Here is a 60,208-nt window from a genome sequence, read left to right as displayed (position 1 = left end):
TATCTTTTTCTCCTGAAAAATAATAACAAAAAATCAAAGTACCAAAGTGTATATTTGCAATCCACGATTGATCTAATCCACAATGCCAACTTCCAACCATTAATACTAAGCCATGTGTAAAAGAAAAAGCCATATAACTCAATTCAATGAGTAATTGGAAGCTAAGGCCATTTGGATTGGAAGCACTTGCTCATAATAATGGAATTCTTGGACTCATCATTGTTAAAAGAAATAGGTACGACCATATATATCGATTATGCTACGTGTACACTAAAATTAGCTATAAAATTAATTATTAATATAAAATATATATTAAAATATAAATATATATTAAAAATAAATTAAATTATATATATTTATACACAAATATATTAGTGACTAATTTTAGTGTACAAATAATATTTTTGTACATATATATGTTTTCTTGTTTGTTAAGGCATCTAAAAGCCTTTTGCTTTCATTTAATGTTCAAAAGGAAATATATAAACACTTTCTTTCTCTTCATACCACAGTTTTGAGAAAGCCAATAATAATAATAATGAGATAAACATATATACATCTACTTGGGCACTAACACTGATGCATGTTAGTCCCAAATAAGAAGTTGTTAGGTATTATATATAGGGAGATTATGGATTGTTCTTGTTAATCTCTATCATTAAGCAAGCTAGCTTTTTCGCACTTGATGAGTTAAGCGGATTCATACCTATATGATATCATCATACCTTATTTTTATTTGCATGAGTGGATAGGCTATTTATAAGTTTAACTTAGAATCTTTAAGCTAAGTTATAGAATTTATATATGTACGTTTTATATCACTAAGTTATGATTATTTTTGTACTATTATCTACTTTTCGTCTTTTTCGTTTTCTTTTTTAAAATTTTATTTTTGTTATTTATTTTGTGTTCTTTTATATTTTAAAACACACACACACACACAATATATATATATATATATATATATATATATATATATATATATATATATATATATATATATATAGATGTGACTTAAGATGTTATATATTATAATAGTAAGTAAGTCTCACATTAGTTAAGTAAAGAGGATAGATTAAGATGTTTTAGATAGGGAAATATTGAGTCATACCCCAAATCAAATTAATTTAAAAAAAAAAATTTAGTTGGACACTTTAATTTTTAATAAATTTTAGGGTTTAACAAATATGTGTCGAATTAAGAATACATGTTAAAACTATTATTAATAAATATATAACAATTACATTAAAAACTTGAATTTTTTTGTAGTTTTCATAAAAGTTTTCTTAATTAATAACCTTAACATATGCGTACATACATATTAGTTAAACTCTAAATTTTAGTTACCGAATCAATTCCTACTTAACTTTTTATTTAATTATATAAATAAGTCTTTATTGTTATTTAATAGAAGCATATATATGCAAGAAAATATCTAAAAAATTTTAAAATTTTAAAATTAGTCTTTTTATATAGAAGAATAATCTAATGGAAGATTAATTTCTTTAATAAAATAAAAAACTAATAATTGATTTGACAAATAAAAATTGTTAAAAATTAAAATATCTTACTAAATTTGTTCGAAAATCGGTTTGGGTATTACTCTATAATCTACTCCTAAAGCTATATTTTGTGGTAGAGGTAGGTGATAGATTTTCCAAAACTCCTAAAAATAATTGAAAAGAAAAAAAAAAAAACTAGGCATCTAGTTCCAACTTGCAACTATTGGGTTACGTTTATTTTTAGGGACGGGACACTAAAACAGGACATAGAGACACAAAATCGTATTTGACAGATAAGACATAGACAGAGACACTGTGTTCAGGGACATTGAATTAGTATATTTTGTGTTTATCTTGACAGAAAGGACACAGAGACACTAGCAAGGGACACAACTTATTTTTTATTTTTTCTTTCATTAAATTCTTGTTAATTTTTTATAATTATATTTTTCTTCTCAAATTTTTTAAATGAAAAAAATGAGAATAAATTATATTTTCATAATTTGTTATAGTTTATCACTAAACAAAATACAAAAATACAAAATTTTGTATCTCTGTCCTTTGTGTCTTGTTTTCAGTGTCTTATTTCGTCTTTTTCTCAGAAACAAACGCACCTTTGGCTACTTTGTAATAACTATATTATATTGGAGGAATTTATCAAATTTTTTCTTTGTTTTCTCGTTTCTTAATCCTTTGGTTAGGTTAATTGCATGAATGGATCAGCTTCTTTTCCCACAAAGGGACAATTTTACGGGTAAGATGCAACTTATGAAAAGAAAATGCACTACTAGCTACCATTCTAAAATTATTAAATGAAACTAAAATGTGTTATTATTGGAGAAAGAAAATTAAAATACAATATTAATTAGTATGAATGTATTAACAAACAAGAAAATGGTCAATTAATGTTGATTTATTTGAAAGGATACGAAAGATTGACCACATTGTAAGATGATGAGATCTTTCCCCATTTTTGGTGGGTCTAACCTGCCATGGCGTCACACAACAAAAGGAACAACCTTTGTCACAAAAGCATTTCCGATCCATCATGCATCCTCCATAGATTTCTTTAATCATATTTACCGTGTATGTATTCATTAATTTATTAGGGATGCTCCCATAAAGATACGTAAAACATCTTTTTATAAAGACGCTTACGTGTTGCATTATTATTGAACGTATTAATGAATCAGTTATTTTTGAATTTCTTAACAAATTAGAATAAAACCGATTTTTTTTATAACAATAACAATAAACCCAAATTTTTTTAGGGATCTAATTGTATTTTTAAATTTTTAGGAATTTAAATGTTCGCAAAACAAAAAGTCAGGGATATATTTATCTTTTTATCAAAAATTAAAAAATGTTCGATTTAGATTGTGTAATTCGATCGGATTAAACCAGGTCTAATGAGTATAATGTAGACACTTGAGTTTATTATTGTTGCTATAATAAACCGATTTTGTTCTGGTTTATTAAAAAATAAATTATTAATCGATTTAATAAAGACGTCCAATAATAACATGACACATATAAATGTCTTTAAAAAAAATATTTTGAGTGTCTTTATTAAAGTGATCTTCTAATTTATTACTATAAAAAATATGATAAGACGACAAATGCTAATGTAATTTAAAGAAAGTAAAACTCTAATACTTAAATTTTACCCTCTAAATCCTAAATTATAAATTAATCTAAATATGATCTGTTGATACAAAATATATAATTACTAGAAGGTTAACATTTGTCTAATTAATAGAAAATGCAACACTCTTTTTGTTAGATAAGGAGCGTTTAAAAATGAACCGAGAAAATAATGTGTCTTTTAAAAAATAACATTCTATTTTGTCTTATTAATACAATATAATAAATACACAATAAATATAAAAAGGAGTTATTTTATTACATAAAATAATCTTATTTTGGAGCCTTGGAACCCTACCATGGTGTGGCCACCATCACATACATCATCGTCCACCCATTCGTGGATACAATCAAAGACCCCACTCAAAGGGGAACACACAAATGAGAAAGTCAACTAATTCACCCGTTAATTGGCTATGTCTAAAATCATGTCCTTCATGACTTATATTTATACTCCGAAAAGGAAAATGAAAACACATGCATATTTGTGAGCTATATAATAATGGGAGAACCTTCTGTGTTATTGATCATATAATTTTAAACATGAATTTAAATAGAGAGTCCATTTTTTAATTAATATCAGTTAATTTTTAAAGAAATATTTTTATTTTAAATTTTCAAATTTAAAAATCTAAATTTTAAATTTGAAATTAAAAAAAGACTTTTTACAGTTTAAAAAATTAATTATTATTAATTTATTAAAAATTAATTCTCTATGCTTTTTCCAAAAACGTATACATAATGAGAAAGAAAACATCACAACAAACAATTATTATTATTATTATTTTAAGTATCTCCTAACCCGACAAACTAAGGACTAATTCGCCGCGGATCGGAGCTCCATTTAAGGGTCTGCCGCTGGCTAATGCCTAATGGGTTGCTGCATGCACAAGACGGAATTCGAACATCCGACACTTGCTTAAGCGGACGAGTGAGCCGACCACTCGACCAATTCAAGTTGGTTATTATTATTATTATTATTATTATTACAAAGTTCCCAAAACAAAAGTAGTTTTGCTCCAAAAGGAAAAGGGCTATGATTCTTTAAATTTGTCTGGCATAAATTTATAAGGCCCCCTTTTCTATCTTTCACAAAAAAATAAAAAAAAATGGATAAGCATGGAGCTATATGAGTGTGATGCTGCACTAACAAACCTATTTGCAATTTGATGACAATACACGCATGCATTTACACACACATGTTTATACCTATGCATGGGCGCTTTGCTATATCGTTGTCACTAACTATAGCCTGTGTAGTCCGATTCTTAATTACTACTAATTAATACAATAATAATAATTAATAATAATATAATGTTCCTTTTGATTGTGGATATACTATAGAGAGAATTGTGGATGATTTTGATCCTTCCACGTACAAGCCAAGCAACTGGACCACAGCCTGTTTTGGAGAATATACTTCAAATCTATTATTATTAGTCCACCAAAAACCTTAGCTTACTGAAGAGGACAAAAACTCACATGTAGACAACTTTCAATCACAACCATTGCTGCTCAATACAAGAATGTCATATATATTCTTTTTGAGATTTTGTTACTGTGCTTGTCCTTTAATTTCCCTAACAATTTTTTTTTAAGATTGTATAAATTAAGTTTAGTTTTAAAGAACTCATATACCATATGAAGAATTTTATAATATTATTCAATTAAATTTATGTATTAGATATTTTTTAAGTAGTGAATTTTATGGTTATTTTTAATAATGTGTTAATATTATTTTATATTGTTAATACAAGAAAATTAAATTCTATGAATATGATGTTTGAATATACATTTTTAGGATGTGTTATTCATATTTATTCTACTATTTCAATTACTAAATTAACTATATTTTATTATTAAAAAAAGAGCAATGCTAGGGGACCAGCAACATTTGTGATTGGTAGCCATCAACTAGCCATCAATGATGATTTGATGGTGTGAGATTGGTGTGAAATTTCATCCAATGGCTCACCTTTTTCTGCTGGTTACATGCTGGCCAAAATGCAATAAAATTGCTGGCTCCTAGACTTTTCCTTAAAAAAATATGAAATCACATGGATCAAGACGTTACATATCTCATAAAAAAATAATAGAGTGAATACCATCTCGGTCTTTGATAATTTTTTTTCAAAGATTATGAGATTTTAACAAAAAAAAAAAAATATTCATTTTAGCTTTTATTCTTTAATGTTTTGAGACTAATTAGTTTCTATATTAATAATTTTTTTTTAAAATATACTTATGTGGTAGATTAATTACTAATATATCCTCTATTTAATTTTTATAAATAAAAGTAATTTAAAAATTACTAATATTTCTCAGTTTTATACTGTAAATTTAATCAATATATTTTAAAAAATAACAAAAAAATATTAGAAAAACCTAAATGACTCTAACAATTATACAAAATAAAATGAGATTCCCAACAAAAAAAACTACCAATCCTAATTAATTTTTAATAGATAAATTAATAATTTAATATGCAACATAAATTTATTCTATTAATATAAAAAAAATATTGACAAATTGTCTAATCTGTCACATCAAATACTGAAAAGAGTATTTTTTTTAATTAAGAGTATCGTTATCTTTAAAAATCAAAAACCAAAAAGATATTTTTTTTATTAAGAATTTTATTATATTTTGAAATAATTGTCAAAACCGTTTAAGAATTTTTCTCAAAATAATAATATGTAAATGCATTGATATTAGGAGTGGCAAAGCGGGCCGGCCCGTCTCAACCCGTCCCGTCCCGCCTAGGCCCGCCCTATAAACGGGGCGGATCGGCCCGCTACGCCAACTAAAATGAGTTCAAAATGCTAGCAAATCCTGTTTTATGGCGGATTGACAGGTCGGCGGGTTAGCCCGCTTGACTCTCTTTTTTTTTTTTTGAAAAATAAAATTCATTAAAATTAACTAAAAAATAATAATTAAAAAATCAACTACAAATAAAAATAATTAAATTATAATATATATTTTTTTTACTATTTTTTTTAATTTCTAATTTCAATAAAATTGTTCAAAATAATATTTGTCAATAGAACTATCTTTATTTTAAAAAATAAGTCACATAATTCGAACAAATATATAAAATTGTAAAATAAAATAAATAAAGTTAATAACTAAAAGAAGAATAAAAACAAAAACAAAAAAAAGTGTTTGAAAATTCTATAATTATTAATTTTATAATAGTAATCACTCTTTTATTTAATAAAAAAAAAGTAAAAATCTTCGGCCCGGCGGACCGGCCCGTCCCGCCAAAACCCGTCAATTTGGCGGTGCGGATTTGGCGGATTATTTTAATTTGGCGGGTTTCAAATCTTAGCCTAATCCGCTTTTTTTTAGCGGGTCGACCCGACAGATTTAACCCATTTTATCACCCCTAGTTGATATATACAACATTATATAAAAGGAATACACATTTTTTTTTCTTTTCTAACTTATTATCCAAGAAAAGATAGCTTTTGGGCAAAATTATATGATATATTTTTGAAGATAAAGCTCACAAATAATTTTCGTGGGTGTGGCAGACAATGAAATTTATAAGTACAATTATCTTTCTTTTTTTTTAGTCTAAAATATCATTATTCATGGGATTATATATGGAGCAAGAACGTGTCTGTAGTAAAGTTAAATGTAGATATTTTTTGCCATGAAAGCAAACGGAGGCTAGCAAGAGTATATTCATGAGAATCATTACACGTCTTTCGCACTTGGCAGTCATGCAAATTTATCAATCTTTTTTAATTATATTTTCAGAATGGAGAATGAAAAGGACAAACCCACTTGGGCCCATTCAGCACAAATTAAACCTCTTTTTCATTCCCTTTGGTCCATTCTTATCCTTCTAAATTAAGATCTATTAAAGATATAACTATTAATATTATTTTTTTATATTTTTAGAATTAGTAATTTGATCACAAGTCCAAAATTCCCTTAGTTTTGGCTATATATGTTCTTCAATCATGTATTAATTGTTTCATTATGGTTTGGGGAAATGTTGAAATCTTTAATCAAGCAGTATATGATTAAACGGTATCAGGAAACAAAATTCCATTTTTTGTTATATTTTGTACTTAAACAAATCTAATATAAATAGAGATTAAGGATCCAAATTCCAAGAGATCTTGTCCATTATGGGGAACAAAAAGAATTTATTGGGATATTTTTACATGGTAAATTAAGACAAGCAGGGTCCAATAGTCTTAAATTGTGCTTAATTTGGGAAGCACATTGGAAAATAAAGGGCAACCCTCAATTAACATGAGGCTAATTCAAACAATTCCTTGCACCATCGTCGCCCACATTAATCAATTCTATACAATATAGAAATATACAAATACAGCTCCTTTGACCATCTTTATATTTGTGTTGGCAAAGTGTGTAGCACAAACTGACCAAGAAATGAAAAGAAGAAAACAAGTATGTAGCACATTATAATCGTTTTTTTAATTCCGTCGTAATAAACATGAAAACATATGCTATCTTAGGTGTCGGGAAGGTTCTCATTTATTATTGTTATCTTAGTTTTTGTCTTTCCTCAAAAATCATAATCTAGTTTTCGCCTGAAATAATGGTTTAAATAAGATAAACAGAAAAGCGACATTTGGGCAATCCACATATGCATGAATGCAGCTAAGTTGGACTTCAATGAATCAATCAATTGCCTATAAAATCCAAATTTGATTCTAATGGCATGACATTCCTTTGTCTGACATGTAAATAGTCAAAGATATAATTTTGATTACATTGTCATATCACAAAGAATTTGATTATGACAATTAGCAAATTAATTTCTCAAAACAAGGTTCAGTTGATGATCTTTTTTTTTTTTTTTTGGCAGCCTATATTTCCAAAAACCCCAAATATTCAGATTGAAAGACTAGTACATGTGAATAAGCAGATTAAATTTACATTATATGCATATCTCGTAAATGTTACATGGAATTTGACATAACATTTGAAGGGAGGGAAATTGTAATGCTGAAGGAAAGACAGTTTCTCCTTCTCCCGTTTGGAAAATGTCAGATGAAAAAAAAAAATTATTAGCCTGACTGCTGGAGAAGACAATAATGGAGAACAACAACATTCAGTCTCCATAAAACTCGCGATCCTTCGGTGAAGTTATCTTCCCTCCTAATCCTGCCTTACGCCAAATCTCTGCAATATAAACTTTCCAGAAAATATTATATGCTGAAGTAAAGAGGATGTTCATACTAGAATGCTGTTTAGAAAACAAAGAATGAAGGATGCATATACTTCCTAAGTAACTGGTTCACTCTACGCCAATGAGTTATAGCTCAAATGACATAGTCTCTCCATACTCAATTAAGAGGTTGCGGGTTTGAGTCTCCTATTTTTGGTAAAAAAAAAAAAAAACTGGTTCACTCTACACAAGTCCAGAAGATTCATTTTCTATCTACTAGAAATGTAAAGTTAAAGTGAAAATTTTGTAGTTTGACCTAAAGAGAATAAATTGCTCAAGAGAGGTTGCATGAGTAACTCCCAATCATGCAACATCTAGGACTAGGAATCATCAAATTCTCAATGAGATTTTCCTTAGGGACACGTCCAATTTTCATCTATGGAAATCATTTCTAGACTATCGCACAAGTTCATTAAACATTTCAGAAGTCAATGCCTGCCCTAATATTTGCTTAGTGATCAGGATAGTTTTTCAAATTCCATCTTCTACCCTATATCTTGCTTGCATTAATATTTGCATCCCCCAAGGCTACAATGAATATACGAAACAATAAAAACATACAAAATAAACAAGTTATCATAACTGCATCAAATAAGCATGTTGCATTTTTTAATGTTGAAAAAAATAAAGAAATAAAGAAACAAAGAAAGAAAACTTACCTCGCTTAAAGTCCATCTCTTTAAAAAGATCTTCTTTCCATTTTCTTTTAACAAGTTCTTCTTTCCATTTTCTTTGTCTCTCAGAGAAGCTCGCCCTACAGGCAAAAACATTTTGAGTATACATGTTTGGGGGGAGGTAGATTAAATAAGGTGCCACTATCAATCCTGATACATACTTGACACTGAATGAACCTGGCTGAGCTTCATGAAGAGTCTCCTTTGATTCGTTAAGATCAGAAGGCTGGATTTCCTGCAAAGGTTGATTCGGTGCACCACCAAGTTGTGGTTGATATTTGTTATGACTCTTACTGCTTGAAACACTGGCACTACCAGCCATTGACAATCGTCTCCTAGCATGACTAGGAGATCTACCCTGTGATGTTGCATTTGGGATTTTCGAAACATCATTACTTGGTGCAATTGCAATAGGTGCAATGGCTGCATTTGAAACACTAAGGAATTCTTCAAAAAGAGGTGTTTGGAGTTTCTTCAGTTCAAAGGCCTGATGCAATTTATTCAAGAGGAAAACAATATTTTAAATTCTAACCAGGTTAGTTTTATAGAGAAAAGGCAGATAAAAATTAAAAGAAATAACTACTTAGTACAACTACAATGAAAGTAAACAAATACATTATAATTGTAGCAAAATAGAACCTTCTCATCCAGGAAGGCTTTAATTTTGGACTCGGTAACTTCATCATCATCTTCATCTCCTAAATGCTCACATGAAAATGAGAATTTATCCTTCACGTCAGGATATGGTTCAGCACCTGTCCTAGTTTCATTAGCAGCTTGAGCTGAAGACAAGTTCATTCTGCTTTCCTTTAAATTTAGATCTTCATCAAACTTGCAAGGCCAGTCATCCACAGGTTCACACATTGGATTGAAACTCTATTCCAGCCAACATATCAGCAAACTATTTAAGAACTAATCATGAAACATCAAATAAAGCAGACAAATGAAGAACTAACTCAGCACCTTTATATCTTCAGAAGTAGATAGAGATTTTGGTTTTACTGATGTGTCAACTAAAAAATCATCTTCATCATGTATCTGACATATGTCATCATCATTGCTGTCAGCTCTCTGGTAGTAATCTGCATTTAGAAAATTTTCAGAACACATAGTTGAGAGTCTTATGCTATCCAGTTGACAGACATCCTTCACGCCTGTGCAGGTTGATCCCCGAACAGAATCCAAACTGCAGAACCAGTATGGTATCCTAGTTAACGCTTTATATCTGAGAGAATTTTGCCAAACAACAGATGATATACTTACAAGTCTCTAGGTTTCTTCTCATGTGTTGCATTGCAAGAGTCCTGAAGTTGGAGATGTTAACAGTGAATTAAAAAAAAAAATTATGGTGTAAACATTGTATACATTATATAAGTTCACAGCAGGTAAACTAACCCTGATTGAACTGCATAACATCGAATGAGACTCGCGGTAATTGCAGGAGATGAAAGGATGCTGCAGATAATGGACTTCGACAGAATTACTATATTGGTTATGAAGGACAAGTTATGTTAAATGCAAACAAATTTGAGTGAATGCAATCATAATTGAAGATAAGTTAGCTGAAGGAGAGAAAAATGTGCAAATTACCAGTAGCAAGTCTGATGCAGAAGGCCTCAGATCTGGTTCCCTGCAACCAAAATTTGATCAGTAGTGATTAAAACATCATCTGATACTATATATTAACACTGTCCAGCTAAATAGCTAAATGTCAAATTGTATCACTGGACTTTTGTAAAACAAATGCAGTCAGCATAAAACACAGGGTATGATAAAACTTGATATGTAAAAGCATTATATGTATGTACTTGTGGAAGCATTTCAGCAAAAAGTCCTGTGCCTCGGCAGACAGATATTCAGGTATGGGTGGATGAGATTTAGTTGAACCAATGTAGTAAAGAGCAGAAGCCTGAAAGCAAGAGAAATCTGAGCTATGTAATAACAATGAATAAAGTCAAGAGGACCAACTTGTGGAATGGAAATAGGACGGATGGTCCATTAAGGGTCTAAGGTCCGGTTCGCTTTTATCTATTTAATTTACAAAGACTATATTAGTATGCTTGGTGGTGAGAGTTCAATTACATACCTCCTGAGGATACTGTTGACTCCATGGAGGTTTCCCTGTGGCCATCTCTATCACAGTGCATGCAACACTCCATATGTCAGTAGAGCTAAAAATCCACAAGTTAGAAGTATCCCAAACAATATATTGTTTCTTGTTAAAATGTTACGTCATAAGTGTATCCTATTTATCATATTCCTATAATTTTAGGTAAGTATATGATCATTCTGATAGCATTATTACTGATAAATGAACCTTACATTGTATGTCCTGTCTGTAAAATGACTTCAGGAGACATCCAATGCGGCGTACCCTTTATTGACTTCGTACCATTTATAGTTGCCTATATTAATTCACAAACTTCAGAAGTCATTGTCACGAAGTACACGAGAAGCTTGTAAGAACAATATTAATAATGTGAAGAATGTTATATTACCAGTTCAACAACTTTTTTGGATGCACCGAAGTCCGCTAGTTTGATGCACCCTTTGTTATCAACTAGAATGTTTGCACCCTATATTGAACAAACAACACTTTGAGTAGAAGCAGATAAAGAGAAAGCCTTTTAATAGTAAAAGCAAAGTACCTTAATATCTCTGTGAATAATCCCGTTATCATGAAGGTATTCAAGGCCCAGTAGAAGCTGTTTTGTATACATTTTGATAACCTGCATTTATATAAATAAATAAACAAATATATACAATAACCACTTACTGATTCAGGGAAGGATCCAAATTAAAAGTTTCAATCCATTTAAGATTTTATGAATTTCATAAGAAACAATCACTTACTGGCTCAGGGAATGATCCAAATTTCCCAAGGAGCGAAGAGATAGACCCACCGGGAACAAACTCCAGTAGAATATTTAAGGAATCCTCCTCTCTAGCGGTTCCCAAGTATCTCTACAATAAACAACAAAGACAACTTTTCCTTTCATTAATACCAAATTAGGCACCACAATTGGCATTCAGCATCACTATAATAATAAGATTACACTCACAACAATGTTTGGATGCTTAAGATTCTTGAGAAGCTTCACTTCTTCTTCAAGCTCCCGAATATTATTAGCCTGATATAAAAGGGGAAATAGCGTTGCCAGCTTAGCTTAGCTTAACAGAATGTCAGCGTTGTTCATAACAGCAAGTAATTATATTATCACAAATTCAAAAGCAAAAATTGGTACACTCTCACACAGTAATACGAAATCCTCTAAATCCTTACCTGAGTATTCTTCTTTGAAGCGCAACCAGGCGCAATCAAAACCTGAATTACCAAACAAGTTCCAAAAATGGTGTCAACAATTATGCAACAAAACGCAATCTTACATCTAACAGAAACAGATTGAAAACCAGGAGGGAAAGAAATTGTGACCTGTTTGACAGCAATAAGCTCGCCAGAGTCGAGATTCATGCCCATGTACACTCGACCGAAGGCGCCGCTGCCGATCAATTCGCCCTTCCGCCACCGGAAAGGAGGGGCGTCGTCGGAGCACTTGGGAGGTGTCGGCGGCGAAGGAAGACGGGGATGCTTGAGGCGGGGCTGAGAGAAGAGTCCGACGCGGGACTTGCGGATGGTGGAGCTGATCCGGTCGACGATTCCGGCGAATAGTCCATCTTCGTCGGTGGTGGCGGTGGCTGGCGGTGGAGTTCTGAAGACAAAGGATTGGCGAACGGAACCCAAGAAATCCTTCATCTGAGAGAGAGAATATTAGTACAAGTATTTGAATAGAATTATGTTCATTTGATTGAAGTGAGAGTGAGTGAGAAATGTGCCTGCAACACAAAATATGAACTATGAAATGAAAGAGGGAAAAACAAAAAACGGAAAATTCAAGGTCAGTTTTTTCAAAATCGATATTTGATGCTGCTGGATACTAACGGTAATCTCCCTGTTTTTTTTTTCGGTCAATGAGAGTGATTTAAAAGCGTGACAATTCCCGGAAATAGTGCATCTTGTCTTTGTCCGTATGGCCCAATAAAATAAAAAAAATCTAGCCCAATAAAAAGAAAGAAAAAATCTTTGAAATATTGCTACTTTTCCAATAGAATTTGAATTCTTTAAATTTTAGATTTTTACAGTAAAATAAAATCTTTTACCATTAGATATTTTATCTCTTATATTTTTTTTTATTCTACCTACAAAATAAATGATGATAGATTATATTTTATTCTCTAAAATAAAATTTAAAATTTAAAAGATCCAAATTCTTGACTGTAATAAAAGTATTTGCTTCATACTAACTCGCACCAAGTTTGAATCTTAGCCATAGTAGTTAGGTAGTGTGTGTGAGTATGTTGTACTTGTATGATAAATAGATGTTTATTTTAAGTGAAATGAAATATAGATGTAATAAGATATAGATTTACATGAATAAATATAAATACACAAAGCTAAGAATTTAAATCCCATTTTTATTAATAGTGTACTCACTAAATAAAAGTTGGATATACAATAATTAAAAGATTAAAATAAAAATTGTGATTCAAAATGGCTCCAAAATATATTATACTGTCACTCTGCCACACATTATTGTTTATTACTACTAATCCTTTGTGAAAAAAATAAACTAAAATAAATAAAATCTTCCAAGCTCCAAAACTTTTGGAACCAAAATATCTTGTTAGATTTCAGTAAAAAAAATGTCGTGTAAACGACCAATTTCCTTTTTTTTTTTTTTAATTTTCTTTCCAATATATTGTCCGACTTAGCGTCATTAGTGACGGAAGAAAAAAACCCATACGTTTTCAATTCCCCAAAAGATAGATAGTCAACTCAAGTCAAATCCGAAGCTTGAATGATTGGATCTCAATTCTATGTAACCGTTTGCCCCTTTCCTTAAACACTTCTCTTTGGTTTTAACCTCATGGGTGTCTTTGAATCCCTCAAAGACAACTGCTTTTCCTTCACTTCGTTGAAATCTATATACCCTTTTGTCGAATTTGTTTAAAGTTTGTGTCTTGTTCTTGTTGGGTCTACTAATCTACTTGAGTGAGTTAGTTTGGGGTGGTTCTTTTTGAAGAAGATGCAACTTGATTTGGAATCCTTGTCAGAAGCTACTTCTGGTGCCATTGGATCCCTCGTTAGCACCACTGTGTTGTATCCACTTGATACATGCAAGACCAAGTATCAAGCTGAAGTTCAAGCTAAGCAGAACCGAAAATATAGGTTCCATTTGTTTAATCATCTTAACTATTTAGGTTTGTGTTGTGCATATTTGATGATTTTGCTGTGTCCAATGTAGGAGAATTTCTGATGTTTTGTGGGAAGCAATTTCTACACGCCAGGTTCTTTCATTGTACCAAGGCCTTGGTACGAAAAATGTGCAGTCCTTCGTTTCCTCGTTTATTTATTTCTATGGATACAGCTACTTTAAGAAGCTATATTTGAAGAAAACTGGAAATAAGAACATTGGAACAGTAGCAAACTTGCTTGTTGCTACTGCTGCTGGCGTCTCTACAATAGTCATAACACAGGCAAGTCATAATTGTAATTTATTTTCAGATATCAAATTTTGTGAGTTACACATGTTATGTGCTTGTTTATAATTCGTTTACTACTCTGGATTCTGGCGGAAACAAGATTGATAAGTTACAGCAATGACTAATACTTTGATAATTGGAGAACTGATATTTTGATTGGTGAAATCATTGCTTACTCTATTATGCACTCAATAAGCACAGCCTCTGCCATATGATATGTAACATTTGTTTGTACTTTACAGCCTCTAGATACAGCATCCTCGAGGATGCAAACAAGTGAGTTTGGAAAATCTAAGGGATTTTGGAAGACTCTTTCTGAGGGTACATGGGGTGAGGCATATGATGGTCTTGCCATATCTATTCTTTTAACAACAAATCCATCTATTCAGGTATCACTCTTTTTATACAAACGAAACCTAGAGAGGATTTGTTGTTCCAGATTAATCTTTACTAGAATACAATCCCCAAACTCAACAAGGATTTTTCTCCTCCAAAACAGTATACTGCATTTGATCAGCTGAAACAGAGAATACTAAAGGGCAAGATGAGCAAGAAAACAGGTACAACAAAGTCATCCCCGGAAGCACTGTCTGCATTTTCCGCTTTCGTGCTGGGAGCAGTTTCAAAATGTGCTGCTACATGCTTGACATACCCAGCTATTAGGTGAATGCTCGATTTTTGAATAATTTGACACTAGGCTAGAATTATTGCATGCTTTTATATAGTGCAAAAGGAGGAAAGAAAAAGCTAATTCAATTTAATGGATATATATGGCTTTTTCTAGGTGTAAGGTCATGATTCAAGCTGCAGATTCGGATGATGATAAGAGGACACCAGCCGAGAGGAAGGCACAGAAAACAATCTCGGGAGCACTATATACGATTTGGAGAAGAGAAGGCCTTTTGGGTTTCTTCAATGGATTGCAGGCACAGATACTAAAAACTGTTCTCAGCTCTGCATTGCTTCTGATGGTAAAGGAGAAGATCACAAAGTCCACATGGATTCTGATGCTCATGTTAAGAAGATTTCTGTCTGTCAATTCCCCCAAATTGAAGGTAGCTTGAATTTGTGATGAGTATATTTTTAACAATTCCTCATCCAAGAATATAATTAATATGCAAGAAATATTAGTGTTGCTTGTGGTTAAGATTGTTTCTGAAGAAGAAATATGAAAAATGAAATTTCATATTGAGTGTTGCTGTTATTATCTGTTAGTACTATGGTATGCACCTCCAATTGTACTTGTGATTTGAATGGCATAAACTAAACATCCAAGCTCAAAAATAATATTTTTTATGGTAACAATGCATTCTCTTCTATTCATCTCACTCAATTTTACAAAAACAAGTACAATACCGTAGCAACAGTTATGCAAGCCAAGGATCTCAAATTTTCACTAGAAAACCTGTCTTGTCTTATTATTTTTCATTTACCTTGACACAAAAAACACATTCTTCATGGAGGTAGATGGCCTTTTGACAGGTAACAAAATTGTAACAAAAATGCAACATTGTCAACAAGATTAGAACATTGGTTTCATCATAGGAAAATGCTAGCAACTAATAAGAGAAATGAGAAGTGATTCAATCCAATCTTAGAAATCAAATTAGTAGCAGCAGAACTATAGGGAGCAAAGTCTCCTGTAGGAGTGTTTGTGGTCAAGACAACAACAATCCAGTTATCCTCTGAACCAATGCCAATTCCTGTGAACTTTGAATCATTGAGATTATCTGAGTAAAGAGATTTTGTGAAATTTGTAAGAACCTTGGTTGGAACAAGGCCAGGAACACAAGCAGGCATAACTATTCCATCCCTTGTGTTGGAAATGGCCAAGTGGCATTTGGACAAAAGGTCAGGATAGTTTGAGAACTGAGGCTCTGTGCCTGGCACTGTGTTGGCACCTGTGGTGTTTGTGCAAGGCTGCTTCTTGAATTGATCAGCTATTTTATCAGCAAGGCAATCAGCATTTTCACTCTTTGTTAGAGCTTTTAAGTTCAGTGATGCTCTATACTTGTTGATTCCATCATAAAGAGTATCTTCTTCATCTGCAGCAGAATGAAACCCACTTAAGTTCCAAAAGAATTAGCCGATTCAAGAAACAACCATGCTACTTGTACACAAAAGATCAGCCACTTGTATAGAATACACATTGAAATACAAAATATACATTAAAAATGAATTTAAACAACACATGTAGTTATAGCTGATATCGTAACTAATTTTTTATATGCACATAGTATTTTGTTCAAGAAAAACTAGTTGAAAATAATATAAGAAAGAGGAGCAAAGTACTAACTAGCTCATTACTCACCATCATCACATTTAACTGGATTAATCGTTAAGAAAATGGAAGAAAGGAGAAGCGATAACAATAAAGGGAACTTTATTGGTGCCATTGTTTGCAGCTAAGGAAAGGTAGAAGAAGAACATACACTCCTCTCTATCATATCAAAAAGAGAGTGTCACATTATCCTTATAGATTCTCTATATTAATATACATGTGGTAATTAAGGTGAGCTTGATTGCAGTGGGTGCTTTACTGTTTCTTGAAGCAGAAGATAGAGTAGACGTACGCTATAGACAGCGTACTGACACTGATCAAGACATCACAACGTTAAGTAGTTAGTTACTAACTTTACGTATTAGTAACACTGGCAAGTGAGAAGTGACAACCTTTGTTTCAGTTTCAGATCATATGTCTATATATATGTATGTATGTGTACGTGTATGTGAGGACAGAGTTGTTGCGGAGTCTCTTTCCTCTGCATGCATGTATCATGTATGTGTATTGCTACATGTCATATTTGTTAATGTTGCAAGTACGAGGAAGGTATGAAATTGGTCCCACGTTAAAGAAAATAAAAAAGAATGAGAAGTTTATAAGATGAGAGACCCATTAAATTGGCATTTTAAGGTTTTGAGTTGGATGTGGTATCTTCACATCTTGGTGATCGAAAAAATCGAATAACCGTCATCTAGAAAATGCTAATTAAATGACTTCAAGATTCCTATCTTCTTTAGAGACATCCCATTCTGCTCTGAATATGACCAATTAACAGGCTCTAAGTGAAAAATAAAAAAGAGGAAAAGAAAATGCACCATCATGTTGAACAAGTAGCCCCCTAAAATATAAACATAGATCCTCTCAAATTGGCATTTTACACAAGAAATCAAATATGATATAGTATTTGGCGGCGGCGAGAACATTGGTAAAAAAGACGATTTTAAAACAAACTAAAATTTTTGAGACCATTTTATAACGAAAAAAAGGCCAGAGACGAAATAAATTTTCAGCCTCTACGTTGGGGACCAATATCATACTTATCTCTTTAGAGAACAAATAATCTTTTAAAATTGAATTGACCATTTATCCTATTGATTTAGTTACCCCTTATAGGTTTATGTTTTCTACATGTGGGACATAATATGAGATGATGATCATAGTCACCTATTGAGTAAAGGAGTCTCTCTTTTTTTCCTCCCTTGTTTTTTGGTCTTAGAATAAAGGAGTCTATTTCACAACAAACTACCAGTTTGCTGCATCCATAAAAAGATGGTAATATGTTATTCCATTGAAAAACATCAGGGTATTATATACCTATTGTTAGAGGTTATATTATTCCCCGGACCACTTTATATATAAAAATATATATTTATGTTCTTGAAATTTACTCTATAAAATTATATATATCGAATAACTGTCATCTAGAAAATACAATCTAAAAAAATTGACACTTAATTATTGAAGTACTACAGTAGAAGCATGCTCATCTTTCATATTTAAGCAATAGAGTGAATTACTATTTATACACACTAATTTCCAATTGTACGTTTGTTTTGAGGTACTGAGACAAAGACTGAAAAATTGAGACTCAGTATCGTGTTTGTTAGTTCAAAGACTAGTACTTAAATTTTTGTCTTTGTCTCTAAAATTTCAGTATTTCAGTACCTCCAAAAAATATGGACACAGGAGACTGAAATTTTTAGAGATGGAAACTGAAACTTTAATAACATTTTATACCTAAAATACTTTCATTTCAATTAATTAATTCCAATTTTATCCTTTGTGCAAATTAAATTAGAGTTTCATTTTTGTTTCAATTCCTGTCTCCCATTTTATACCAAACAGAATACGGAGATTTATTTCAATCCCTGTCTCTTAGTCTCTGTCTCTCAGTCTTTCCGTCTCTGTCTCTCCACCAAACGCTACCTTTAGTTGACACACACCTCGTTGATTTTGCCGAGATAAAATGCCACTTTAAAAAAAAAAAGAAAAACAGAAACTTCTAATTATGTGAATAATGTAACACTTTCAATAAGGTTCCTTCACATTCAGAAAATGCTAATTAGATGACTTTAAGATCCCTATCTTCTTTCGTTACATCCCATCCCCCTCTGAATATGACCCAACTAACCGTCTTCAAGTTAAAAAAAAAAAAAAAGGAAATGCACCATCATGCTGAACAAGTATCCCCTAAAATATAAACATAGATTATCTCAAATTAGTATTTTACATAAGAATTTAAATATGATATAGTTATTTGGAAATCAACTTGAGAAGATTTGTTCCTCCCACAAAATGTCCATACATCAGTAATAAAACTACTTTAACATGAAATTAAGCAATTCTTCCAACCTTATATCTGTCAATAGAATAAGTTAGAGCTAAACAAAATTCGTGGTTGCGTTTCAATGTTCACAAACACAAATTAGAAAGGCAATGAGTAAATTCTAAAACTACAACAGAAAGGCAATCGGCAAATTCTATAGCTGTATCAAAACATAATCCATAAAGTTTGATATCTCAACAATTCAAACAAATCACTATCTTGGCTCCATTCTTTCCATCTTCACTCGATTACAATATGCTCAACATCTATCTCGCAATCCATTGACCTCCTCGGATACCTTAAGATCTGCTGGTGCAACTTATCTAACCTCTCTCCTCTATCAATATGTTCACCTTTATACTGAAAGGAATAACTCCGGATAATAAGTTTACTCAATGCTGATGCTGCTTGCAACAAAACTTTTATTGCAAATAACTCTTCTTCTTCCCCATCAAAGTCACAGATCTCAATTAACTTAAGGTCAGTACTAAAGCACATAGGTATGCAATCCAATATGCAGGTTGCATCATCTTTAGGTAGAAACACCCCTCTCTGCATTGTTAAACACATACTAAAATGAAAATTTCAAAAGTTTTGTAAACAGCAATAAATTTTCAAGTCTGAAAGAAGTTATTACCACAAATCTAATAACCTCGAGATTGGGCGAGTTATGGAACATGGCCGATAATCCTGAGTAGGACAAATCTATGGACCCGTCGATTGAGTCCAAATTTAGTTCAACCAAATTAGGAAAAAAAGGTAGATATTTAAGTAGTAATCTTGTTCTGCTGAGAGCCTGGCAAACACAACCAAAATATTCAGAAAGGCCATAAAATTAATTATATAAAATCACACTAATAGATGTTTTGTAATTTGTAAGGAGATCAAACCAAAACAAAGTCGTCAGAGATGGTAAGCCACTCCAGATTTGGGAGTTCTCTGAGAAGTTTGAACACGAAATGGCCTAAATGGAACAGACGACTGTAAATCATGCAATCGTCATCCCAACAATTGGGAGAAGGAGGTACTTGAACCATAATAGATGCGTTAATCACTGAGGCTGAATCACATAATGAATATTCATTTGGGAAGTCACCAGAATAATTAAATGACATCAAATTTGTTCCGAAGATCACTACTTTGTTTGAAAAATTCAGACCATCATCTTCCTCATCTTCCTTATCTACTATTTTAATTTTTTGAAGCAAGGGAGAAGAAATAAAAAACGCCTTGACATTCTTCAAATTGCAATGAATTAGGGTCAACTCCTCCAAGGCTGGCAAACCAGAGAAAAGATTTTTCGTTGAAGAACTATCAGGGAATATAACACCAACCAACCTCAACATCCGAAGGGATTGAAAATGAATGGAAGAAGGAAGCTTGAAAATATGCTTCATATACAATCCAAATTGTGTCAGTGTTGCACAGGTAAACAGGTGGTCAGGGAAGACCAAAGGTTCCCAAATTTGTTCAAAGCGAAGAGATAATTGTTCAATCTCAGGGTTGATGAAACCACATAGCCACTGATTAACCTGAGAAGCATTCTTACCTACTCTACATATCAGATCAAACTTTTTAAGACTCGAGCAATCAAAATCTCTGAGCAATTTGGTGGCAAAGTCCATGAATTTCTGTCTTTTTTCAGGTTCAGAAGTGTGATAATCCTCTCTCAACTCAATCGTGGATATATTCTTCCATAGATGCTGCCACATTTTGGAAAGTACACTTGTTCGAATTGCATCTTTTGTAGGAAGAGAGGATAAGATATGATAGAGAATTGGGTCAGGAAGATCACATATGTTCATGACCGTGCCACTCTCCTCTCCCTTTCTCTGCTTCTTGCTCTTCCTTTTACGATCCATGCTTCAAATAGCTTTCATATTATACAAACAAAGATTACTGAGTAAGAAAATAATAGCCTGCCCTAAATTGAGATTCACATTGATTAGTATCCCTTACTCATCATCATCTAAAATAATAATGAACCTATTTGCCCTTGTCTAAGCCCTAAACCCCCAAAACCCTAACTTAATCGGAAGAAGAAAATGCGAAGGTAAAGACAAATGGAATCGAAGAGGAAGAGAGTGATAACCTGCACCGGCGACCCCTTTCTCCACTAGCAGTGTACGATGTTCCAATATATCAACTCATAATTACCATTTACCAACACGAATTGAAATATGATTATTAAGGCCAAATTAGAAATTACTGATGCATGCAGATATATATGGATATTATTTAATTTATGGAAAAAAACTCAAAACAGCCCGTCACAATTATCTTGAAAGATAACGAGATCTTTGACAAAAAGAAATTTAACTCGGCCCTGGAAATACTTCGAAAGGACAACAAGGTTTCTGTGCCAAAAAGAAGTCAATGTTATTTTTTTTGGCACAAGGCTAATCAGTCCAAACAAAAAAAAATCAAGAGCCAAATTGGGTATTTTTTTTGGACCTCATTGTCCTTTCGAAGTAATTATCTGGAGACGGATGAGTATTCACTCTTTATTTATTGATATACTTTAACTAACAATTAAACAACTAGTAACCAAAATATAATTTTAAGGATTAAATAGTTAACTTAAAAATTTTATGAACTAAATTCTTCCCATTAAAAAAATAAACCGAGCGTATTTTGAATTTGTGAACATAATCTATATTTGAAAACTAAGAGCTCTAAGAATGCGAAAATTAATTTGCATATAGTTGTGTATAAGGTGGATTGTTTTTTTTTTCCTTTTTTTTGGTGTCAATAAGGTGAATTGTTTGAATATTGAAGAGGATAGAGAGAAATTGAAAGATAGAAAAAATTAATGCAGAGAGTAAAGAATAAAAATGAATGTTCTATCTTATTCCACTTGAGTAATAAGATAAGTATATATAAACGGACCCGGATGTTCTTAGAAGGAAAGCTGAATCCTTCTATAAACGCCTATTTTGCCAGTCGGAGGATGTAGACTTAGGTTGTCTTAGTGATGTGCCGCTGCCTTCCCTGAATGATGAAGCCTGTTGTAGCCTCATAGCGCCAGTTATTCTGGAAGAAGTTAAGTCGGCTGTTTTCAGTATGCATTCTTTTAAGGTGCCGGGCCCTGATGGGTTTCAGGCTTTCTTCTTTAAAGAATACTGGAAGATTGTTGGTTTTGATGTTTGGACTATGGTTCGTCATGCGTTCTCTGGTTTGGATATGGATCCAAGGATGATGGAAACTCTTGTGGTTCTTATTCCGAAGGTAGAAAACCCGGTTTCCATGAAGGATTTCCGACCAATTAGTCTCTGTAATGTGGTTTACAAAGTTATAACGAAGTTCCTAGTCAATAGACTTCGTCCCCATCTCAAAGAGATTATTGGGCCCCTTTAAGGAGGGTTTATCCCGGGGAGAGGAACCCCAGACAACATCATTGTAGCACAAGAGGTTCTCCATTTCATGAAGACAAAGTCAAAGAAAGGCACCCTGGCCTTTAAGATTGATTTGGAGAAAGCGTATGATAGAGTGGATTGGAGATTTCTGAAACAAACCCTGGTGAGTTTTGGCTTTCCTCTTCCGACAGTCAATCTGATTATGCGTTGTGTCACTGCTTCCTCACTGTCTATCCTCTGGAATGGGGATAGATTAAATAGCTTTACTCCGAGCAGGGGTCTTAGGCAAGGAGATCCTATATCACCGTATCTGTTTGTGTTGTGTATGGAGAGATTGTCCTGTTCTATTAATCAGCAAGTTGATAAGGGCTTGTGGAAGCCGGTTGCGGTTTCTAGAGGGGGTCCAAGAATTTCTCATTTGATGTTTGCCGATGATTTGCTTCTTTTCTGTAAAGCTGAAAAATAGCAAGTTCAAACTGTAATGGTAGCTTTGGAAAATTTCTGCAGAGCCTCTGGGATGAAGGTTAATGTGGAAAAATCTAAAGCGCTATGCTCTAGGAATGTTTCAGCAACAAGAAAAGAGATTTTCACTGGAGTCTCCTCCATCAGATTCGTCCAGAACTTGGGCAAGTATTTAGGGGTGAACCTTAATCACTCTCGGGTGACACGCGCAACTTTCAACGATGTTTTGGACAAGATCGGGGAAGGCTAGCCAGCTGGAAAGGGAGATTGCTTAATAAGGCAGGCAGACTCTGTTTGCTCAACTCGGTAGTGACTGCGATTCCTACTTATCGCATGCAAGTATCTCTCTTCCCTAAAGGGGTAACTAATAAGATAGAATTCATGATGCGAAACTTTCTATGGAAGGGTCAAGCTGATGGTAGAGGCCTGAATCTAGTTAACTGGAAAGTGTTGGTCACTCCTAAGAAGTTTGGAGGTCTGGGAATTAGAGATCCTTTTTGTGCCAATATTGCTCTTCTTGGAAAACTAGTTTGGCAACTTTTTCACCATCCCGACAAGCTATGGGTTCAACTGTTGACGGAGAAATACCATTCTTCTAAGGATGATTGTTTTAGTCGGTCTCGAGGAAGGGGATCTTATGTTTGGAAGAGTATATGTCGAGCTTGGGATATCCTGAAGGAAGGTTTTAGTTGGTGCATTAGGGATTTGGAACAGAACTTTTGGTTTTCTAAATGGAGAAGAGAGGGGCGACTGTGTGAGGAGATGGATTATATTCACATTTCTGATTCGGATCTCAGAATCTTGGACCTTTGGTCATCTGGACAGTGGAACCTTGAGAATATCTATTCTCCTCTGAATCAGTCTCTGCAGAGCAACATTAACTCTTACAACCCAGATGTTCAAGCTGGTTCAGAGGTCGGTTGGTGTTGGACTGGTGCGGCCTCAAAGGTTTATGATGCTCATAGTGGTTATTTGTGGATCAGTAAGAAGATGTTTAGTTGGGAGGTTAGGGGTAATTGGCTTTGGCTTTGGCGTCAACACGTTCCGGAAAAGCACAAATTTTGGGCCTGACTATGTCTTCGGGAGGCTCTTCCTACTGCTGCATTTCGTTTTAGGAGGGGCATTTCGCACACGGATAGCTGTCCACGATGTTTCTCAGGTCAAGAATCGATTTTACATTGTATTTGGGATTGTCCAAAAGTCCAACTTGTTTGGCAAGCTTTAGGGATCTCCGATCAATCAGTGGATTTGATGAGTTGGTTCTTACATAATAGCAAACAGCGCCCCTTTAGATTCTTTTCTGGTCTCTGGTGGATTTGGTGTTCGATAAATAACGAGATCTTTCATCCTCACGAGCATTGGACCACAGACAAGGTGATTGGTATGGCTTTGTCCTTAGAAAAGGAGCTTCGAAATATTTTTGAGTTGCAACGACTATCTATCCCCTCAACCATTAGTGGCTCTTGGATTCCCCCCTCAGTGGGTACCTTTAAGATTAATTGTGATGCTAGCTATTCTGGCAGTGGTGCTCGAGTTGGTTTTGCTTGTGTTAGCAAAGATTGGAAGGGAAGGTGGCAACGAGGCTGTCTGGGAACAATTGAGAGTCGTAGCATTTTGCAAGGAGAGTTGTTTGCTATTTGGAGAGGCTTTCTTTTAGCATGGGACTCGGAACAAAGAGACATTATATGTGAGACAGACTGTGTGAAGGCTTTTACTATTGTCAATAATTTACAAGATTGCTCTGGGTTTATTGATCCTTTGGTATTAAAAATCCGAGATATCATGTCTTGGAAATGGCGTGCTGATCTTCGGTTGATCTTGAGAGATGCAAATACAGTAGCAGACATCATGGCAAATGCTGCAATGAGGACTATTTCTCCCCAAGTGGAGCTTCCATTGCCTTGGAAGGAGTTTGAGAGTAGTATTCAGCGGGACTGCCTTTCTTAAACAGTTTTTTTTTCTTTCTTAATTTTTGTTTATTTTCTTTTAAGTCACCAAAAAAAAAAACTCTAATTGAATGATTAACCTTTTAACAAACTTGTAACTAACTTCTACCAAAGGAAACTTTTTTAACTGATTCTTACACTCGTAACATGAATTACACAAGAATTGTACAATTTTGTGATTTACTGAGTTATGGTATATCTGAGAATTTGCAGTAACAAATGATAACTTTTAACAATTAAAGTCACCAAATAGAAAAAGTTTTAGAGAACTTAAATTTTTAAAATAAAGAACCGGCAGCTATGAGCATCCAATTCAACTAGGTATTTTTTAAAAATGGTACAACATTCAGCCTTTTATTACAATAATTAAAAAAAATTAAAACAAACATATCTAAAAATTATGAATAGATTTACTGTCTTTTTAAAATTAAATACACATTTAAAATACAATCTAAAAAAAACTGAAATTTAAAATTTAAATTTTAAATTTCTGTTTCAGATTTAATATATTTAATTATTAATATATTATAATTTAAATACATATCTAAAAATCAAATTATTCAAAATTCAAAAATTTGATTTTAAAATTATAAAATAAACCTTAAACCGTCAAATTATTAATTAAATTTAGATTTTAGACTTATGATTTTGGATGTATTTCAAAAATATTTTCTGTATAACTTCATAATTTTAGATGTGTTATAATTATTTTTTAATGTTTAAATTTAAATTTTAGATTTATGATTTTAGATGTGTTTTAAAAATATTTTTGATATAACTTAATAATTTTAGATGTTTTACAATTGAAAAAGAAACTACAATTAAAAATATTTTAATTTGTGAATATAATTATATTCGACCATTCATCACTAAAAATTCGTAAAACAAATTCTCACCAAGGTAAAATGAGAGTGCTTTAACTGCAAGGTGGTAATAGTCTTCACCAATGAAGACGAGATGGAGAATTCAGCTGGCAGCATCCTTTTTGGTTTGGGATTCACTAATGCGTGTGAATGTCCCGTACAATAAGGAATTTAAAAAACTGTATCTGATACGTGAAGTTACGAAAGTAAAGCAAAGTCACCGTAACAACCAATGAAGTGGGTGGATTTTAAAATTTAAATTAAAATCTAATTATAAATATGTATCTACAAAATAGGAACATGTTACAATAAAAAAATAATTAAATATTATTTAAATCTGATTAAAGGCTGATTAAAGACTGATTAGTATTGTACAACTAGCATTTTTCATGAGCATCAGCCTCATTCTCCTTAATATCCACTTTCTGAAGCATTGAAGCATGGACACAACAATCGTAATAGCAATAGCTTTCACATTCCACCAACTATAGCTTAGTTTGGTAAAGCTTTTTTAAGAGGTGCTTGTGTTTTTAAAAAGTACAAGCACCTCATCTTGCATCGTTTGGTAAATTAAAAAGTCCAAGTGTTTATGCTTGCGGCTTTTAAAAGTTAGGGGTGGTTTTGAAAGCACCTAAGCAGGAGCTTTTTAAAGCTGGCTTGTGCTTATTAAATTTTATTTATTTTTCCGCACATATTTTTCGCTATTGTATTGCCATTGAAATTCTCATATATTTCTAACTTCTCATCCTAACCTTTACAAATTCTAACACAATCTTCATATATTTTTTATTTTTCAACCTAATCTTTCACAAATTTCAACACAAATACATCTCTATCACATATTAGGTATGAACTTCTGTCTATTTATATTATTTTTTTGTGCATTATTTCTGTATTTTTTCAGTAGATCTATGATATTTGTTTATTTTTTATCTGTTCTTTGAAATGTGAAGATGATGAATTGGTTTATGAAATCCAATCATAAAATTTTCTTGGTATAAACATTAGTCAAAATTATAATAACATGTGTATACATATGTAAATATAGATATATAATCATAAGAGTAATTTATTTGAGATATGTGTCCCATTTTTTGTAATCTGTAAAGGTGAGCCAATATATAAAATATTTTTTTATTTTAAAATATTATATAAAATTTTAAAGAATTTGAAAAAAAAATTATTCTTTATTATAAACATGTTTATTATAATTTTTTTATGTTTTAAAAGCTGTTTTACCAAACACAATTGTGATGCTTGTGCTGCAACTTTAAAAAAGTTGTCTTTTAAAAGACAGCTTTCATAAGCTACTTTCAAAAAGTAAAAATTTTACCAAACCATACCTATATCTATCCAAAGTTAGCTCCTCCAAGTCTCCAAAACTGACAAGCCAGAAAATAGCTATTGACTATAACAACTACCGGGAAAGCAATGTACTTAAGAGACAAAATCTTCAAATTTGAAAAGTGGATGCAAGATGGAAGCTTGAGCAAGACCTCAACTATAAAAGCCTTCCTGAATGTATCACAACTAAACTGCAATAAATCATTTTAAATGGTTTAAAAATTGAACCAAACTACTTTGTCAAATAAGAAATTGATTTTAAACTACTTTATAATATAGTGCATCATTTTAAACCAGTTCATAAAAATAAAACCAATTTTAATAGAAAAAATTAGTTTAAACTGATTTATAAGCTAAAACTAGTTTTAACTTTTAACATATATAAAATTAGTTTTTACATTTTCTCTCTCCCCTCTCTCTCTCGCTCCTTCTCTTCCTCTCTATCCCCCTCTCTCTTTCTCCCCCTCTCCCTCTCTCTCCCTCCTCTCTCTCCCTTCTCTTTCTCTCTCTCTCTCTCTCTCCCTTTTCTCTCTCTCCCTTCTCTCCCTCTCTCTCCTTCCATTCTCCCTCTCTCTCACTTCTCTCTCTCTCTCTCCTCTCTCTCCCCACCTCTCTATCTCCCTTCTCTCCCTGTCTCTTTTCCCTCTTCCTCTCTCGCCTCCTTTCTCTCTCTCCCTCCCCCTCTCTCTCTCTCTCTCCCCCTTCCCCTCTTTCTCCCCTCCCCTCTCTTTGTCATTCTCTCTCTCCCCCTTTCTCCCTCTCTATCCCTTTCTCTCATTCTCTCTCTCCCCTATCCCTCTTCCTCTCTCTCTCTCTCTCTCTCCCTTTTCTCCTTTCCTCTCCCTCTCCTCTCTCTCTTTCTCTCCCCCTCTCTCTCTTAACATATATAAAATTAGATTTTACATTCTCTTTCTTACCCTCTCTCTCTCCTTCTCCCTCATCTCTCTTTCTCTCTCTCTCTCCCTTCTCTCCCTTTTTCTCTTTTCTTCCCCTATTCCTCTCTCTTTCTCCGTTTCTCTCCCTCTCTCTTCTTCCTTTCTCTCTCTCTCTCTTTCTCTCCCTTTCTCTCTCTCCTTTCCCTCTCACTCTTCCTCTTCTCTCTCCCCCTTTTTCTCCACTTTCCCTCTCTTTGTCTTCCTCTCTCTCTCTCTCTCTCTCCCTTTTCCTTTCCTCTCTCTCCCCCTCTCTCTTCTTATCTTCTTCTCTCTCTCTCTCTCTCCCTTGCCCCTCTTTCTCCCCCTCCCCTTTCTTTCTCTCTCCCTTTTCTCCCTCTATCCCTTTCTCTCTCTCTCTCTTTCCTTTCCTTTTCCCCTCCTCTCTTTCTCTTCCTCTCTCTCCTTTCCTTTTCCCCTCCTCTCTCTCTCCCTCTCTCTTTCTCTCTCACTTTCTCTCCCTCTCTCTTCCTCTCTCTCTCTCTTGCGCTGTTTCTCCCCCCTCCCTTCTCTCTCTTTCTCTCTCTTCCTCTCTCTCTCTCTTGCGCTGTTTCTCCCCCCTCCCTTCTCTCTCTTTCTCTCTCTTCCTCCTCCTCTCTCTCTTTTTTCTATCTCTCCTTCCCTCTTTTTTCGCTTTTCTCTCTTTCTCCTTCTCTCTCTTGTTTTGGAGAAAAGAGGGGGAGAGAGAGAGAAGAGGGATATAGAGTGAGAGAAGATTGAGAGAGAAAGAGAAAAGAGAGAAAGGAAGGGAAGAAAGAGGAAAAAGAGAGAGAGGAGGGAGAAGAAAGAGAGAAAAGAGGAGAGAGAAAGAAGGGAAGGGGGAGAGAGAAAGAGAAAAAACGGAAAAGAGAGAGAGAGAGAGGAGGGAAAGGAGAGAGAGAGAGAAACAAAAGGGGGGAGAGAGGAAAAAGAGGGGGAGAGAGAGAGAGAGAGACAAGGGGAAGGGAGGGGGAGCGAGGGAGAGGGGAGAAAAAAGAAAGAGAGGGAGAGAGCGAGAGGAAATGGAGAGAGAGAGGAGGGGAAGAAAGAGGAGAAGGAGAGAGAGAGAGAGGAAGAAAGAGGGGGAGAGAGAGAGAGAGAAAGAAAAGGAGAGAACGAGGAAAAGGAGAGAGAGAGAGAGAGAGAGAGGAAGGAAGGAGGAGAGAGAGGGAGAGGAGGGAAAGGAGAGAGAAAGGGAAAGAGAGAGACGAAAAGAGATGGGAGGTGGAGGGAGAGGAGAGAGAGAAAAAGAAAGGGGAAGAGAGATAGAAAGGAGGGAGAGAGAGAGGAGAGGGAGAAAGAGGAGATAGAGAGAGGAAGAGAGACGGAAAGGGAGAGAGAGAGAAGAAAGGGGAAACAGAAAGAGAAGGGAGAGAGGAGGGGAAAAAGAGGAGAGAGAGAGAAAGAGTATGTAAAAACTAATTTTAGAATTTAAATAAAATCAGTTTTAATTTGGTTTAAAACTAAACTGAACCATAAAAACTGATTTTCATAAAAACTATGGTTTCAGTTCAGTTTTTTATTTAAAAAAAACTTGTTTATTTAAAACAGTTTCAGTTCAGTAAAACTAATTTTTTTACACACTCCTTATTCACAAGGCAACTCAAATGGCTCTTCATTAATCTCTTCTGGCTCATGTTTGATCCAAATCCTGAGATGTCAATTTTGGTGACCAACATCCATTGGGTCCGCCACCTTCTAGATAACAAACTAGTTCTGACTGCATCTTTAGTTTGAAGCGAACTCAAGATGCATTGAATGAAGTTGTCAGGTAAATTGGTTATCCTATCCACATTCTCACTAGCATCACCTTCATTGTTCAAATTTTGAACTTCGTTCTTGCAGGCAGAGAAGGCTTCTTCCATAGTTTTATGTTTACCTTGATCAATGCATAAATGCATCATCATAAGAAGACAAATAATGCAAATGCCACTTTTAACTTTTATCTGTTTGACCAAAATAGACCATTATCAAGCTACTCCCGAGATATAGAAATGGATTCTCTCACGTGACTTTTTATATATATGATTACATGAAAAAACAACTCGAAAGAATCTATTCCTTCAAAAATATTCCAGAATCAGCAATGAAACTATCTAACATAGACTCAGCAAATTTTCCACCCTTAACTCTGTCAATCCTACCATTGAACAATTAACGGAATGCAATGTGCCAATAAAATATAATAGATTATAAAATTTAATGGGTTTGCGATGGCAATGAGCAAAATTTAAGATTGCGAGAAAGTACATACATAATTTGTAATACTTTAAATTCTATGGCAATATCACAACATATCATAAGCTTAATAGCTCAATAATATTCGAATTCTATCTCACAATTCATTGAGCTCTTAGGATACTTTAAGATCTGCTTGCAGAACTCCTTTGACCTCTTTAATCCTATACGCCTGTCATGCCTGTTAAACAAACGCCAATAACACTGAATACGAAGTTTATCCAACACTGATGCTGCTTGCAACAATATTTTTATTGCAAATAACTCTTCTTCCTCGGAGATGCCACCGATCTCAATCGTCTTCAGGGTTGTGCTAAAACACACAGGCAAGGGATTGAATATACAATTTGCATCGTCTTTAGGCTGAGACACCCCTCCCTGCATTGTTAAAAACACATACAAAAATAAAAACTTTTGCGATTCGTATCTAGCAATTAACTTTCTGGTCCAAATGAAGTTACTACCTGAAATCTAAGAACTTGAAGACAGGGCGAGTTTCGCAATAGCGTCAGTAATGCTTTATAGGACAGCTCTATGGACGAGAATGGGTCGAATTCTAGGACAGCCAAATTACCAAATAAAGGTAGTTGCCCGAGTAAAGATGTTCTACTGAGTGTCTGGCATATTCAGTCAAATTCAAAATATTCAGAAAGGCAAACAAAGTAATTGAACAGAATCAAGACTGATAGAGATTTTGTATGAAGATCAAACCATAATAGAAGTCTCAGACATAGAAAGCTTCTCCACATTTGGGAGACTTTTGAGAAGTCTGAACGTGAATTTGCCTGAAGAGATTTGCCAGGTCTCCTCTCTGACCCAATAATATTCAGGAGGTAGCACCTGAATGGAGGCATCAATCACCAAGGTTGAACGATATAAGAAATATTCATTCATACAATCGCCGTCATAAGTGAATGACTTCAGATTAGTTCCAACAATCAGTACTCTGCAACCATCTATCTCATCATGATCTTCATCCAGCATACCATCTTTGTCCTCCCGTATATGAATCTTTCGAAGCAAAGGAGAATAAATACAAACAGATTGGACATTCCTCAAATCGCAATTGATTAGGTACAAATCCTCCAAGGCTGGGCAGCCAGAGAAAAGCTGTTGTGCTGAAGAACTATCAGGGAATATAATGTTAGACAAAGTCAAAGTCCGAAGGCACCGAAAATGAACGGAAGAAGGAAGGTTGAAGTCATGCTGCATATCCAATTCAAAGTTTGTCAATGTGGCACAGGTAAACAGTTGGTCAGGGAAGACCAATGGTTCCTCAATCCCATAAAGACAAAGACATAGTTCTTGAATCTTAGGGTTGATGAAACCACATAGCCACTCATTAACCCGAGAAGCATCCTTATCAACATTACATGTCAGAGAGAACTTCTCAAGACTGGAGCAATCACAAGCTACAAGCAATCTGGTCACAAAGTGCATGAATTGCTGCCTTTCCTCGGGTTTTCCGTCTTCCAACTCAATCTTGGAGATATCCCTCCATAGATGCTTCCATCTTTTGGAGAGTATACTCGTTTGAATTGCTTCTTTTGTGGGAAGGGAGGATATGATAAGCTGGAGAATCACATCAGGTAGATCACATATACTGAAGCTGCTCTCAACATTTCCCTCTCCCTTTCCCTTTCCCTTGCACTGCTTTTTGCGCTTCTTCTCAAGATCCATGCTTAATAGAGCTTTCCCTAGCAAACTAAACAAATGTTATTAACCTATTTGCCGTTTTTCCTAATCCAGTGAGTTAATGTTAAACCCTAACACAATCCTGCACTCCGCAAGAGGGTTTCAGAGCATGATTTTGTATGCGAAAGCTTTTAGAAAAGAGTAGTGCTAGGGAGCCAATGGCCTAAGCGTACAAAGCTAATTTTGGATTCACCAAGGTTCGAACTCTTGACGTTCTGAATCTAGAACTCTAATACCATGTCCTGAAACCACTCATCCCAAAAGCGTAACCTGACAGGATAATGTAACACTAATAATCATATCTCTAATACTTTCTAAAACCTTCATTATACACATTGTACGCTTAGGTCATTGGCTCCATATACTTTCTCTTTAGAAAAACAGAATGAGAAACAGCACCGCATGCAAAGAATAAAACCTGATGCAATCGAAGAAGACGAGAGTGCTAACCTGAAATGTAGTCGAGGGATTCGGAATGCAACCGCTTTCTCTTCTTTTGGCGCCTCGGAATCCAAAGTCAGTGAAGTGCGCGCCACTATAACAATTAACGACTCAACAAAAACCTTTTAAAAAAGGAATATTGTAAGGCCCATAAGCCCATTCATGAAGAGGTTTTGTGTATATACAGAAGGAAGTATTTAATTTTATTTTAAAAGTTAATAAAAATAAAATGATATATTTTATGTGATAGTTATATAATCGCATTATTTTTATTATTTTTTTCTTCATCATAGCATGTACTATATTATAAAGTTTAAATTGATAATATTATTTTTATTTAAAAGAATTGCTCTTAATATAATATAAACTAGAATAAACCTGTTAAATGGATTTGTATTTTTAAATTACTGATAAAAGTATGTTATAAATATTTTAACAAAAAAATACTTTAAAAGAATTTAAATCATGATAAAAATAACAAAATATACCTAACAAATTATTTTTGTATTTGACAAAACGTTTGGGCATTAGAACTAAATTTTTGTATAATTATTTAAAATCTACATGCAAAAGATTGATCATAAATTTGATATCTAAACTAACTTGAATTGATCGAGTGGTCAGTTCACTCATTTGCTTAAAGAAGTGTCGGGAGTTCGAACCTTGTTTTATGCATGCAGTAACTCATTGGCAAGCGGCAGACCCTTAAATAGAACTCAGATCTGCGACGGACCTTAACCTATCGGGTTGGGGGATACCGTTTGGGTAAACCAAAAGAAAAAATAAATTTGATATCTAAACCTTTTTATTTTCTAAAATTATTTTTTGTCAAAATCTAATTCAGTCAAAATCTAATTCTATCAAGCATGGACACTTCCTTGAATTGTTGTATCTGCATGTCAGATACATTTCGAACACAACACAGATACATTTCGATCAAAATCTAATTCAGTCAAAATCTAATTCTATCAAGCATGGACACTTCCTTGAATTGTTGTGTCTGCATGTCAGATACATTTCGAACACAACACTCATCTACTGTCCAACCATGTCTTAATAAAAATAAAAAAATTTTAAGGAGTTGGGGACGGCAATGAGCAAATTTTAAGATTGCTGGAAAATACATAATTTGTGATGTTAGGATGGCTAGTCTTTAAATTCTACAGCTGCATCAAAACATAAGTCAGAAAGTTTAATAGCTCAACTATACTCAAGTTCTATCTCACAATCCTTTGACCTCTTAGGATACTTTAAGATATGCTTGTACAACTCCTCTGACCTTTTTAATCCTATACCCTTGTCATTCAAATCAAACGAAAACCAATAACACTTAATACAAAGTTTATCCAACACTGATGCCGCTTGCAACAATATTTCTATTGCAAATAGTTCTTCTTCTTTCCCAGTAATGCCACTGATCTCAATCGTCTTCAGGGTTGTACTAAAACACACAGGCAAGGGATCAAATATACAATTTGCATCCCGTTTATCAAGCGAAACTGCTCCCTGAATTGTTAAAAACACATTCAACAAATGAAAATTTTTCCAATTCGTAAATAGCAATGAACTTTCTGGTCCAAATGAAGTTACTACCTGAAATCTAAGAACCCGAAGACAGGGCGAGTTTCGCAATAGTGTCAGTAATTCTTCATACCCATTGAACAACTTTATGGGCTTGCCTAGGTTCAAATCTAGTTCACCCAAATTACAAAATAAAGGTAGTCTGAAAGACATCCTTTCGCTGAGTGCCTGCCATGTGCAGTCAAATTCAAAATATTCAGAAAGGCCAACAAATTAATTGAAACAGAATGAAGACTGATAGATATTTTGTATGAAGATCAAACCTCAATAGAATCCCCAGATATAGAAAGCTTCTCCACATTTGGGAGCATGTTGAGAAATCTGAACGTGAAATCGCCTGAAGCTACATACCAGACGTAATTAACCTGAATTGAGGCATCAATCACGGTTGAATAATATAAGAAAAAATCGTTCATTCCATCGCCGTGATAAGTAAATGACTTCAGATTAGGTCCAACAATCAGTACTTTGCAGCGAATTGTATCACTCAGAAGACCTATCTCATAATCATCCTCATCATACAACATATTATCTTCATTCTCCTGTATATAAATCCGTCGAAGCAAGGGAGAATAAATACAAACAGCTCGAACATTCTTCAAATTGCAATTGATTAGGGACAAATCCTCCAAGGCTGGGCAACCATAGAAAAGCTGTTGTGCTGAAGAACTATCAGGGAGTATAATGTTAGACAAAGTCAAAGTCCGAAGGCACCGAAAATGAACGGAAGAAGGAAGCTTCAAGACATGCAGCATATCCAATTTAAACTTTGTCAATGTGGCACAGGTAAACAGTTGGTCAGGGAAGACCAATGGTTCCTCAATCTCTTCAAGGTGAAGACATAGTTCTTGAATCTTAGGGTTGATGAAACTACATAGCCACTCATTAACCCGAGAAGCATCCTTACCAACCTTGCATGACAGAGAAAACTTCTCAAGAATGGAGCAATTACAAGCTACAAGCAATCCGGTCACAAATTGCATGAATTGCTGCCTTTCCTCGGGTTTTCCCTCTTTCAACTCAATCTTGGAGATATCCCTCCATAGATGCTCCCATCTTTTGGAGAGTATACTCGTTTGAATTGCTTCTTTTGTGGGAAGGGAGGATATGATAAGCTGGAGAATCGCATCTGGTAGATCACATATACTGAAGCTGCTCTCAACTTTTCCCTCTCCCTTTTCCCTTCCATTGCGATGCATTTTTGCGCTTCTTCAAAAGGCCAAGGCACCAAAGAGCTTTCCCTAGCAAACTAAACAAATGTTATGTTATTAACCTATTTGCCATTTTTCTAATTCAGTGAGTTAATGTTAAAACCCTAACACAATCATGCACGCCATTTTTCTAATCCAGTGAGTTAATGTTAAAACCCTAACACAATCATGCACGCCATACCACAATCATGCACTCCGCAAGAGGGGTACAGAGCACCATTTTTTATGCGAAAGCTTTTTGAAAAACAAAATTAGAAACAACACCGCATGCAATCGAAGAAGACGAGAGTGCTAACCGGAAAAGTAGCCGAGGCATTCGGAATGCAACCGCTTACTCTTCTTTCGGCACCTCAATCCAAAATCAGTTAAGTGCGCGCCACTGTAATAACAATTAAAGACTCAACAAAAACCTGGAAATTAAACATTTTAAAAAAGGGAAAATTGTAATGCTTAAATTGATAATATTATTTTTATTTAAAATATTTTTCTCTTAATATTAACTAAACCACTAAAAATGGTATCGGATTATTAACTCGCTGAAAAAATAATGGTTAATCCTCAGTTCGGTTCCTGACTTGTGTTTTTTAATTTATTTTTTAAAATTTTTATTTAGTTCTCCAAATTTTATAAATGTAACTCATATATGGACAACTGAATGTCATGAGTACATTTTGGGTTTGGAACTCAAATAGAAAAGAAGAAGTATAGAGAGTCAATAGAATATCTATATATAATGTGTATAATGGAGGTTTAGAGATGTCTAATTCAGTATTAGAGATATAACCATTTGGAATGAGTGGTTTCATAACATGGTATGAGAGTTCTAGATTCGAAAGGTCAAGAGTTTGATCCTTGGGGAATCTCAAAATCAGCTTAAGCTTAAGCTTTTGGGATGAGTGGTTTCATGACATGAGATGTTTATTATCCCTAGTACTCGGATGGTTATTCTGGAAAGTATGGGTGATTTTCATTTTTTAACTCATAGTCCATTGTACACATTGTACAAATATTTCATTAGCTCCCTAGCAGGATTCAAAAAAAAATAGTGTAAACTTTTATTAAAACTCTTCATCTCAAAGCAAATAATATGGTGTCATTTTTTGATTATTTAAACATGAAGACCAAAATGACATCATTTTACATAATAACATTGTTTTTGGTTAACAATAAAAATAATTTTAAAAATATTTTAAAATGTAATAAAAAATAATTATAATTGATGAATAACTTTTGTATTTAATAAATTATTTATACATTTGATCTAAGACTTTTAAAATTTTTTTGAATAATTGTTTAAAAATCAAAATAAAAAATTGATCAGAATTTAATTTCTAAATTTTCCCTTTTTATATTGTTTTTGTAATTTACAAAAAAATTATCCACTTTACATAAAATCATTAAATTCTAATAACAATTGTTTCATTTTTTCTAATAGTACAAAAAATCACAATAAATTTCTAAAAATATATAGTTGATAAAATAGAAACTTCCATGCATGCAATTTGTCTTCATGAAAAATTAAAATAGTTGAAAAATATTAGATATTATTTATTACTAAATTTTTATTTAACTATTTTTAACTCTCAACTTCACATAAAAATATAGAAATAAATTCTCCCGAAGTTTCATTTTATATATGATATGTTTACATGAAAAACCAACTTGAAAGAATCTATTCCATCTAAAATATTCAGCAATCAGTTAACATAAATTGAGCATTTCTTCCACCCTTAAACTCTATCAAGCCTATCTCTGGATAATCAATATTTAGCGGAAAAATAATATGCAATTAAAATATAATAGATTATAATAGAATGAAAGAAAACTAAGGAGTTTGTGACAGCAATGAGCAAATTTTAAGATTGCTGGAAAATACATCATTTGTGATGTAAGCTAGCTAGTTTTTAAATTCTACAGCTGTATCAAAACATAAGTCAGAAAACTTAATAGCTCAACTATACTCAAATTCTCTCTCACAATACATTAACCTCTTGGGATACTTTAAGATATGCTTGTCCAACTCCTCTAACCTTTTTAATCCTATACCGCTTGTCATCCAAATCAAACGAAAACCAATAACACCTAAAGTTTATCCAACACTGATGCTGCTTGCAACTAGTTGCAACAATATTTTTATTGCAAATAGTCCTTCTTTCCCAGTAATGCCACTGATCTCCATGGCCTTCAGGGTTGTACTAAAACACACAGGAAAGGGATCAAATTTACAATTTGCATCATCTTTAACAAGCGAAACCCCTCCCTGAATTGTTAAAAACACATACAACAAATGAAATTTTTTCCGATTCGTAAATAGCAATGAACTTTCTGGTCCAAATGAAGTTACTACCTGAAATCTAAGAACTCGAAGACAGGGCGAGTTTCGCAATAGTGTCTGCAATTCTTCATACTCATTGAACAACTTTATGGGCATGCCTAGGTTCAAATCTAGTTCAGCAATATTACAAAACAAAGGTAGTTTGAGAAAAGATGTCGTTCCGCTGAGTGCCTGCCATGTGCAGTCAAATTCAAAATATTCAGAAAGGCCAACAAATTAATTGAAACAGAATGAAGACTGATAGATATTTTGTATGAAGATCAAACCTCAATAGAATCCCTAGACACAGAAAGCTTCTCCACATTTGGGAGCATTTTGAGAAATCTGAAAGTGAAATCGCCTGAAGCTACATCACAGACGTAATTAACTTGAATTGAGGCATCAATCACGGTTGAATAAGAAAAGAAAAAATATTCATTCCATCGCCGTGATAAGTAAATGACTTCAGATTAGTTCCAACAATCAGTACTTTGCAGCGAATTGTATCACTCAGAAGACCTATATCATACAACATATCATCTTTGTTCTCCTGTATATAAATCCGTCGAAGCAAGGGAGAACAAATACAAACAGCTTGAACATTCTTCAAATTGCAATTGATTAGGGACAAATCCTCCAAGGCTGGGCAACCACAGAAAAGCTGTTGTGCTGAAGAACTATCAGGGAATATAATGTTAGACAAAGTCAAAGTCCGAAGGCACTGAAAATGAACAGAAGAAGGAAGGTTGAAGACATGCTGCATATCCAATTCAAAGTTTGTCAATGTAGCACAGGTAAACAGTTGGTCAGGGAAGACCAATGGTTCCTCAATCCCATAAAGACGAAGACATAGTTCTTGAATCTTAGGGTTGATGAAACCACATAGCCACTCATTAACCCGAGAAGCATCCTTATCAACATTACATGTCAGAGAGAACTTCTCAAGAGTGGAGCAATTACAAGCTACAAGCAATCTGGCCACAAAGTGCATGAATTGCTGCCTTTCCTCGGGTTTTCCCTCTTTCAACTCAATCTTGGAGATATCCCTCCATAGATGCTTCCATCTTTTGGAAAGTATACTCGTTTGAATTGCTTCTTTTGTGGGAAGGGAGGATATGATAAGCTGGAGAATCACATCAGGTAGATCACATATACTGAAGCTGCTCTCAACTTTTCTCTCTCCCTTGCGATGCTTTTTGCGCTTCTTCAAAAGGCCCCGGCTCCAGAGAGCTTTCCCTAGCAAACTAAACAAATGTTATTAACCTATTTGCCGTTTTTCTAATTCAGTGAGTTCATGTTAAGACCCTAACACAATCATGCACTCCTTGAATGGATCCTCTCCAGTGGAAAAAAACACTTGAATGGATCCTCTCCAAAGAATAAAGTGTGATATTTCATCTTTAATTCTATAAGTGGGACCAAAATTAAATAGGAGAGAGAAAACAATAAAGAGTTAGATTAAACACTAGATACTGTCCAGATTTTTTTTTTCACTGGAGAGTATCCACTCCCCTCTGCAAGAGGGTTACAGAGCATGATTTTGTATGCGAAAGCTTTTGAAAAACAAAATAAGAAACAACAAACGCATGCAATTGAAGAAGACGAGAGTGCTAACCGGAAAAGTAGCCGAGGCATTCCGAATGCAGCCGCTTTCTCTTCTTTTGGCGCCTCAGAATCCAAAAGAAAGTCTAAGAGAACTAACTAAGATACCAGCCAACTTGGATACATAGTAAGTTTGTATAATGGACTTGGACTAACAGTTGAAGTGGTTACAAGTTTAAAATCTTATTTTTAAAAATTCGAAATTTTAATTTTAAAAAACGCTTACAAGCTTAAAATTCTATTTTAAAAAATTTAAAATTTTATACCTAGTTAGTTATCTAACAGGATTGTTACCAGAAAATCTGAAATATCAACTTGAAAGAATCTATTCCATCTAAAATATTCATGACCCAGCGAAAAAAACTAACATAAAATGAGCACTTTTTCCACCCTTAACTCTTGTCAAGCCTACCTCTGGATAACTGATATTTAATGGAATACAATAGGCAAAAAAAAAAAAAATAGATTATAAAAAACTAATGGGTTTGTGACGTCAATGAGCAAATTTTAAGAAACCTAGAAAGTACATACGTAATTTGTAATCCTTGCTAAGTTGCTAGTCTTTAAATTCTACAGCCGTATCAAAACATAAGTCATAAAGCTTAATAGCCCTCAACTATATTCGAATTCTATCTCGCAATCCATTGACCTCTTAGGATACTTCAAGATCTGCTTGCACAATTCCTTTGTTCTCTTTAATCCTATACGTCTGTCATCCAAATCAAACGAAAACCAATAACAAGAAATCCGAAGTTTATCCAACACTGATGCTGCTTGCAACAAAATTTTTATTGCAAATAACTCATCTTTTTTCCCAGTAATGCCATTGATCTCAATCATCTTCAGGGTTGTACTAAAACACACAGGCAAGGGATCAAATACACAATTTGCATCACCTTTGGCCAGAGACAACCCTCCCTACATCGTTGAAAACACATACAAAAATGAAAAATTTTCCAATTCGTAAATAGCAATAAACTTTCTGCTTTAAATGAAGTTACTACCTGAAATTCAATAACTTGAAGACAAGGCGAGTTTCGCAGTAGGGTCAGTAATGCAGCATAGGACAACTCTATGGACGACAGTGGGTCAAGAACTAGTTCAGCCAAATTACAAAATAAAGGTAGTTGCCCGAGTAAAGATGTTGTTCTGCTGAGTGCCTGGCATATGCAGTCAAATCCAAAAGTATTCAGAAAGGCCAAAAAATTAATTGAAACATGAATCAAGATTGATAAATATTTTGATTGAAGATCAAACCATAATAGAAGTCTCAGACATAGAAAGCTTCTCCACATTTGGGAGCATTTTGAGAAGTCTGAACGTGAAATTGCCTGAATCTATTTCCCAGGTGTTGTCTCTGTCCCAATAACATTCAGGAGGTACTTGAACCTGAATAGATGCATCAATCACCAAGGTTGAATGAACTAAGAAATATTCATTCATACAATCGCCGTGATATGCAAATGACTTCAGATTAGTTCCGACGATCAGTACTTTGCAGGAATTTGTAACATTAAGACCACCTGTATCATCATCATCATCTTCATCCAACATATCATCTTCGTTCTCCCGTATATAAATCCGTCGAAGCAAAGGAGAATAAATACAAAAAACTTCGACATTCTTCAAATTGCAATCAATTAGGGACAAATCCTCCAAGGCTGGGCAACCAGAGAAAAGCCGTTGTGTTGAATAAGTATCACTGAATATAATGTTAGACAAAGTCAAAGTCCGAAGGCACCGAAAATGAACGGAAGAAGGAAGCTTCAAGACATGCTGCATATCCAATTTAAACTCTGTCAATGTGGCACAGGTAAACAGTTGGTCAGGGAAGACTAATGGTTCTGGAATTTCTTCGAATTGAAGAGATAATTCTTCAATCTTAGGGTTGATGAAACCAGATAGCCACTCGTTAACCAGATTAGCATCCTCACCAACAATACATGACAGAGAAAACTTCTTAACACTGGAGCAATTACAAGTTACAAGCAATCTGGTCACAAAGTGCATGAATTGCCGCCTTTCCTCAAGTTCTCCCTCTTCCAACTCAATCTTGGAGATATCCCTCCATAGATGCTCCCATCTTTTGGAAAGTATACTCGTTCGAATTGCTTCTTTTGTGGGAAGGGAGGATATGATAAGCTGGAGAATCGCATCTGGTAGATCACATATACTGAAGCTGCTCTCAACTTCAACTTTTCCCTCTCCCTTTCCCCTTCCCTTGCAAAGCATTTTTTTGCGCTTCTTCTCAAGATCCATGCTTCAAGGTGCTTTTCCTAGCAAACTAAATAAATGTCATTCACCTATTTGCCATTTTTCTAATCCAGAGTGTTAATGTTAAACCCTAAGTCCCTAACACAATCCTCACTCCACAAAAGGGTTTCAGAGCATGAGTTCGTATGTGAAAGCTTTTAGAAAAACACAATAAGAAACAGAACCGCTTGCAAAGAATAATACCTGATGCAAACGAAGAAGAAGAAGAAGAAAGCTGTAACCTGAAATCAGCTTCTCTTCTTCTTTTGGCGCTTCAGACTCCCACAATCAATGATGTGCGCGCCACGATAACAGTATAAGTTTCAAGTTTCAGCCAAAAAAAAAACCGCTATTAAAACATTTACGAAAGTGGATATTCCAATTCCTAAATTGATAATATTATTTTTGTTTATAATATTTCATTCTTAATATAAAATACAATATAAAGTATATCTACAACAAAATTTTATCGAATTGAGAGCAGGTTTATCAAAAATAAAAATATTGGAGGGGCACTACTTCAAATGTTTAAATTCACAAATGTATTATACTTCTGGATTAGTTACCTTTTGGATTAGTTATCTTGTTTCTCTAAGTTTGGATAACTTTGTAATGATGATTTTTGGTTAGTTATACTTGGAATGGTTCCTTTTGGATAATTTATTTTGTTTTGTTTGTGTGTTACATCACACTAAATTTTTTGGCTTTGTTTAATACTAAATTTAGTTGTATTTAAATTTAGTATCAATGTGAATGTTTTATTAATGAATTATAAAGAGTTTGGATGATATTATCTAAAATTATTATATTTTATTGTGTTGTTTGATTCATATTAATACAAGTACAATTTTTATTTATTGATAGTTAAAATAAAAATAAATACAACAATATATATAACAACATACATTAATTTTTCTTCAAAATATTCTTGCAATTTGAATCAAAATTTGGCTATTTATTAAAAAACATAAGGCCAATCTTCACCATTTCCATAATAATATAGCAACTACAAGCAAATTTATTACAACCAATAAAACTCCTTCCCAATTTCAAAGTCCTAATATCAGATTCTAAACTTCCAATCTTCCAAACAAAGTTCATCCTCCATTCTTTATCATTTTTATTTTTTGGTATTACTCTGCCTCTTGATTCTCTTTCTTTATGGAATTTATTAGCCCAAACAAACAACCCATACCACCGCTTGCCAACACTCTGCAAACACATTCAGCGGAGATGGAGAAAGAATCAGACACTAAGAAGCTTTAGAAAAAGTTAAGAATAATCTTGCACTTACATTGTAGTTTGGACACCCAAAAAAAGGTCTCCCTGAATTTGCATCTGTTCCTGACCATCTCAAAACGGGTCTACACCCACACCCACACCATTCTGGAAATAGTTCTTCTCTGCTTCGAGTGGTTCTCCAACCTCCATTAGAGTGTTGATTGCTGGAACTCCCAACGGATTTACTGCTACTACCTATCATGGACTTCATAAAAACGTCTCCCAAAAGAGGAGTAAGAATCGACGAAAAAGTTAAGGGGCTTCAAATGGATTTGGGGATTAGGGATTTAAATAGTTTCTAGGGACTAAATTGATGCAAAAGTTTCAAATGCCACGTAATATATTCATTAGATGTCCAGCGTGGCAGTCTGTTATACACATCATCTCTCCGGTAATGACTCTGTAGCAGAAACCACCGCAGGGACTAAGTTGATTAAAATTTATAAAGTTTAGGGACTAAATAGAGACAATTGAAATGTCAAAGACTAAATTGAGGCTTGTGTGTAACTTCAGAGACCAAACTGAATATTTTCTCTAATATAAATACAAGACATAAATAAACAATTAAAAAGGGGAAAACAGACACCAAAATATAAAAAAGGGAAAACAAATCTACAAAGACAAGGAAAATAATTCAGACTGGTCTTTTAAATTGTTAACACCTTTCAATTTTTGTCTATGAAATTGGAATGATCTTCTGAAAATGTATATTTGTTACATTATTCTAGTATTTAATTACTAATTTTATCCATAATTTTATTAATGAGCCACACTAATTTCATATCGATGTTATTTGTAAACTTTGGGAAAAAGATTTGTTAATAAAATGTTACAACTTACATCAAGTTAAAAGTTAAAACACGTTCACAGTTTTGAAAAGCAAATTGAACCTTTACGATCTAAAATCATCAGATGAGAAAATCTGTTCTTGGCAATTCCTTTAGAATTTTTAACTATATTATGGACATCATCATTCACCACCACCACCAAAACAACAATAATAATAATAAGCTTCTAACGTGACCAGTCTAATATGAGATGAGCAATAAGCTAGTTTTGGGATTGCTAAACATAAACACATCCTTTAGGATGCACCATAACCATTAATCCATAAGGAATAAAGTCTCCTCTATTGCCTGCTTTTCACTTGAACAATTTTCAATCAAACTCAAGCTCACAATCCACTGATGCTCGAGGAAACTTTGCAATCTTTTCATACACCTCCGTGGTGTTTACTTCCTTTTTAGTTCCAGAATACTTGTCCAAAGTATAAAGCCTGCAACGAACATGAAGTGTTTTCAATACCATTGCCGACTGCAACAAGATTTTTATTCCATGTAAGTCTTCCTCAAGCCCGCGACAATCACGGATCCTAATAGTCTTCAGGTGTGTCTTAAAACACATCGGTAATGGATCCATGTTTGCACGATCTATAGGCATGTATACCCCATTCTGCATTGTCAAGTACAAGCAAAAAATGAAAAAAGAGAATACCCAGAATTAGTAAATAGCAGTGAACATTCCAGTTATTCGTTATTACTACTTGCTACCTCAAAACTAATAACTTGGAGACAAGGGGTCTTCTTCAACATTTCCAGCAATGGTTCATATGACAACTCACTGGGGGAATCAGAGAACAAACGGAATTCAACCAAATTAGAAAACACAGGTACGTCCCATAGTAAAGATTCCCTAATTCTCAAGACCTGACAAACACAATGAAAAGATTTAGAAGGATCAATAAAAAAATTGTAGGATAATCAAGTAATAAATATTTTGATGTCGAAATCAAACCCAAAAAGTAGTTTCAGTAATTCTTAGCCTTTCCACACATGAGAGTTTTTCAAGAAGGCTTGACACAAAACAGCCAGCATCCTTGAGTGGTTCCCAGTCATTGTCGTCAAACCAATCATGAGGTGAGTCAATATTAATAGTTGCTTCAATCACTGAGTTTGAGCTAAGTAAGGAATAATCATTCCCAGGGAAGCCACCATAAGAAAATGATTTCAGATTAGTTCCACCAACCACAATTTCACAACATTTTGAACCATTCTGACTACCTATACCATCATCATCTTCTTCGTCTTCTTCATCTGACTGATAATCAGAACCATCATCATCATCATCATCATAATCATCATCATCATCATATTTGTAATCTCTGATGACAACTTTCTGAAGCAATGGAGAAGAGATAGTAATAGCTTCGACATTCATCCAATTGCAATAAATTAGGGTCAACTCCTCCAAGGATGGACAACCAGAGAAAAGCCGGTCCGCTGAAGAACCGTCAGGAAATATAATGTTTTTCAAACTCAAACTCCTTAGACTCGGCAAAAAAATGGATGAAGGAAGATCTAGAATATGATCCATATTTAAATGAAATTTTGTCAATCTTGCAAAGGTAAACAGATGATGTGGGAAGACCAATGGTTTCTCAATTAATTCAAGGTCAAGACTTAATTCCTCAATCCCAGGGTTGATGAAACCACATAGCCATTCATTGACCTTAGTAGCATTCTCACGAACATAACATGAGAAAGAGAACTTCGTAATATTCAAGCAATCAGAAACTACAAGCAACTTGCTCACAAATTCTCTAAACAGTTGTATTCCCCGATATTCTTCTTTCAAATCAATTTTGGAGATATCCTTCCATAGATGTTGCCATCTTTTGGAAACTAAACTTGTTCGAATAGCTTCTTTTGTGGGAAGGAAAGATATGATAAGCGCAAGAACATGGTCAGGCAGATCATATATGTTGATGTCACTCTCATCATTTTTCTCTTCCATGTGATGCCTTTTGAGCTTCTTCTCGTTAACCAAAGAATTCATACTCATGCTTTAGATGGCTTCCCTGTTATACACCATGAGATGCAGAATGAAACTAAAAGCAATAGTTAATAAGAATGTAAATCGTGGCAAACTAAATCAGCATCGGACCAATGCTACAACATATAAGAACTTCCCTAAGTAAAATTCAACTATTCAACCAACTTCCTGTTCTTTCAGCCAGAGAAGTTACTCCAGATTTCTAAACAACAGTTAGTAGCAACATAGCAATAATCACAAAAGTTGGGGACTGTGTAACTCTGTTCAACAATCAAATCGCAGACACTTGCTTTTGTTTCCTTTGCATCAGTTTTTTACTAATTCTAATTTCTCTGACAAAATGAAGCATTTGTAAACGTAATGAGAAGCAACACCATACTTGAACTAATTAACGCATTCTAACATTTTGCATGTCGTTCAACCATAGAAAGGAATTGCTAAATCGTAAAACCCTAACACAGCACAGCACAACTCTTCACTCCAACATCAACAAAGCCGTAAATGGATTCAAAATGTGAAAAGAAAAATAGAAATTGAAAAAGTAGAATAGAAGGAATAAGAAAAGAAAAGAAAAGAAAAGTGAAGCAAGACGAAGTGAGCAGTAACCTGAAACGGAAAAACGAGCTCCACTCCGAAGAATAACGCTCTACGAGTAATCAAGGATTGATCTCCTTCTAATTAACCTAGTAATACTTGAAAGAGTGAAAATTTTAAATATAGAGTGAATACCCATCCGGCCCTGACAATTATCTCGAAATGACAACGAGGCCCCCAAGAAAAAAAAAACACCCAATTCGATCCCTGATAATTTTTTTTGGGACTGATTAGCCCCTGTGCCAAAAAAAATAACATTAATTTTTTTTAGCACAGGGGTCTCGTTGTCCTTTCGAGGTAATTGTCAGGGGCCGGGTTGGGTTTTTTTTTTTTTGTCAGGGACTGGGTTGAGGTTTTTTTTTTGTCAGGGGTCTCGTTGTCTTTCGAGGTAATTGTCAGGGGCTGATTTGGGTTTTTCTCTTAAATATATATGTTATATTTTTAGAACATCAAAAAATATAAAAATTTAAGAGTAAATACCATTTTCGATCCTTATCCGTTTTTAAATTTGACTATAAGCACCCTAATGTTTATAAAATATCACATCGGCTCCTATTCATATACTTCGTGATACCAATAAGTCATTCCGTTGGTTTCTCCGTTCAAAGTCATCGAAAAATGTTGAGGTGTAACGTGCAGCCCGTGACATAGCCTTGGCACATCATACGTAGAATGGTATGTGTTTATTGAGACTATTAAGCCCCTGTACAGTCAGCAAAGCGATGTCGTTTTGCTTAGATTCCTTTTTGTGTGTTATTGTACAATCTCATTCTCCCTCTTTTTTGAACCCTAACATTAGGGGCTCAAGCATGAGCGATCCAGAGAAATCTTCAACCTCTCACACACGCCGTGTCTGGAGGAAGACTATAGTGGGTTCGAGTAGCAATGCAAGTAAGGGGAAGAAGGCCAAGTTCTAGCACCCTAAATGCAAGTGTGGAACATATGCATTCATGCAAGAATCTGGGACATCAAAGAACCCAGACAGAATCTTCTTCGGTTGTTCCTACTATCACGTAAGTGTGCCTCCATCTTCCATTTATGTAATGAACTTCTTCTGTGATTTAACAAGTTGTATTCACTATAATGGCAATTGCAGACGAAGCAATGTTACTGCAACTATTTTGTTTGGCTGGACAAACTGATTTCTAAACGTTTTGGGCATGAAGATGACAATGATGTTGAAGGAAGAATGATGATGCTGGAGAATAGATTGGAGCAACTGGAATATAAGAGTGAACATGAATATGAAGGAAAATAAAAAAAAAATGTAGTAATCACTATGGTGTATTTGTTATGCTGGCAATGTTAATTCTGTTAACAGCAATTGTGTTTGTAGTGTTTTAGGGTATACTGTGTTGTTGTAAGTGATGCATGGACAAGGTTAAGCGATGGGTTAATTTGCTCTGTAATTGCAGGTTCTATATAAATTGAATGTGAATTTTTTGTGTAAGAATGTTAAGTCTGAAACCATGATAAGTCTGCACAATGTTGTATAAGCTAAAAGCATAATATTTATATTTATACTGCTAAGCACAAAGGTCTGATTTAGTTTGTTGATGTATCAGCCAAAAACATCAATACATGTCTGAATTCACAAAACAAAAAACATGTTCCAGTAGTCTTAAATCTATTACATATTATAACTTGACAACCAAAATACTTGACACCAAAATATTCATAACTATGACTATGAGTATGTCATTTTTAAAGTCTTGATGGCCTAAACCCATATGTTTGCTTGAATCTGTGGGGTGCATTTAGGCCTAGTGTGGGGATAAACGTGTAGGGAGTTGTGGCAGTCCCTGAGCTAGTTGCTCCTTCAGTTGGAAGTTGTTGCTGAGTTGGTGGTTGTGTGGTTGGGGATGTTGCCTGTTGTAGAGGGGGCTGAAGTATTGGGGCTGTGGCCTGCTGCATAGGTTGCTGAGCTGTTGGGGCTGTGGCCTGCTGTTGAGGGTGGTGAAGTGTAGGTGCTGGTGGCCTAGTTATTGCTTGTTTGGATCTGAAATTTGGCCCCTGGTTGAGTGTAGTTGGGGTAGTAGGGGTTGAGTGCTCAGTGTTGAAGTTCACACCCTAAACCACATAAAAACAACAGAATTCAGGGTCTATGCTCTTGGGCTAAAATATGTTATAGTTGCTGGACATGAATCTGTAAAATAAAATTACCTCTATTGGTGGTGGGGCAGACTGTGAATTTTGGATCTCAACTCTTGCCTCTTCTTAGACTGAAATAGGGGTGGATCTCTTTGGAACCTTTTTCTTTTGCTTTTTTGCTTTAGCCCATGAAAGAAACAAGAGAAGCAAAGTTGTTCAGCCAAATCGGAAAAAAAAAATCTAAGTAACTATAGGATGTAAGACAGTAGGTTACCACTGGATCAAGTGGTGTGGCAATAACATTCTGGGGGATATTTGGTTGAACTCCTTCCCCGGCCTGTGCAAATGAAAAATAACATCTCAGCTACTTTCATGCATACGGTGGTATAACTATTCTGCTCAATTAATGAAAATAACAATAACTACAATGTAACAAAAACATGTAGAACTCCTTTAACCTGTGTTTGCTACTGATCTGCAGGTGTCTGTGATGATTGGTTTCCATTTTGTTGTTGCTTTGCTTTCTTTCGCTTTGGCTGCCAATTCGGATTTGCAGGTGTGCCTTTGCAAGTTCTATGGTAGTGTCCCTTTTGCCCACATTTACTGCATGTTACTTGGAATGACTTCCTCACCTTGTGACCTTGTGGCGGCATTTGAGACTCAGCCACCACATCAACAGCCCTTTTTTTGGTTAGTCTCCCAGGGGTCTCTTAATTATTGGTGTCTCTAGACGCAGCCTGTTGGTTTCCTCCCAAAACTCCTCAGAGTTCACTGGCTTTATGGAGTCCCTAAAAGTAGCCATTACGACTTCCATTGTAAGCCATTTGTGTGCAAAATTCTCTAGCCTCAGTTGTTGTTTCCTTAACCTTGATATAGCAGCTACTGCATGTTTGCATGGCAACCCTGGTAGGACAGATACATGAATCAACATTTACTGAATTCACATAACTACATTGCCAGACACTAAGTAGATGATTAAACTTGTTAGTTACCAAACATTGCAAGCACATGTTTGTCTTTGCAAATTTACAGCCACTCTTGTTTGGTATCTCTGGACTTCAAATAATACACTGGCTTCATCCCAGCCCACTCTGCCGTCCACTTGTTGCTCTCAGGGATGATGTACCCATCCAGCCTTAACTGTTGAACTGAAGCCAATTTACCCTTGCACTTGCTTAACCTATGAATGTGCCTTGCCATCTTTCGCATAATGTAGCTTCGAAGCTCCTCGCACATAGTTAAAATTGGTTTGTCTCTGTACTCCACGATCTTGGCATTCCAAACTTCGCACATATTGTTGGTTATATTGTCACACTTGGGGCCATGGCTAAAGTAAGCCTTGGTCCATGCACCAGGATCAAATTTCCGTAGATACTCTTAAGCATCCTTATTCACCTTTTTCACAAGATCCATTGAGTCCTTGAATTCTCTTATTGTTGTGCTCTTAGCTGCCTTCCAAACTAGTCCTTTTATGTGCTTGTCCTTGAAGTGTTTGATGAAGTCTTTTCATATGTGTAGGACACAATTTTTATGATGAGCTTGTGGCATTACCTCATGCAAAGCCTTAGCCAACCCCTACAATAACAAGTCAACCGCAAATTGAATTAACAAGTCAAAACAAGACACAAACCATAACACAAAAACAAACACAACAAATGAATGCATGTTACCTTCTGCTGATCGGACATGAAGTTCCACCCATTGGCAGCCACTGGACCAAGATCATCGTGCAGGATTGAAAAAAACCATTTTCAGGAATTAGTGTTCTCAGCTTCAACTACAGCAAATGCTATTACAAAGAAATTGTTATTGGCATCCTGCCCCACAGCCGACAAAAGATGACCACTAAAGTACCCTTTTAGGAAGCATCCATCCAATCCGATCAGAGGGTGACAGACAGCCTTGAAACCCTTCTTGCAAGCATCCAGGAAAATGTACAACCTATTAAACAGTGGACGACCCTCCGGTTGAGGAGTTACGTCAATCATCCCAGTGGAACCTGGATTGCTTCTGTGAATTTCATTTAGGTAGTCATGGAGCTTTCCATATTGTTCTCATTCCTTTCCAATTGTTTGCTCTCTAGCAGCTTTCAAAGCTTTGTAAATCATCCTGTAATGTATATGGACATTATAGTCCTATTTCATGTGGTCGAGTGCCTCTTTGGGAGTCATTAGAGGTTGAGTTAGCAACCTTTTCACCAATTTACTTGTTACCCAAGCTCTATCAGCCATGTTACTGCTCAAATTCCTGCCACAGTTGTGCTCTCCAATGAATGTCTTGATTTAGAAACACAGACTTTGACTATTATGAGAGCAAAACACCAGCCATGGACAACCCTCCTCAGCACACCTTGCTCTAATCCTCTTCGGCTCATTCTTCAAATACATCAGCTCTTTCCCCTCATAGACAAAATAGTCCTTAAGTGCTTGCTTGAACATTGCCATGGTCTCAAATTGTTGTCCTACCTGAAACTGAACCTCACCATACTCGGCATCCTCATTGAAGTCGGGATATCTTGTCTTATGCTCCTTATCTGAACTGGATATTAGAGAGTTAAATGCATCAGACTCATATTGATATGGTTTATCCAGGTTTGAGTCCAATTCCTCATCCATTGGATCTAAATTGGGCTTATCCCTTGCCTCATCAGTTGGGTCAACCTCACCTGACCCATTACCTTGTTCTCCACTAGGCCCATTGTTTGGCACATTGTCTCCTTTTTTGTTGGGATAGAACATGTTTTCTTTTTCTTCCAACATACCTTTTTGCCTTTTTCTTCTTAGTCCTAGGAGACATGTCCTTATCATCACCTCTACCAGGTGGCACATTCTTCTTCTTAGTACACTTTTGTCCAGCATCCATTGCCTTTTTCATCCTCACACTAGGCTGCTTCTTCCTCACACTCTTCCTCTTTACATTAACTTCCTCATCACTACTACTTCTATCAGATTCGAATCCAGGTGGGGGGTTGTAAGGTTCGTCTTCAGTGGTCTCATATCCATCATCGGAAGAAGAAGAGTCAACCTCAACAACATCTGGCCCATATACTGGTTGACTAACATCATGCTCAAAATAAATAACCAGCAAATCTGACTCCACATTCTCCATCTTTTTATCACACATTTCATTGATCTCCTTATCTCCCTTGAGAACATGTAATCCAGACTCTAAATCAGGGGCACTGCCATCATACCAATACATCTGTTTGTAGCTTGTATACCCTAAACCCTTGAACATTTCCTCCAAATCCTTGAAATTAACATAATCTATGTCCAATAGAGGAAATGTCTCAACACTTCCGTCATGGTAGTATAATACACCATCTTCATCCCGTTTAAACCAACCCCCATGGTGAAAAATAGGAACTATTTTATACGACATCTATTAGAACAATAATGTGCAACAATTAGAACTTAATTAACTACTTCCATCAGATTTCAATCGTTAATACAGTAATTTTTAGAACATGCATGGAATGATCACTAAGCGAAATCATCATTAACAAAAACCACATTCAACAAAAAAAATGGAGCAACACCAACTAACAAAGCTGCAAGATCAGATAGTGACACTAACCTTAGTAGCGCCGTCAGTTCCTCCGTCTGCAACCCCGTCACCACCTCCCCGTTAGAAGTCTCTATCAGCTTGCCTTGGAGGGAAACGTTTCGTTTTCTTAGGTTTTCTTCGTAATTTTGAGCAGAGAACGAGGGTGATGTATGGTTGCAGAAGTGTGCACAAGGGGGAGAATGAGATTTCACCCTAAACACGCAAAAAGGAATCCAAGCAAAACAACGTCGTTTTGCTGACTGTATAGGGGCTTAATAGTCTCAATGAACACATACCATTCCACGTATGATGTGCCAAGGCCATGTCACGGGCTGCACGTTATATCTCAGCGTTTTTCAACGACTATGAATGGAGAAACCAACGGAAGGGCTTATTGGTATCACGGAGTATACGGATGTTAGGGGCGTGTAGTCAAATTTAAAAAAAGACAGGAGCCGAAAAGATTAAAAAAACAAAAATTTCAAATATCTTTTCTTTTAAATATATGACGTTGAAGCCTTGAAGGTATTATTAAAGATCACAAATTACAATAATACAACACACAGATTATAGGTTTGTGATTGTAAATAAAAAACAAGTTGGGCTACACATCTATATAATTTTTTATCTAAGTCCATTCAAGCTAGCTCAACATAAAAAAAATCCAATCTCATTAAATGAGCGTGTATTTATGTGCCCAAACCCCCAAAACGTTTAACATTCATTCTCGCCTTCATTATGAAACAACGTTCCTTCTTCAACCTCGAAATCGCCACTAGATAAGTTCAAATTTTCTCTCAAAATCACTCAAACCTCCATCGTGTTCTTTGTGAAAACTACTCCTACTCCAGAATCGCGTCAAGCTTTCGAAAGGAAGAAGAAAAAACAAACAAAAACAAGAACAGAGACTCCACAAGGTATGAGAAAAACTATCGTTATTATGTTCATTTAATTTCTCTAAAAAATCGTATTTCTCTTAGTTCGATTTAAGGTTTAGTAGATTAAGTTTCTTCGTTTAGTAGATCGGCTTATTCTGAATCCATTTTTATTGCGTAACTAGGGCATACGAATAGAAAATGTGTTGTTATTTTCTTTCTGTGATATATTGATCGGTTCATTGGTGTTAGTCATTTTGATTCACTTGATTATTAGTGTGTTCAGTTAAGTTCTTTTGGATGCAGAAATATTTTTCTTGATGATTGAATGTTTATCACGTTTTATTCAGTACATGAATGTTGTTCGGTTCAGTGGAGTTGCTCATTTTGATTTACTAAATTGTTAGTGTGTTCAGTTGAGTTTTTGTGCATGCAAAAATATTTTTATTGATGATTAAATGTTTATCACATTTTATTCAGCACATGAATATTGTTCGGTTCAGTGGAGTTGCTCGTTTTGATTCACTTGATTGCATGCTTGTGCTTATTAGTGTATCGAGTGAATTATTGACCAAATTTTTTTGTCCTTATAGCAAAAATGAAGAAGACAATGGTGACAAAGAAGGAGAAACTGTGCTATAACATAAGCATATGTACACATTAAATATATTTATCGCCTTTCATTAGAATAAAGTCTATTTTGTAATGAAATTATAAAAAAATAAAAAATAAAAAATGATTAATTTCTTATGCAACTGTTATGATTGATGTATCATCTTTGCTTTCTGCTGCTACTGGATCTTCGAGATGTGTTGTTGAGCTAATGAAATTTTGAAGGGATTGTACAATATTTGTATATTATTAATATTAGCAACGACCGCATAAGTTTGATGATTTTATTTTTAGTGGCTTTAACATGCATACATTTGTTTTATGTCTCTACTTTATAATTTTATCTCTGTTGTAATTAGTTTATATTCAGCTTTCACCTTATTGTTGTGTTACCAATAAAACTACATTTCTGGTAATGCTAAGGAGACAAAAAAAAACAAACAGAACTTGTTTTATTTAGTATTCATTAATTGTCATAACAATTAATAAATGTTAAATAAGGCAAATTATAACTGTTTTTGGCTATTTTTTTTTTCTTACAAAACATTTCCGTTATGCTAATATAGAAATTATAATGTGAATACATTTTATAATTGAATCCTCGAAGATAGAGAAAAATAATGAACTTAATTGAATCCTTTTTTTGGTGCTGAAATTTAATGGAATATTAATGTCATAGGTACTAATATGAGTTAAACCCCAAAGTGGTTTCTAAGATTCACGGTTTGCACCAATTTAATCTCTGACTTACCAATTGTATCATTTATGTCCTCGACTTTGTAAAAATTGCACCAAGGTCGTCCCTAGCCACATCTCCGGGCAAATTAATGAACGCCGGCAGTGACCTGGCACTGAGAAGCCACGCCCGCCCAACCTTCTTTCTTTCTTCTCTTCCCCAGCCCGCAGACCTCCACACCAACCTTCCGTCCGTCCGTCCGTCCCTACCGCCGGCGACCACTGTCGCTAACCCTCCCTCCTCCCTTCTTCCTTTTCTTTCTTCCCTATTTCTCCATTTCTTTCCTCCTGTACGCAACATCCCTGTTCGTGGCGCCACCTCTGTCTGCACCTTCCAGTTCCGGTGAAAACCACCAGCAGCGGCGAAACTCTGTGCCGCTACGACACTACCTCCGCTCCTTACGCTATCTTCGTTTTTCACTCCTCAACACAGGTTCCATTCCATCATCTGTGTCTGTTTCTTTTTTTTCTAATTATTTTTTTTATTTCAGTGCCTTTTGATTCTGCTTTTACTGATCTTGTTAGACTTAGGATAGTTGATTATTTGTGTTTCTGGACTGAATGTGTATTGGCTGGTTGAAATTTTTGGGTTGATTGATGCTTACATTAAACTGAAATTGCTGTTTATGAATCCTGCATACAACCTGTTCGATAAATTGCCTGAAAGTTAAATCTTATGTCTGATCATCATAGGCTTCAAATTTTGTTTTCATTAGGCATTGTAACTCATATTGTGCAGTTTTCTATAAGTTTTTATGATGATTGAGATTGAATTTTGGTTATGCACTTGGTGAATGTTCTTGCTTAACACCAAATTGAACTGAAATTTTAGAATTCATTCCTTGTTTGGTGTTATATGTTACGTGCATACAGAGTTAGCAAGTGAATTGATGATATTGCGTATCCATGTAGTTGTTGAACATAAATGATCATATACACAATCACACGAATGCCATGCTAGAAATTGGGATTAAAACTAGGTATAGGGACCACATTGGATCAAACAGTTTCAATTGCCACCTCAGCTTGCCGTTATCTACTCCAGCATGGCTTCTCAGTGCCAGGTCACTGCCGGCGTTCATTAATTTGCCCGGAAATGTGGCTAGGGACGACCTTGGTGCAATTTTTACAAAGTCGGGGACATAAATGGTGCAATTGATAAGTCAAGGACTAAATTGGTGCAAACCGTGAATCTCAGGGACCACTTTGGGGTTTAACTCTACCAATATGGATAATAGGGCTATTCTTTTAAAAAAATATAAAGTAAATATATGAAGTTTTTCAAATGTTATTTACTTATTTATCAAAATAACATGACATATTTATTAATCGACTTACCGTTTTATTTTAGGATTTAATTCATTAATTATTCTCATTTTTAAACAAAACTTTTTAACTGAACTTTTAATAGTGTAACGTAACATTATTCAAATTGAAAGATAAATTAATTCTTGGATCCTTTAGTTTAAAAATTTGAAATGAAATAATCCACCATAGATCAACCAAAGCAGTAGAAAATAGAAATTTCAAAAGATGACGGTAATGTAAATTATCCAGCACCAATGATCTCATCAACAGTTTAAACAACATTAATTTGCAAAGTATTGCAAAATTATTTTCATTGGTGCTACAATGTCTTCTTGATAAATCCTATAGATGTTAAAATCATCATTCTACCAACAAAAACAAGCATATAATATCATACTTTGAAAATAGTTCTAAGGCAATCAAACTAGCCCCTCTTGCTTAATGGGAATGGATCTTCTCGGACAGAAAGTTAATTTAGCTGAGAGGGTCATGCATTGAATCTTATCATCAAGTTAACGATCTCAGTTGATGGAACGAGACAACATTTCAATATCTATGTCATAATCGATTTACCTTTTCCATAAAACTATCAAACTATCTCCAATGGATGTCTCCTCCAACCTTATTTATTATACCTTGACAAAAATTTAAGTTGCCTTCTCAATATATACTTTTTTTTTTGGTAGATGGCTTGTTAATTTTTTATTAATTTCTTAACTAAGAAAGTTAAAATATTTTTTTTATCATGTGTCACATGCGGACAACACAAATTACTCGTTAAGAGCTTGTAAGAAACACTAGAAGCAGCCCTATTATTTTCATTTTATCATATCAATAATGCAATATTTACTTATAAATAAATACTTAATGATAAACAACAATATTATATTATATAGGAAAAAAACCCAAAACAGCATCTGACAATTACCTCAAAAGACAACGAGACCCTTGACAAAAAAAAACACAACCCGACCCCTGACAATTATTTCGAAAGGACAACGAGCCCCCTGTGCCAAAAAAAAGTTAATGTTGTTTTTTTGGCATAGAGGCTAATCAGTCCAAAAAAAAAAAGATCAGAGGCCGGATTTGGTGTTTTTTTTTCTTGGGGGCTCGTTGTCATTTCGAGGTAATTGTCAGGGCCGGGTAGGGTATTCACTCTCTTATATAAAACATGCATCATAAACGTTGGCTACATGAAGGCACCATCCATTAACTATGTGCTCAAAATTCAAAAAATACGAAAGTAATCAAACCATATGGTATGAAATGATGAAAGTACCTTCCCCCCTGTGCTTTTATAACTGAAAAATAGTCAAGACGTGTTTTCAATTGCTTTAATAGCTTAAAGGCCAAACTAGCGCAATTTGATAACCATTCAAACAAAATAAAGCATTGCAAATTACTACTAGAAAATAGAAAGCTAGTACATTGTTCATTTAACTGAAAATAGATGCAATCCTCATATAAAACCTAGCCTAGTAGAAGAATCCCAACACTTTACCCCCAGCGTTCTTTCTCCTAGCCTCTTCATGATCCATGATACCAGCAGAGGTAGTCAAAACAATATACCCAAACTGCATGATTTGTGCATTCAAAGGTCAAGGTCCAGAGGAGAAACCATATGAAAGGAACAACCAAGACAATATAAAGTAGTTCAATGTTGTATTCAATGATACAACATCAGGAACAGCCATGCTCACATCTAAATTGAAAATTTGATACACACTCTTATAAATCACTAGTACCCACAGCACAAGAAATGGATCGCTTCACTGATACTTGCATAACAATGAGTGAAATAATAATGTAAGTTTTAAACTATCAATTGATCAACTAGTTTATGATATGATCTTCTATAATTGAAGAACAGTTTATGGGATTTAGCTAACCTGTCTTGAGGGAAGCAACCTCGCAGTCCAACTTTCTATCTCTTTCACGCCGACATCAAAGCGAGGACTAATAACCCCACACTTGTTCAATCTACCATTCAACTCGACCACAATTTTGCCAGCTCTGTGATCATCTACATACTCAAACTCCCCAATGTAGCCTACAAAGCAACACACCGAAAGTATTACGATATACCGAATAAAAATTATGCCGAGGCTCATTTATGCAGTAAAAGATTAAGGAATACCATGCTTCTGCATCACCAAAAGGAATTTGATGATCACTTTTGATGATGGCCTAATCATGACTTGGCGCTTCCCACGTTTCTCAGCATTGTACATGCTCTTGAGAGCATCATTCAAAACACTAACCCTCACCATGATCACTGACTGATACATATTTTAACACAAGTCAAGCATAACTAACAAAAATCAACGTGGTGCATCCCAAATTGAAATTGGAAAACATAAAGAGAAACCAAAAAAGACAGATTCCACATTCAAATGTTACAACTTACAAATTGTTTTCCAAGACAATAAAATCATGAAGCCACAAATTTCTTTCCTTTTCTATCCTCATTTACCATCGTGCAGAACACACAATACTTAATTTTTATTTTAGAAAAAATAAATACACAAAGATAATGTTTTGAAAGAGGGACGCTTCTTATGGGGTATTACAAAAACATAACACTCAGAGAGTTTAACAACAATCTGAATCTCAATAGGGTTGTGTTGGATCCATTTTTCGGTTATGAATTGCAATATAACAAGGAAAATGAAGCGAAGCTAGAAAATAGTTTCACAGAAGAAATAGTTTATAGGAAATCAAAGACAAAGGGTTACGAAAGAGACCTTACCAACAAAGCTCAGGGAAACTGAGAGTGAGGGTGCTGCAGCTGCAAGAGCTTTGCGTTGAGATGTAGAACGGAATGCACTACCAAAGTGAAGTGATTTGGGACAAAAACTATTATAGTAAAACGACGATGCGTTTTGTGTTAGGGTTTAGTTTTTCTTTTTCTTTTTGATCTTAGCTTTGGGCTTGGATCGAAGGGTTTAGAGTTTGTAGACATTATTTGTTGAATTCATTTTTGTTACATGTGAGAAGAGATAAAACCTGATTTTTGTTGGATCACCACTATCATATTCCACTTTTTCATTTCAGCCACCTTTTTTTTTCCAAAACAAGAAAAACTTCCATTCATAAAAATAGTCAAAGAATACTTATGCCAACGAGCCCATAAAAATGAGTAAAATTTGAGTGCATTTTGGTCAAAACACCCATAAAAATGAGTTATTTCACCACAAAAGAAAAGAAATAAACCACCAAAAGGAATCGACCAAAAAAAAAAAACCACCAAAAGGTTATTAAGATCTAAATCTCATAAAAACAAACTGTTACGGCCTGGCCCAGAGTCCCTGCAGGTCGACCCGACCCGGACGCCACCCGAACCGGACACATGCCCCACAACGACCCGGACACGTGTCCAGGACAGCTCATGCACAGCTATGGGATAACCTCCCTGGAAACATTGGCCTGTCCTCATCGGGCTCACCTCTGACAGGTATATAAAGGGGAGGCTTGCTCTCCCCCGGAGGTACGTCACATACTTTATCATCTTATCCGCCTGCACACCTTACTGACAAGAGCGTCGGAGTGTCTTTGCAGGTGGCACCCCCCCTCTCACGCGAAGTACTCGGGACCTCGCATACCGCTGACTGGTAGTCCGTGACTTGACGAGCCCCAACCATCCTCCTGGATCATAACCCGAACCGCTCAGCAACCGATCTACCGAACATTGGCGTCGTCTGTGGGAAATCGTCCATGGACTTCGTGCTAGTCGAAACGGAGGCGAGCCGCGAGGCCGTACCTGGAGGCGACGCCGCCGGGACAGGAACCCGACAACATCCGAGATCCCCCCGAGGGACGCAACCCAGGCGCACGAGAGACGCCCCTTCGGGGGGACTGGCGACAACCACGCCAGGATAATGCAAGAGCTACGCCATAGAATGCAAGACTTAGAGCGCCGGTTAGCAGACAGGGAACGCGACCAGCGCACCCCGGAACAGAGTCACTCCTGTTCTCGCTCTAGGAGCCGCTCCCGGCGCACGCCTAGCCCCCAGGGCGAGTCAGAAAGCACTGGGGAGAGAGGACGCGCGAGAAGGCGTCATGACCCCGTCATTTACGCCAGGCGCGAAGGGCGGCGTACCACGAACCAAGGGGACGAAGACGCCCGTCGGGAGAACGACGAAGGGAGAACGAACACCCGGGGACACGTGATAATAGGGGCCACCCCATTCCACCGCTCCATACTCGAGGTCCGGCTGCCAAAGCATTTTGACAAGCCGACGGACATGAGGTACGATGGAACGCAGGACCCCCTGGAGCATCTAACGGCCTTTGAGGCCAGGATGAACTTAGAAGGAGTAGGAGATGAGGTAAGATGTCGCACTTTCCCGGTCACTCTGGCGGGGCCTGCAATACGGTGGTTCAATAACCTTCCGCAGGGCTTGGTGACCCAATTCTCCGACATCAGCCATGCCTTCCTGGCTCAATTCACAACCAGGATCGCAAAAGCCAAGCACCCGATCAATCTGCTAGGGGTGACACAAAGAGCTGGGGAGCCGACCCGGAAATACTTGGACCGTTTCAACGACGAGTGCTTGGAAATTGACGGTTTGACGGACTCAGTGGCGAGTTTATGCTTGACGAATGGGCTCTTGAATGAGGACTTCAGAAAGCACCTCACTACAAAGCCAGTCTGGACAATGCAGGAGATCCAGTGCGTGGCTAAGGAGTATATCAACGACGAGGAAGTAAGCCGGGTCGTGGCTGCCAATAAACGGCAGCCCGCCTACAATGAAGCCCGGCACTACGAAGGTAGAGAGAAACCAAGGGAACACGCCAGGGACGGCGGCCCAAGCAAAGCCTCGAAGCCATTCCCCCGAGTCGGGAAATTCACCAATTACACCCCCCTCACGGCACCGATCACGGAAGTCTACCAACAGATAGCAGAGAAAGGGGATACTGACGAAACCCCGACCTCT

At 35.2% G+C, this 60,208-nt stretch overlaps 9 protein-coding genes and 2 pseudogenes across 15 annotated transcripts; 1 reads left to right on the top strand and 10 right to left on the bottom strand.

Moving 5' to 3' along the window:
* Positions 1 to 8,039: 8,039 nt before the first annotated feature.
* On the bottom strand, positions 8,040 to 12,980 carry LOC107619413 (mitogen-activated protein kinase kinase kinase 3). The gene is made up of 18 exons (XM_088498128.1): positions 12,864 to 12,980; positions 12,463 to 12,783; positions 12,313 to 12,354; positions 12,092 to 12,160; positions 11,883 to 11,993; positions 11,678 to 11,758; positions 11,528 to 11,605; positions 11,352 to 11,434; positions 11,116 to 11,200; positions 10,838 to 10,938; positions 10,620 to 10,659; positions 10,425 to 10,484; positions 10,293 to 10,333; positions 9,993 to 10,215; positions 9,669 to 9,905; positions 9,191 to 9,516; positions 9,015 to 9,109; positions 8,040 to 8,309 (listed from the first exon to the last, which is right to left on the bottom strand). The coding sequence occupies exons 2-18, from the start codon at positions 12,781 to 12,783 to the stop codon at positions 8,239 to 8,241; spliced, it is 2,064 nt and encodes a 687-aa protein (XP_088354254.1). The 5' UTR covers positions 12,864 to 12,980; the 3' UTR covers positions 8,040 to 8,238.
* A 690-nt stretch (positions 12,981 to 13,670) lies between these two features.
* On the top strand, positions 13,671 to 15,774 carry LOC107618410 (peroxisomal adenine nucleotide carrier 1). Its single transcript, XM_016320466.3, has 5 exons — positions 13,671 to 14,256; positions 14,333 to 14,564; positions 14,813 to 14,959; positions 15,070 to 15,233; positions 15,355 to 15,774. Exons 1-5 carry the CDS (start codon positions 14,114 to 14,116, stop codon positions 15,632 to 15,634), a joined length of 966 nt encoding a protein of 321 aa, XP_016175952.1. The 5' UTR covers positions 13,671 to 14,113; the 3' UTR covers positions 15,635 to 15,774.
* A 186-nt stretch (positions 15,775 to 15,960) lies between these two features.
* Positions 15,961 to 17,040, bottom strand: LOC107618411 (putative GPI-anchored protein At3g06035). Its single transcript, XM_016320467.3, has 2 exons — positions 16,882 to 17,040; positions 15,961 to 16,615 (listed from the first exon to the last, which is right to left on the bottom strand). The coding sequence occupies exons 1-2, from the start codon at positions 16,964 to 16,966 to the stop codon at positions 16,110 to 16,112; spliced, it is 591 nt and encodes a 196-aa protein (XP_016175953.1). The 5' UTR covers positions 16,967 to 17,040; the 3' UTR covers positions 15,961 to 16,109.
* A 2,156-nt stretch (positions 17,041 to 19,196) lies between these two features.
* On the bottom strand, positions 19,197 to 21,364 carry LOC107619351 (F-box/LRR-repeat protein At3g59190-like). 2 transcript variants are annotated; one of them, XM_016321615.3, is made up of 4 exons: positions 21,273 to 21,364; positions 20,071 to 21,053; positions 19,818 to 19,976; positions 19,197 to 19,732 (listed from the first exon to the last, which is right to left on the bottom strand). In XM_016321615.3, exons 2-4 carry the CDS (start codon positions 21,040 to 21,042, stop codon positions 19,421 to 19,423), a joined length of 1,443 nt encoding a protein of 480 aa, XP_016177101.1. In that variant the 5' UTR covers positions 21,043 to 21,053; positions 21,273 to 21,364; the 3' UTR covers positions 19,197 to 19,420. The 2 variants fall into 2 exon arrangements, with proteins under 2 accessions (XP_016177101.1, XP_016177100.1); XM_016321614.3 differs by lacking the exon at positions 21,273 to 21,364 and having other exon boundaries at positions 20,071 to 21,266.
* An 8,868-nt stretch (positions 21,365 to 30,232) lies between these two features.
* On the bottom strand, positions 30,233 to 32,552 carry LOC148546929 (F-box/LRR-repeat protein At3g26922-like). Its single transcript, XM_088499937.1, has 4 exons — positions 32,446 to 32,552; positions 31,012 to 32,005; positions 30,765 to 30,917; positions 30,233 to 30,678 (listed from the first exon to the last, which is right to left on the bottom strand). The coding sequence occupies exons 2-4, from the start codon at positions 31,978 to 31,980 to the stop codon at positions 30,376 to 30,378; spliced, it is 1,425 nt and encodes a 474-aa protein (XP_088356063.1). The 5' UTR covers positions 31,981 to 32,005; positions 32,446 to 32,552; the 3' UTR covers positions 30,233 to 30,375.
* A 970-nt stretch (positions 32,553 to 33,522) lies between these two features.
* On the bottom strand, positions 33,523 to 35,654 carry LOC107618061 (putative F-box/FBD/LRR-repeat protein At5g22670). Its single transcript, XM_016319991.3, has 4 exons — positions 35,525 to 35,654; positions 34,281 to 35,266; positions 34,030 to 34,185; positions 33,523 to 33,942 (listed from the first exon to the last, which is right to left on the bottom strand). The coding sequence occupies exons 2-4, from the start codon at positions 35,214 to 35,216 to the stop codon at positions 33,637 to 33,639; spliced, it is 1,398 nt and encodes a 465-aa protein (XP_016175477.1). The 5' UTR covers positions 35,217 to 35,266; positions 35,525 to 35,654; the 3' UTR covers positions 33,523 to 33,636.
* Positions 35,655 to 37,012: 1,358 nt separating this feature from the next.
* LOC148546928 (F-box/LRR-repeat protein At4g14103-like) lies at positions 37,013 to 39,387 on the bottom strand (annotated as a pseudogene). The gene is made up of 4 exons (XR_015899936.1): positions 39,158 to 39,387; positions 37,830 to 38,786; positions 37,576 to 37,734; positions 37,013 to 37,423 (listed from the first exon to the last, which is right to left on the bottom strand). The product of XR_015899936.1 is annotated as an F-box/LRR-repeat protein At4g14103-like (transcript).
* Positions 39,388 to 39,525: 138 nt separating this feature from the next.
* LOC107618060 (F-box/LRR-repeat protein At4g14103-like) lies at positions 39,526 to 41,731 on the bottom strand. 2 transcript variants are annotated; one of them, XM_016319988.3, is made up of 4 exons: positions 41,602 to 41,731; positions 40,402 to 41,428; positions 40,149 to 40,304; positions 39,526 to 40,062 (listed from the first exon to the last, which is right to left on the bottom strand). In XM_016319988.3, the coding sequence occupies exons 2-4, from the start codon at positions 41,401 to 41,403 to the stop codon at positions 39,757 to 39,759; spliced, it is 1,464 nt and encodes a 487-aa protein (XP_016175474.1). In that variant the 5' UTR covers positions 41,404 to 41,428; positions 41,602 to 41,731; the 3' UTR covers positions 39,526 to 39,756. The 2 variants fall into 2 exon arrangements, with proteins under 2 accessions (XP_016175474.1, XP_020966853.1); XM_021111194.2 differs by having other exon boundaries at positions 40,402 to 41,420; positions 41,602 to 41,719.
* A 1,860-nt stretch (positions 41,732 to 43,591) lies between these two features.
* LOC107618059 (F-box/LRR-repeat protein At3g26922) lies at positions 43,592 to 46,242 on the bottom strand. Of its 3 annotated transcripts, none has more exons than XM_016319986.3 (4): positions 46,117 to 46,242; positions 44,473 to 45,535; positions 44,229 to 44,384; positions 43,592 to 44,130 (listed from the first exon to the last, which is right to left on the bottom strand). In XM_016319986.3, the coding sequence occupies exons 2-4, from the start codon at positions 45,517 to 45,519 to the stop codon at positions 43,837 to 43,839; spliced, it is 1,497 nt and encodes a 498-aa protein (XP_016175472.1). In that variant the 5' UTR covers positions 45,520 to 45,535; positions 46,117 to 46,242; the 3' UTR covers positions 43,592 to 43,836. The 3 variants fall into 3 exon arrangements, with proteins under 3 accessions (XP_016175472.1, XP_016175473.1, XP_088353846.1); XM_016319987.3 differs by having other exon boundaries at positions 44,473 to 45,565; positions 46,117 to 46,177; XM_088497720.1 differs by lacking the exon at positions 46,117 to 46,242 and having other exon boundaries at positions 44,473 to 46,095.
* Positions 46,243 to 48,983: 2,741 nt separating this feature from the next.
* On the bottom strand, positions 48,984 to 51,576 carry LOC148546927 (uncharacterized; annotated as a pseudogene).
* Positions 51,577 to 56,616: 5,040 nt separating this feature from the next.
* Positions 56,617 to 58,157, bottom strand: LOC107619073 (small ribosomal subunit protein uS8z/uS8w). Of its 2 annotated transcripts, none has more exons than XM_016321280.3 (4): positions 58,021 to 58,157; positions 57,409 to 57,550; positions 57,161 to 57,321; positions 56,617 to 56,845 (listed from the first exon to the last, which is right to left on the bottom strand). In XM_016321280.3, exons 2-4 carry the CDS (start codon positions 57,539 to 57,541, stop codon positions 56,747 to 56,749), a joined length of 393 nt encoding a protein of 130 aa, XP_016176766.1. In that variant the 5' UTR covers positions 57,542 to 57,550; positions 58,021 to 58,157; the 3' UTR covers positions 56,617 to 56,746. The 2 variants fall into 2 exon arrangements, with proteins under 2 accessions (XP_016176766.1, XP_016176767.1); XM_016321281.3 differs by having other exon boundaries at positions 58,016 to 58,139.
* Between the last annotated feature and the right edge of the window lie 2,051 nt (positions 58,158 to 60,208).

The sequence above is a fragment of the Arachis ipaensis genome, chromosome B9, assembly GCF_059453495.1.
Source record: "Arachis ipaensis isolate K30076 ecotype BB chromosome B9, ASM5945349v1, whole genome shotgun sequence".
NCBI classification, from domain to species: Eukaryota; Viridiplantae; Streptophyta; class Magnoliopsida; order Fabales; family Fabaceae; genus Arachis; species Arachis ipaensis.
This window is presented reverse-complemented; position numbering and strand designations above follow the sequence as displayed.

Coding starts and splice junctions, on each gene's coding strand:
- LOC107618411 (XM_016320467.3), bottom strand. CDS start 16,966: ATGGCACCAATAAAGTTCCCTTTATTGTTATCGCTTCTCCTTTCTTCC. Junction 16,616..16,881: donor TCCAGTTAAATGTGATGATG/GTGAGTAATGAG, acceptor ATTCTGCTGCAG/ATGAAGAAGATACTCTTTAT.
- LOC107619351 (XM_016321615.3), bottom strand. CDS start 21,042: ATGGATCGTAAAAGGAAGAGCAAGAAGCAGAGAAAGGGAGAGGAGAGT. Junction 19,977..20,070: donor TCTCTGACGACTTTGTTTTG/GTTTGATCTCCT, acceptor TGTGTTTGCCAG/GCTCTCAGCAGAACAAGATT. Junction 19,733..19,817: donor TCGAGGTTATTAGATTTGTG/GTAATAACTTCT, acceptor TTAACAATGCAG/AGAGGGGTGTTTCTACCTAA.
- LOC107619413 (XM_088498128.1), bottom strand. CDS start 12,783: ATGAAGGATTTCTTGGGTTCCGTTCGCCAATCCTTTGTCTTCAGAACT. Junction 11,435..11,527: donor CCAAAAAAGTTGTTGAACTG/GTAATATAACAT, acceptor GAATTAATATAG/GCAACTATAAATGGTACGAA. Junction 11,201..11,351: donor TTACAGACAGGACATACAAT/GTAAGGTTCATT, acceptor GTGGATTTTTAG/CTCTACTGACATATGGAGTG.
- LOC107618060 (XM_016319988.3), bottom strand. CDS start 41,403: ATGGATCTTGAGAAGAAGCGCAAAAAAATGCTTTGCAAGGGAAGGGGA. Junction 40,305..40,401: donor TGTCTGAGACTTCTATTATG/GTTTGATCTTCA, acceptor TGCATATGCCAG/GCACTCAGCAGAACAACATC. Junction 40,063..40,148: donor TTCAAGTTATTGAATTTCAG/GTAGTAACTTCA, acceptor TCAACGATGTAG/GGAGGGTTGTCTCTGGCCAA.
- LOC148546929 (XM_088499937.1), bottom strand. CDS start 31,980: ATGGATCTTGAGAAGAAGCGCAAAAAGCAGTGCAAGGGAAAGGGAAAG. Junction 30,918..31,011: donor TGTCTGAGACTTCTATTATG/GTTTGATCTTCA, acceptor TGAATATGCCAG/ACACTCAGTAGAACATCTTT. Junction 30,679..30,764: donor TTCAAGTTCTTAGATTTCAG/GTAGTAACTTCA, acceptor TTAACAATGCAG/GGAGGGGTGTCTCAGCCTAA.
- LOC107618410 (XM_016320466.3), top strand. CDS start 14,114: ATGCAACTTGATTTGGAATCCTTGTCAGAAGCTACTTCTGGTGCCATT. Junction 14,257..14,332: donor AAGCAGAACCGAAAATATAG/GTTCCATTTGTT, acceptor TGTCCAATGTAG/GAGAATTTCTGATGTTTTGT. Junction 15,234..15,354: donor TTGACATACCCAGCTATTAG/GTGAATGCTCGA, acceptor GGCTTTTTCTAG/GTGTAAGGTCATGATTCAAG.
- LOC107618061 (XM_016319991.3), bottom strand. CDS start 35,216: ATGCATCGCAATGGAAGGGAAAAGGGAGAGGGAAAAGTTGAGAGCAGC. Junction 34,186..34,280: donor TATCTGGGGATTCTATTGAG/GTTTGATCTTCA, acceptor TGCACATGGCAG/GCACTCAGCGAAAGGATGTC. Junction 33,943..34,029: donor TTCGGGTTCTTAGATTTCAG/GTAGTAACTTCA, acceptor TTAACAATTCAG/GGAGCAGTTTCGCTTGATAA.
- LOC107618059 (XM_016319986.3), bottom strand. CDS start 45,519: ATGAGTATGAATTCTTTGGTTAACGAGAAGAAGCTCAAAAGGCATCAC. Junction 44,385..44,472: donor TTACTGAAACTACTTTTTGG/GTTTGATTTCGA, acceptor TGTGTTTGTCAG/GTCTTGAGAATTAGGGAATC. Junction 44,131..44,228: donor TCCAAGTTATTAGTTTTGAG/GTAGCAAGTAGT, acceptor TTGACAATGCAG/AATGGGGTATACATGCCTAT.
- LOC107619073 (XM_016321280.3), bottom strand. CDS start 57,541: ATGGTGAGGGTTAGTGTTTTGAATGATGCTCTCAAGAGCATGTACAAT. Junction 57,322..57,408: donor TTTGGTGATGCAGAAGCATG/GTATTCCTTAAT, acceptor GTTGCTTTGTAG/GCTACATTGGGGAGTTTGAG. Junction 56,846..57,160: donor GGTTGCTTCCCTCAAGACAG/GTTAGCTAAATC, acceptor CAAATCATGCAG/TTTGGGTATATTGTTTTGAC.